Source organism: Saccopteryx leptura, chromosome 2 (assembly GCF_036850995.1).
Source record: "Saccopteryx leptura isolate mSacLep1 chromosome 2, mSacLep1_pri_phased_curated, whole genome shotgun sequence".
Taxonomy (NCBI): Eukaryota; Metazoa; Chordata; class Mammalia; order Chiroptera; family Emballonuridae; genus Saccopteryx; species Saccopteryx leptura.
The window spans coordinates 190,306,331-190,378,419 of record NC_089504.1 but is presented as its reverse complement, the minus strand read 5'-3'; positions in this window follow the sequence as shown (position 1 = coordinate 190,378,419).

The window sequence follows — 72,089 nt, the reverse complement described above, 5'->3', positions numbered from 1 at the left end:
TGGGGTCTCGTCACTCTCTTTTTACAGATGGGGAAACCAAGGCTCAGTCTTTGCAGGATCACACAGGTAAGTCGAGGCAGAGCAGCAGTTGAGCCCAGATACCTCTGACCTCAGAGGCCTAACTCTTCCCAGTCTCTTAGGTCAGTGGAAACCCTGCAGACCCTGGGATCCATCTCCTCAACAGTCAGCTACTGAAGAGCTGGGGAGGTCTGCCAGGGAGATCAGCACCGAGAGGCAGCCCTGGCGTTTGGGCACATCCTGATTAGGAAATGAATAATAGAGGAAATACAAATAAGTCCCCCAAACAGCTTGACAAACCCTGAATCGACTCATGGTTGGAGACAGTTTTGTCATCCTGTGTTCCAAGGACCCTGTTCTTGAGGACAGCTGATACAGACACACTGTATGCGTGTAGGTGACATAAACTATGTGGCTGCCAGTTACATCTGAATTTCACATAAACAATGAGCCATTTTAAATTATAAGAATGTCCTATGCAATTATTTGTTGTTCATCTGAAATTAGATTTAACTGGATGTCTTATACTTGTATTTGCTAAATCTGCAAAGGTCCCTATGCCTCTTCTTTGCATGTTGGGGTGAGTGCTGGGAAAGGCCACTCTGGTGCCCAGTCCATTAGCAGGTGCGTGAGGTTTAAGGCAGCAGAAACATTGCTCCTCAGTGATGGGAGGGGGACTAGGAGTGTCTAAAGATGAGAGTGTGAGGCTTTGAATGGGGAAAGATACTGGTTTTGGAAGCAAAACAAAAATAATGACCAGAGTTGCACAATGTATAAATAGCCTTCGGAGCTCCGGGCAGCACTTACTGTTTTAGAATTCATATTCAGCTAACACTGCTTGGCTACCTACTGTGATGATCTCCCAGTGATTCTGTCACTTCATCTTCACAACTGGTCCATAGTGGTTTTCACTTGAGGAAAATGATGTCTCCCAGAGGATGGTAATGTCTGAAGTGGTCCAATTAGCAGCTGAACTCAGATGTCTTGTTCCAAGTCCCAGGATCCTCTGCTGTGCATGTCCATGGGTACCAGAGACACGTCTAAACCCAGGTTCCCACACTGCCAGCCTTGTTTATATCATGTGTAAGGCAGAGGCTTGGCCCAGTCAGTGGGAATGGTGGTCACATGTGCAAAACTGGATTACAGACAGCTTTCATCCCACTGATAGATTGCTGCCTAGACAATTCCACAGATATAATATAACTGAACTATATTCCTTATACTAATAAACAACATACATTTCTTTGTAAACACTGCCTCTGTGAGAGAATGCGCCCTGAATTTGAACTGGAGTCCAGGGCCAACTTGATGCTCACATGGTCTCTATAAAAATAAGACTTTGCCATCCCATGAGGTAGACTCATCCAGGGAGTCTTGGAAGGCAGGGTTGAGATGGATGGGATGCACTCTGACAGGTAGGCTAGAGGCCTGTGTGGTGGAGGCCCCAGGGTGGGAAGGGTTGGGCAGCAATGGCAGAGGCAGGAGTGTTGGAGAAACCAGTCAGCACATCTGTGGGACAAGAAGGGCTGGGGAAGTCGCAGACCTGAAGGCCAGGCTCCGCCGATCACAAGGAGGAAGTCATTGCTGTGGGCCTTGGGAATTCTGGGTAGGAGGAACAGCAGCTCCTTTTAAGGCTCATTCCCAGGCGAATGCTATTCACCTAGGAATTTGCAAGGACTGACTGTACTTTACATGGGAGGTTAAGCCTATACCCAGATAAACTGATGGGATCAAAAAGCCTGATGTCAAAGAACATTTGCAACCATTCTTAGGACCCTAAAACAAATCCTAAAATTAATCAACCAGTCAATGATGCGGTGCCTAATGGGTATAGGGGCAGCCCCGTGTCAAGTCCTGATGAATTCAGAGAGTCACTTTATATCAAAGAAGGATGAGTCATGAGCTCAGCCTTCCAAGAAGGTTTGTGAAGGGGGAGCCAGGGAGGGTGAATGTAATTATCTAATGCAATGGCAGCCTCAATAAAGGATGACAAGGGGACAAGCAATAAAAGAAAGATACCAGAGCATCTGATTAAGGTCCCAAATGTAAAAACAGTACTGATAGTCTCAAGAGAGTAGCAACAAAGTTCCTTCCAGGGGAAGCGAACAGCCCCTCTGCCTTGCTTACTCTCCAGTCTGAGACCTCCATGGACTCACCCCAATAGAAGCCTTGCTGAACTCGAAATCCATTATCAGATTTTCATGAAGGATAAATCTTGGCTCAAAGTCGTGGGATTAAGGGGCCAAAGATTTTGGCTTTGGCACTTCAGGTAAAATATTTATCCTCCAGAAGGAAATAACACCAGAAGTCTTTCTTCTGGCAAATAATCCAGGAAAGGCTGGTGACAGCTTCTTGTTGCATAAAGCATCCTTGAGGGAGAAAGGGCAACAAGAGGAGGCCTCCCAGTCTTCCTGGCACCCTCTCAGATCTGGTACCTGGAAAATAGGTTTAGCTGCAGAAGCAGGTCAACACCCCCAAAGACATGTAACAGAAACCAACACCTCTGTCCAGGCCCAGGCTGCTCCTGGACAGGCTGAGGTGGCTTCCCTGCAGCCTGTGACAAGCCAGGGACCCCTGCTTCTCACACTGGTGCTACAGGGAACAACAGTGCAGCTGAGAAGTCTGTTCCTCATGTCTGTCACAGCTGTTAAGGCTCGGAGCATGAGCCATGTTTCCTGTACAGCGTGGCGGGGTAGCAGGCTGCTGCAAAGTCACTGGGAAGGACTCCAGGACATTCTTTCTGTTTGTCCCGCCGGGAGCTCTCCGGAGTTATCAGGGAGGGAAAAGGAGTGGGAATGAAACTAAAACGGTCTATTGGCTATTCCTGGCATCTGCATTTTCTATGACTGGAACTGAGTTTTAGACTTTAAGGGCCCCAGATGCCATCATCGTGCAGACGACAAGATGAGAACTAGGAAGGGAAGTGACCAGCCAACCTGGGTACCACAGGGGACTGCAGAACTGAGCAGTCAACATTTACTCCCGGCTCTGCATCCAGTGGCCTCTCAGTTCTTTTATTTGAATCTACTAGACAACAAGAGGGGGAGGAGAGATTTAAGATAATCACTGACTCCCATTGTTTTAAAAACCTAGAATCTCAACATTGTAAAAAGGGAACTGATACTTTTTTTCCAGGTGAAGATGAACCAGTACATAGTTGTGAAGATGAAAGTTTTAACTTTTGTTTTTTTCCTACCCTGTTCCACTCATGAGCCAAATGAGAATCATTGAGCATCAGTAGGCATTGTAATGAACACTTTGGAAGATTCATGTCCCCACCTCAGAGCCAAACTATGGCTCGAGGAGACCCTCATTCCAGAGAAGATGATGGCTAGGCAGCTGGAAGAGGAAAAAGTTCTGGGCCTGGCCTCTCCTAGAGCCCTTCCCCAACCTCTTGTGACTTGTCCAAGCAGCCATGTCTCAGATCACACCTGCTCATCACAGGTGTGATGAAGGCATGGGACCTCCAGAAACATGCTATCCTCAGACTGAGAGCTGGTTTTATACTGAGATCTTCATTGCATTTTGAAAGGTCAGTGGTGTTCCACAAAACTCCATCTGAACTTTGCCTCTAAGAAGGGCTAGGAGCCACAATCTTAGAGGGAGTAGATGGCATGGAGCATTGGGGGAGGGGTACGTGAGTTCAGCTTCTGAGGATGGGGCCTGTCATTGCTGTTTGAAAGAAGCAAGCTTTGGAGGACAAAGAACAGGTAGTAATGGTGTCTATAGTCCTGAATCACCTTGCTCAGACACAGCAGAGCAATGTTTTTATCTGTCATTTGCATACTGTAATCACCACCTGACTGTTCTCCGGATTTTTTATTTCTCTTTCTTTCTTTACACAAGGGCTAGCTTTATCTCACCCCAGTGAAAGCCTTCCATTGTGGGCCTCCATTGCTTATTAATTCAAACAAACCCTTACCTCAGCACTGCAGGCTTTCCATTCCCCCAGCACCCTACTCCCTTCTCAGACCTGCCCTCATGCCAAACCATACTGTTTAGTGTTCCCTACAGTTCCTTTTCTCTTTTGAGCTTTCTTGCCTCTCTGCTTTTTCTCAGATTAGCTCCCTCACCAAGAATGCCACTCTGCTGTCCTCACAAATCTCTACCAGCCAAACTGCAGTTATCAAAGCTTACCCCAAATGGAAAAAGAAATGAATAGACATTTCTCCAGAGAGGACATACAGATGGCCAATCGGCATATAAAAAAATGCTCAACATCATTAATCATTAGAGAAATGCAAATTAAAACCACAATGAGATATCACCTCACACTAGTCAGAATGGTGCTCATCAACAAAACAACACAGAATAAGTGCTGGTGAGGATGTGGAGAAAAGGGAACCCTCCTGCACTGCTGGTGGGAATACAGACTGGTGCACCCTCTGTGGAAAACAGTATGGAGATTCCTCAAAAAACTGAAAATCAAACTGCCTTTTGACCCAGCTATCCCACTTTTAGGAATATATCCCAAGAACACCATAGTACTGTATGAAAAGAAGAAATGCACCCCCATGTTTATGGCAGCATTGTTCACAATAGCAAAGATCTGGAAACAGCCCAAGTGTCCATCAGAGGACAAGTGGATTAAAAAGCTTTGGTACATATATACTATGGAATAGTACTCAGCCATAAGAACTGATGACATCGGATCATTTACAATAATATGGATGGATCTTGATAACATTATACGGAGTGAAATAAGTAAATCAGAAAAAACTAAGAACTATATGATTCCATACATAGATGGGATATAAAAATGAGACTCAGGGACACGAACAAGAATGTGATGGTACCAGGGGGGTGGTGGGGGGGATGGGGTGAGGAAGGAGAGAGAGGGGGTGGGGGAAGGGAGGGGCACAAAGAAAACCAGATAGAAGGTGACAGAAGACAATTTGACTTTGGGTGAGGGGTATGCAACATAATCAAATGTCAAAATAATCTGGAGATGTTTTCTTTCAATATATGTACCCTGATTTATCAATGTTACTGCATTAAATTTAATTTTTAAAAAAAGCTTACCCCAAATGTTTTTCACAGTCTAACACTTCCATTTTCCAAATGATGGTGATGAGGAGGATGTTGGTATTTAACATTAATTATTACATACCAGGTAGCATGTTAAGTGTATGGGCTTTTTTTTTCTAACCTTCAATACTATCCTACAATACAAGTGGCACTGAGATGCAAAGAAGTAACTTGAAACTTTACTGCACCTCCTAAGTGTATCCATTTGGCATCATCCCTGTCAGGTCTCAAGAGCAAGTGAAGGTCCTATTCCCCTTCTTTTGCACCATTTCCCCTGCCTAATCAGTACCTGGTACCTGGTGCCCACTCCAGCACATGGGCATCATGTCAGAGGGGTGCAAGAATTCAGCTGCTCATTGTATTTTCTTGCATTTGGCTATTCTTCTCACCTTACTGCTTGTTTCTGTATTTCATAGATCAGATCTAAAAACACAGGAGACTCAGCTTCCCCTGAAGAAGCAGGATTGTATAGGCGCCTGAGGGAGACAGGGAAGAAAGTAATGGAATCCTGTCTTCTCCTTATGGGATGGGGTAGTCCTCCGCGTGTCCCTCTGTGACCAGGACAGCACATGACTGAGGGCTCCGGTTCCTCAAGCCTGGCACCATCCAATGGGAGTAAATGTATAGAGGTGGGTTAGAGGGAATACAATAAAAATGTAGGAGTTTATAACTCTGGGCAACACAGCATAAATACTAGAGACCAGGGTCCAATTAAAGGACCATCAGGCAGGATCAGGGCCGACTAACTTGACCAATCACACAGCAGAGAGGTGAAAGGCCAATCTCTCTGTGCCCTGATTCCTTGGTCTGTCATGAGGAGAATAGGGAACTACACTTCCCAATGTGGAGCTTAGACCTCCCAATCCACCTAGCAGTAGAATCAGCATTCTCGGATCACAGAGACACCTATATTCTAATTTGATGTTGCCACTCATGAGCCAGGTGACCTCTGGCAAGAAATTTACTGGTCTGATCCCCAGTTTCCACATCTGTTAACATGGTTAACATATTCACTTTGCAGGGCTGATGTCAGGACTGGACCAGAGGATGTATGCAGACTGTAAGCACAGTGCACAGCCCCGGACCACTAGCAGCTCAGTGAAGGGTAAAGATGGAGTCACATTTCAGGTCCCAGGAGCCCTTGTGAACCTGCCTTAGATGCTGCCTTGTCCACATGTGGTGCTTTTTTTTTGCAATGAAGTTCTCAAACCCCATGGACCCAGACTTAGCTGGCCGGTCCCCTTGCACCCAGCACTCCCCAGCAAGCTCTACCCCTGCACCAAGTAAAGCCTATCGGAAGGGCCCTGGAAGGTGCATTACATTCCCACAGAAAGGCCTTTGCATGGCATTAAGGGGAAGAACATTGCTCTTTTCCTGGTATCTCATTATAATAAATTATATATTTTGATAGTTCTCTGATTTGATGGGTCCTTAGTACATAGGAGCTAGAATTTTGAAGAACATGACTATAATTTGGGGTTTGTGGTTAAGTACAACTCAGATGCCGATATAATTGACCACCACTGTGTACTCTTGGGTCTTCCACATGTCCCTCTTCATTCTCACATGAAGGTTTTCTGAGGATGTTCTATTTTCTTTCTGATCTCCCTTCCCATTTTCTGAATTCAGGAAAAGAATAATTCCAATTTAAAAGTTGCTCTAAGAGGCTCTAGTTTGATTGATGTTTTTGAACTCACCTAAAACCAAAACTTCATTCAACACGTGAGAAAAATGGTAGTCAAAGGAATAGCATGCCCAGGTAGTTACAGAGAGTGAGTGATAGTTCCAAGTAAGAGGACGAAGCAAGGTGTTCCCAGAGCAGTCTGACCTCACACGTGATTGTAATAGTCCTGAATCCATGTCCACCTTCACGATTTCTCCTGTGCCCCTTTATCTACAGTACTATTATTTATCCAATATGTTTTCTTCAGATGGGCTCACCTTCTTGTTTAAATAAATTTATTTCAAAGGGAAATTTTATATCATCATCTAGTAAAAAAGCAGTATCACTTGCCATTAAATAACTAAAAGGGAATGTAAAATATAATTATATGGAATTCTAACTGGCTATTGTTGTCTGGGAATGGAAAATGAGCTGGAAGCCTGTTCCCTTTGATTATAAAGGACAATTGGCAAGTTTCAGAGTTCTAGAGACCAAGTAGGACTAAATAAAAATAAATGCTGTACCTGGTTCCCCTGTTACCTAGTGCCATCTTTATATCATTGAGAAAAGTCTTCCTTAAATGGAATCAGTAGGAGATTTTCACACTTGGAGACCACTACAGCCCACAGTGCTGCCACCCCTGGCCCCCGTGACCCTGGAGAGGTCAGCAGACACCTTCTCTCTCTCTGCCCAGCAAAGCTTTTTGGGGATATTACACTAAAAGAGTTTCATGCACATTTTGTTTGATTACTAAATGCCAAATGAATGCCCAAGTCCCTTCATTTTTCACAGTTAAATACATGTTGAATTTAACTATAAATTTTAGTAAATTTGCTGTTCACCCAGAGATAATGTCAAGATAATTACATTTTAAATAATAACAAAGCAGGAAAGTTGATGTCAGCTGTGGAAAAATGTTTTGATTCAAATTGCCAATGTACAGATACTTTTAGTTCTTGGAAGCCACTGTCAACTGTGCCTGCCGGAAGTTAAATTCTCAATAGTTTGCTATGTATGATGAATTCAGGCATTAGTCATTTAAAAAAAAAAAAAAAAAAGCAAGCCTGACCAGATGGTGGCGCAGTGGATAGAGCGTCAGACTGGGATGCAGAGACCCTGAGGTGGCCAGCTTGAGCGCGGGCTCATCTGGTTTGAACAAAGCTCACCAGCTTGGACCCAAGGTCACTGGCTCGAGCAAGGAGTTACTTAGTCTGCTGAAGGCCTGTGGTCAAGGCACATATGAGAAAGCAATCAATGACCAACTAAGGTATTGCAACGTGCAACGAAAAACTGGTGATTGATGCTTCTCATCTCTCCATTCCTGTCTGTCTGTCCCTGTCTATTCCTCTCTCTGACTCTCTCTCTCTGTCTCTGTAAAAAAAAAAAAAAAAAGAATTAAATGATTTGCAGCCAAACGATGACATCAGCAACACTGTGAGCTTATTGTTTCAGAAATAGACCACTAGATGGAGCACTTGCAATTCAAAAATAAAAAAATCTCAGTTCTTGAGGTGTGAGCATTTTACCAAAGGACCTATTACAAACCTGCATCTACACAAGCAAGAAGTCAGGATCGCCCTGAAGATGTTATATTTTCCTTTCATGCCACACTTTGATATGCCTCTCTCTTTCCTCAAGATGGTCACTTCTCCCAACCGGCAGTGTGCATGTATGCGTTCACGTTTTTAAACTTCTGACATGTCATTCTTCTATTCCTAGCCTTTGGCTTAGTAGAAAACTGTGAAGATGCAGTTTCTTTCTTCTCCCACCCTGTCATTGCTTAATCCTGAGCACTAAGGTGTGTCCTGTGCCAGGACACTAATCTCCTGCATGCTGCCAAAGCACTTAGATGTGTAGAACATTCATTACACAAATTACACACCACGTTTATTCTTCCCCAGGATGACAACAATACATCTTCTTTAAAGCTTTTTTTTTAAAGAATGTCCTTATCAATGGAGTAGTTGTTCTTGTATCAACCCGTTAAAAATGACCATAATGATGTACATGAGCTCAGTTCTCAGTGTGAGTCTAGGAAGTAAGACAGATACCCTCCAAGCAATAGTCCTAACAAATCAGTGAGTTTGTTTACTAGTTGGAACTCAAGGCCTGGCTTTTTCTGCACAGTTCATGAACAGTGGGGCATGCATGTTGGTGTGGCATAAAGAGGAAAGACAGAGCGAAAGAACTCAAATATCTACTCATTCTCTGCACAAATAGATAGGTCGACAAAATTCAGCAGAGGAGTTTCTTTGTGGTAGTTTCCTGGCTGCAGCCCCAGAACCTAAGAACCCAGAGCTCTATTCCCAGGTGGCCTTTCCTAATTTGCTAAATAACCTTGGGCAAGTCACTTAACCTTCCCAAACCTCAGCTACTCTGGCTATAAAAGGAGGGTGCCAAGAGCTGTTTCATCTCTGCTTCTCTGGGAAGTCCTGAGGATTAATGATGAGAGAAAGGCAGTGAAAGGCCTGGAGTTTCTTTAAGAAAGGTGCTATCTACCCTTGGATAGGAGTCATAAAAATAAAGACACACCAGGCCAACATCACAAGGGCTCTGTGTCCTGTGGACTTTCACATTTTTCATTCCTCAAAGAGGGTTGGCAGGGACAAAACAAAACAAAAATACCTAATAAAGCCTGTATTGGACAAATTTCTCCCTGGATTTTTAAAAATCTAATTAGCCTGTGTTGATAGATGTAATGATTTTAAACATCCTGAAACAAAAAGAGAACAAAACATATCTGCCCAAAGTCGCCAGGTAGACCTGCTTCGCCCTTCCTCAGAATAAAACACATTGCACCGCCCGGAGAGGAGAGGACCCCTCTGACAATTAGCCTTCCAATCTGGTGACAGTAATTATCACCATTAGAAGCCTTTCTTTTTCTCTTGTGATGAAATATATATTCATGCTGCAGAGGTCCTGATAGGAGGATTGTTTGGGAAGAACCCAAAATGCAAGGAAAGGATCAATTTTAACCTAGTTGAAAACATTTGATCTAATTTGGTATTTCTAGTTTTCAACGGCATACAGCAACCAGATGAAAATAAATGCCTTGTCACATGTTGTGCTGTGGACTATGCTGTTTGGTTTTCAAAGACTCTTGGAAACGGGAGGAGAATCCTCTATTAGCTGCCTCTGAGGCCTCAGGATTTTCCAGCTGTCACTGTTCAAAGATCTGTTTTTGTGGAGCCTTGAGGAGTGACCAAATGGATTATTTGCTGTAAAATGCTGTAAGTGATCCACTTCTCGTCTGTTCAGCCTCAATAATGGAAAGGGATGGGACAGAGGAGCGAGCAGCAGGTCCTATCAAGTATCTGTGGGCTGTGTATGCCTTTCTGTATATTTCCAGGGCCAGAGATAAAATACTGATATTTCATGAGAAGAACAATATATAATCATGGATTGTGCCACTGTTAGCTTTCTTTTCTGAGATCTAATTACCATAGTAGCCCACTGCTTTAAGTCTTTCCTCCCTGAATAATTAATTTTCCTTTATGCAAGTGTATTTGCTTCTTACAAATTTTAACGCATAACACTAAGGACCCAGGCTCAGCAAACCCACTTTCAAGCACATAAATAATTGTCTTAAAATAATTAACAATTAACCTTGGTAAAGGAGGGTTAAACATTAGGCTACTTTATTAATTCAAGCAGATATTAGCTACTTGGTGTTAGAGAATGTTATAAACGCATATATTTTTATAAACCAATAAGTTCAGTTATTGATCATGGATCATGTTAACTGGTTCAAAGAACATTTACAATGAAATAGTTTCAATGTAATATTTAACTAATTCATTTTGATCTATTTCACAAGCATTTATGCCAACCAGACAGTTAAAAAGAAGAAGAGGAAGAGGAAGAGGAGGAGGAGGAAGATCCTGGAATCAAGAACTTGGATTGAGAGTATAAATGAATGATCAGCGTTTCTTGCCCCATCTGTAGCAAAAATTCAGCACACATAGCCAACTGGCAGTGGGTGGGAGCCTCTTCTTCATCTCTTTAGAATCAGGGTGAGAACTGCTCACGAGTACAATCCCACCTGCGTGCTGCTGGAAAGAGGCTGGCAGGGCCTGTGTAAAGGAATATGCAAAGAGGAGTATGTTTCCCAGCACCCGGCTCCCGTCCGGGCAGTAGTGCGTGCTCACCCTCCTTGCCATACAGCTGAAGAGATGGGAACCTGGAAGTCTCCATCCTGGCATCATTCTCATCCACAGACTACTGTTCATTCCTTTTCAGCCCAGTCAAGGGAGCTTGGGATGGAGTGGAACAGGGCAGGAGGACCCTCCCACCAATGGATTACAGAGTGCTCCTCTATCCCAGCATCCCCAAGCCCTCCGCCAGGGCTGACAAACCCTAAGACTTCCATGTTATTCTCCTAAAATTGAATCTTTCACACTAACTCTTTGCTGGTCAGGAGTTTGACTTCAGTGTTATCTGATACTCCTCTCAATCCTCATCAGTTTTCTGATATTTGCGGGTTTGGCATTGGCGTCAACTTGCTACCCAGGTCAGGGATGAGGTTACAGAATCTAGAAGACTGTATCCACTGGAGATATTCTAAGCCATACATTCAAGGAAGAGTAGTTAGTTTCCAGCCATAGGTGAAGCAACCAATCAAACCCAACCAGGTACCAAACACCTGGTGCTAAATAACCCTGCTTTGGTGTCTGGGATTGCTACTCCGGTCTGAGCTTCACATTTTTTGTGATGGTGGATTTGATCTGGGTTCTTTTTCTTCCTCCTTTTGTTTGTTTTTGTTGGCATTGTCCTTATGAAATCTCAGAAGAGTGTGCACCAGGCAGAAGGACCAGGTCTGTGCCCACATAGGCTTTTTTTCTTTTCTATAGAAAAACTTCTTTCTACTACTGGATTCAATTCCTAGAGGTAGGGCCAGTAGCATCACAGTAATGATGACACAATGGGACTTTTTGCATTGGGTGCCTTTTCTGCTCAAAGACAGTTTAGTTTTTAGGAAGCTGTTGTCTTAGAATTCTTGGCAAACCCACCACTGTCTTAGATTGATTTATTTTTCTTTTTATCTGTATCAAAAGCAGAGTAAGAAGGGCCAAACATACTCCTCTTTGCATATTCCTTTACACAGAAGGGCCGAATGGGTAAGCTGTATCTTGAAGTGTTGTTCCCAGCAAGGGAAAGGAACAAGTGGCTCGAGCAGGAGTCATCAGCATTGATATATAGTATTGATTGTGTGACTATCTGGTGGTGCTGAACAGCTAAGGAATGGGGGTGACAATCAGGATGCAAGTGGACAAGATAGTTTGGAAACTTTATAAATGGTTTTGCTAAAGAGAGGTCACTCATGAGTCTGGAAACAGTTATTAAAAGGGGGAAGGGGTAGGTGGGTTCTCCCAGGCCCATAATTTTAAGGTATACTTTGAATAACTAGACAGGAAGGAGTTGCTGGTTTGTCTGCTATAAGATGGAGCACTTATTTTGTTGTTTATTGGTTTGTTTTTGTTTTAGCCAGACTGCACATTCGAAATGTCCTTTTCTGATCTTTAAATGGTCCTAGGGGAATTGCTTATAAGGCAGACAAGATGTTTACAAACTTTTGTATATTTCATTAAAATAAATATTAAAAAAGAGGTTGTAGGCCAGATCAGTTGTTACGGTGGAACTAGCTGACCAGATCCAGCCTTCCCTCTGCTGTGGGCATAGTGAGGTCATTTGCCTTCATTTTTCTATCAATAAATTGCGGACTCTACATTTTACCAACTACTGAATTGGTATTTTAAAAAATTTTAAGCATTTCTAGAACTTCATGTTGTATTCTAATAAGATTTATTGCTTTGTACATTGTGTTCAGGGATATAAAGTTACTGCTTTATATCATGATTATTATAAAATCTTGAGGCCTTTGTAATAATTCAAGACTTTGACAATGAAGGATAAGCCCAAGAATCTGGCATATCTCTCTGTTCTTATTCTGGGTGAAGTTCTGAATTAATTTCATTGAAAATTTGAGAAAAGGTGCTTATATTTTTCTAATCTCAAGTTGACTATCAAACTTTTATACTTCCGCTATGTTTCTTAACCCTGTATGAACATTTATTAATTTATTTTTTATTAATTTTTTAGAGAGGAGAGAGAGAGAAAGAGAAAGGGAGAGAGAAAAAAGGAGGGGAGGAGCAGGAAGCATGAACTCTCATTGTGCCTTGACCAGGGAAGCCCAGGTTTCAAACCAGTGACCTCGCTTTCCTGGTCTAAGCTTTATACACTGGCCCACCACAGATCAGGCATAACATTTAAAAACATGCTTTTTTCTATTATTTCTTTTTAATTAGGTTTTTGTGACTATCATGAAGGCACCTTTGGTCTTATTGATTAATGCGATTCAATATTCAGCGATAAGCAGATCAACGTGAAAAGCCCGGTCTGTTCCCAGGGCAGGGACGGGTTCTGGGATAAATGTTTAAAGCCCATTGGTTTTTCGAGTCGAAGGCAGTTTTGCTTCCACTAGAAGGAATAACTGAGTCTCAATTATCTATAAATCTTAGTGTAGTTTTTTTATTACATCTCTAAATAAGAGGCGAAAAATACTTTGGCAATCTACAGTTTTATGCCTGTGATTTAGAAACATGATCTCATGGTTATGCTGATTACTGAACAGGTCAAAGAGCACTTTTTAAAAGCATCACAGTATCAGGGGAAGGAAAATAGCACTTATTGAATGCCTACTAGGAGCCAGGCATGATGTTAAATACTTCCCTGAATTGTCCAATGAAATATTAATTACAAGGTCATGGCATGGTATAGTGGTTTGAATTGAGTCTCCCCAAAAAGGTATGTTCAAAAGTCCTAAACCTCAATACCTGTGAATATGACCTTGTTTGGAAATATGGTCTTTGCAGATGTGAGCGAGTTAAGATAAGGCCATACTAGATTAAGGAGACCCTGATCCGATGACTGGGGTCCTTATAAGAAAGAGAGGGTGTTCAGGCACAGATACCCTGTGGATGTGCACATGGAAGAGGGCCTGATGCCACAGGCAGAGACTGAGTGATGCACCTATGAGCTTAGAAATGCCAAAGATCAGCAGCAACTACCAATGGGGGGAAGACCTGGAACAGACTCTACTCCAGAACCTCCAGGAGGAACCCACCCTGCCAACACCATGATTTGAACTTCCAACTTTCTGAACTGTGAGAAAATAAATTTCTATTATTTTCAGTCACCCTGATTGTGGCACTTGGTTACAGCAGCCCTTGGAAAGGAATCTATGTGGGTACTGTGATATTACCTCTATTTCACACAAGAAACATGCCCATGATTACCCAGTTAGTAAGTTAGAGGGGTGCTGCACTCAAACCCAGGCCTGACACCAGGGCCTATGTGCTTCTCCAACACTTTCCAGATCATTATACACATGACTTTGCAAACTTGGTTTCTTTGCCTATTAGTCTAAACTCTGTGGTTGTAAAAGTTACAGCCACATGGCCATAGGTCCATAGGGGCGACTATGTTCCAACACAAGAAGCAGTTTTTGGTACTTGAAATAACAATAACCCCATAGATTGCAGGCAATTCCTGGCATACCATTGAGTGTCCCTGAGGTCACCAGAGTGATGTGAAATTATGCATAAATCAATTAAATATTTGAAACATGCTGGCTAGACTAAGTGACTTTTCCATCTTTGATGACACCTAAAAGATGTTTCTTACCATCGCTAGCCCCTATACTCATTAATTCCTGGGACAAAAAGCAGATCCAGGGCCAACACTCTCATTTCAGATGTCAGGTATTTTGTTTTCACTGTATACTGCCTCTCCCAAAAGATTTAACTGTTGTTTCCTAAGGTATATATAAAAAATTTAATATTCAATTAAGGCTTCTGTAACTTATATATGCTGTTAGTTTATTTGAAAATATCTATAAAATAAACTTAATGTTGACTCTTTTGCTGTTATCATTAACTTTTCCAAATTAAATATATTCAGAACATTTGATCCTGACAAATAAGGACGGGCTTTCTAGTTTCAGGAGTTGTTGCTACAAACAGTAGTTTTTCCTCTAAATGGCTAGACCATGGTATAAGGAACCCAGACCTGAGGATCATGAGTAAGAAAACATAAAACTTCAGTGCAGATGAAGAAGAAAGAGAAAGACCTAATACAAGAGGACACTTGGGTGAGATGTCCCTCCATGTGCACAGATGACAAGAAATTCTGATGCCGCAGTAGGGCCGGTGAGGAAGAGCCCTCCTCTTAGCCTTCTAACCTCCAAGCAAACTGGGTCTTTCCTTGCCCATCAAGGGGAACCAGGATTCTTACACCTATCCTTTAAAAGAATATAGAAATGTCAGTCATAAACTAATTTTTAAACACAGCATTGGTAACTAACTTCAAACTGGCATTATAATCAGGCTGTATCAGCACACTATACATTTCAGGTCCATAAGCTTCAATCACTTTAGGAGATGAGCAAGTTACCAAGAAAAGGAAGTCTCCAGGAATGACACTTGGAGAATCTCAAAAGGAGTTTGCTGAAAGTACTACTAGACACTGGATGTACAAGGTTTTTAACCTTTTATTTCCAAAAACCCAACTCATCCTTGCATTCTGTGGAGTTGAAGGAATCTCTATCAATGATACATCTCACCAGATAGTATTTATAGCAGGGGTCCCCAAACTACGGCCCACGGACTGCATGCAGCCCCCTGAGGCCATTTATGCAGCCCCCACCACACTTCTGGAAGGGGCACCTCTTTCATTGGTGATCAGTGGGAGGAGCACATTGACCATCTCATTAGCCAAAAGTAGGCCCATAGTTCCCATTGAAATACTGGTCAGTTTGTTGATTTAAATTTACTTGTTCTTTATTTTAAATATTGTATTTGTTCCAGTTTTGTTTTTTTACTCTAAAATAAGATATGTGCAGTGTGCATAGGGATTTGTTCATAGTTTTTTTTTATAGTCCAGCCCTCCAACGGTCTGAGGGACAGTGAACTGGCCCTCTGTGTAAAGAGTTTGGGGACCCCTGTTCTATAGCCTCTCCTACAGCACTATTTTTTTTCTACTCACCTCACACTTTCTCTGGTAGTCTGTTCACTAATTTTTGTCATTCTGAACTGAGTATCACTGAAACATTGCTCTAGTTCGAGACATCAGAGAGGCAGATGTAGGAATGGTGATGTCAGAGTTCCCCAGAGGAGCATTTACAGGGTGCCTAAGAATCCTGGGGGGAGGTATGTGAACCCATGAATATTCCAAAATCCCCAGATGTTTCTGACCTGCTTTACCCTCTTCCATGGAAAAAGTGCAGACCTTCGTAGCAAACCTTGTCAGATAAGAAGCTCCAGAAAAATAAACCCTAGCCCATAAGTGCCTTCAGAGTTCAAGGGAAAAGCAGAGGAAAAACTAAATCCTTTCTTGGTCAATACTTTCTTCGTTCACCATCGTGAGATAAATATTGGGCAAGCAGATAGTTTGCTTAAAGATGCACATGCATTTTCAAATGCAGGGGGGTGAAAGGCTGCCTGCCTTATTCCCCTCTTCTTGAATGCTTCTCTACATTTCCTCTTGGATGTCACTCTCTGCACACGTGCTTCTTGTCTTATGTATTTTGATTTAGAGAAGTGCTTTTGAACATTTGAACAAGTACAGTAAATATTGAAACAAACACTCATACTGATTTCCAAGGATTAATAAACAGTTTGCCAGATTTACTTTAGATCTTTTAAAAATATATATTGTTATAATTCACATACCATAAAATTCACCCATTTAAAGTGTATGATTTAATGGTTTTTGATATATTATTAATTTTTTAATTTTTATAAAATATATAACAAAAATTTCCACTTTAACCATTTTTAGTGTATAATTCAGTGATATTAATTACATTCACAATGCTGCACAGCCATCACCTATATCTGTGTCCAAAATTTTTCTCTCATCCCAAATATAGACTCTGTAACCATGAAAAGTAACTCTCACTTTCCTGTACCTAGTCCCTGATAGACTCTGACCTACTTTTTGTCTCTATAAATTTGCCCATTCTGGATATTTCATACATGTGGAATCATACAGCATTTATTCTTTGGTGTTTGGCTTATTTCAGTTAGCAAAATGTTTTCAAGGTCCATCTGTGTTGTAGCATGAATCAGAACTTCATTCCTTTTTATGATTAAATAATATTCCCATTATATGTACATACCTCATTTTTTAAAATCCATCATCTGTTGATGAACGTTTCATGTTAACATGTTTTGCTGCTATGACTAACACTATAACAAATATTCAAGTCCCTGCTTTCAGTAGAACTAAGTGGAGTTGGTAGTTTACATGGTGATTCTACATGTGGCTTTTTGAGGATCTGTCAAACTATTTTCCATAGCTTACTCACAATTTTAGATTCTTACCAGAAATGTAGGAGAGTTCCAATTTTACCACATCTTCACCAACACTTATGATTCTGCATTTAAAAAAAAATAACCCTTTTAGTAGGTGTGAAGTATCTCATTGCACTTACCTAGTAACTAATGATATTGAGTATCTGTTCCTATGCTTAATGGTCATTTGTACATCTTTTTTGGAGAAATGTTTATTCAAGTTCTTTGCCTTTTTGAAAATTAGGTGTTTGTCTTTTTGCTGTTGAATTGTAGGAGTTGCCTAAATTTTATGGATGTTAAGCCCTTGTCAGATATATGATTCCAAATATTTTCTCCCATTCTGTAAGTAGGTCGGGCTTTTTTTGCTTTCTTGATAATGTCCTTTGAAGCACAAGAGTTTTTAATTTCAGTGAAGTCCACTTTACCTTCTTATGTTCTGTTGCTCTTACTTTTGATGATATTTTTTAAAGATAAGAACAGAACATTAATAAAGACGTTATCTCCTCTTTACTCTTTTCCATTCCAGCTTCCTTCCCCCACTCCTCAGAGGCTACTACCATGAATTTGTTGTTTCGTTTCCTACCCATGTTTTATACCTTCAAAATACTGACTTATACAGCAAATAGCATTCTTCTATATGCTTTATAATTGTGTTAGTGGTATCATTTTTCCTTCTGAACTTTTTCCTTTTAGCCCACATTTGAGATCTTGCAATATGACCTGTATTTACCTAGTTCATTCATTTTCATTGCTGTAATTGCATTCAATCAAATGATCAGGGAGTGCTATTCAAAATTTCATCAACTGGCATGGCCCTGGGCAGCATGAGTACCTGTGCATATCTAAGCATATTAGTGCACATCTGGTCGGCCATGAAACCAGCTTCCATATTGTACTTATTATGAAATATACATTGTTTTTTCACTATTATTAACAATTCTTCTAGAAATATTCTTGTAGCCATCTCTTCATACACATCTGTGACATCTCTAGAATACACTCTTAGGAGTAGAATTGGTAGGTGGTCTGCTACACACATGTTTTGTTTTATTTTTCTTGTTGGATCAGAATTGTGGGTAAGTCCTAAAATTGAGGACAAAAGATGTTAAGTACCCCACATTCCATATAACCACCATGATGTCATAGAATTTTCCACCAGTTACCTCCTAAGAAGGCACACTGAGCAGCACCCATGCTGAGAATAGGTCTTTCCTCTTACTGCTCCCACTCAGGGTCAACCTGAGGGAAGAACAGGCAGAGAGGAGGGGATATTTCAGAAAATAACAAGTTCACAAAGAAAGGATATTCTTTCTTTCTACACTTCCACAATACCTCCACCATAAATGCCAAGAAATGAAGATCAAAGACTATCAATGATAAAAATTTTCTAAGCACCTATCATGTCTGCTCCTCCTCCCTTCTTTACATAAACTAAGTCAGAGTTTGCTGGTCCTCTTATGGAAATCAGGTACAGATTTGGACTTGCAGAGCACTGAATACTCCCAGGTTATGGAGAAAGAGGCAGGACTGAGAAAGAGGCAGTGGGCATCACTCTCATTTGGTATGATAAACATACCGCTGCTGGTCTACATGAACTGAGGGGACACCACAGAGGGTGGCTCTTGAACCACCTTTGTGGTACTCTCCATAAATATCCTCTCCTCAGGCTGATGGTCATGTTCCGTGAAGAGAGAGGCAGGTTAGAAGCTTCTCAGGCAGACTAGATCCCATGTCAGACAACTACTCAGCACACAGTTCCCCATGAAGCCTATCAAAGAGTCTCTGTGGAAGCCCAATGTTAGGATCCTACCACATGGAGGAGAAATCAACAGCTCAGTGCTGGGGGCCAGAGAAGCAACAAAAACCACAGAGAGAAGTCAGCAGAGAGAACACTGCTCCCTTTTCCAGTAGTCAAGAAGAACTTTGTCATTTTCCTTCTCTTCCCACCCAAGTTAAGAGGAGGAAGAAGAGAGAGAGTAAGGTGATACCTGTGGGTGCTGTGACCCCCATTTCCCTAACAAAGGTTGCTTCTGAGAGGAGGAAAAGAGCTTTGCATCAGATAAGAGACTGAAGCTTGGAAACAAGCAGGACTGAGTTTTAAAGGGTATACAGTGATATCTATGTTATTTCTACTTGTTTATGTCTTCCTTTCATCCATAAAAGTCTTCAATTTTGAGCAAAAAGTCACCAAATTTGACCAAAAGGCAAGAGCATTATTAAAAGAGTCAACTCTATATAAATGGGTCCATTTTCATGTTCATAAATAGAAATTAACTAGCCCGACCTATTAACAACGAAGTGGCCCAGCAACCTTAGTTCACTCTTTTCTCTTCCTCAGATTCCTGGCTTCTCCTGGGCTTTTAAAAGCTCTCCCTCCATACCTTTTCTCCATCTCCTCAGTGTGGTCAGATGCACCTGTGACATGAACCTGGGGTCCTCGGAGGCCCCAAGCCTCAGAAACCAGACCAGGGTTTTCAGGCCTTTTGTTCAGGACCCTCTTGCTCAGGTGTCCTGCTCTCAACTTCCCATCTACTTGCCTCACCACCTTTGTGTCTCAGCCAGTGTCTAGCTTATTCAAATGGACAGACAGCTCAGCCTGGTTTTCATCTTCAGATTTACCCCCCTGGGGATGGCTCGAGCTGTAGCCTATGAGCCGGGTGTGCACGCTGCCTTTTCCCTTTCTTTGCCAGACACCACTGTCCAGTCTTCTGGTACCCTCTGTCTGGGAATGGGAGATGCAGGGGGTGCAGATGCCCTGAATCCACCAGAAGGGAGTTTGAACACCCCCTGTGTACAGTCCCCCTGTGGTTAATTATTCATTTAAATGGATAGACTTGCTGGCTAATTGTTCTCCTGCCACCTCTGGCTGACAAGAGTAAAAAAGGAATGGCCCATGAAGGTAAAAGAGCCTTATAGTTGAATTTAGGTGGTAATGCATCTCTCACAGACCTGCACGAGTTGTAGTTTGATGAAAATTACCACTAAACCTTGTGATGTGAACTGCAGTTTACTGGAGAAAAAAATATTCCTTAAGATATAGAAATAGTATCAGAGACAACCTGGCAGGGTGCTTGGGATCATTGTGATGTGTACAGGATTCCGTAACAATGATAGATAACATGGGGATCTGAGCAGGGCCCTGTGTTCATCTTCACCTGCTTTCGCATTTATGTCATGTCTTTTACTTGGGGTGATATTTCTCCTTGGAAAGTTGAAATGATTTTTAACTCAAGAAAGAGATTTCCAGGGTTTTTCATGAACTTGTTCCCCTCCCCCAATTCCCCTTCCACCCCCTCTCCCCCCACCAGCTGTCTCCCTTCCTTCCCGCTGGGGTGTGTCAGTCCTGGGTGCCAGATGCAAAGTGATTAAGCTGGTGTTCCCCAAATTAAACTTGTTATCGATTAGCACTTCCTAAATCAAACAGAATTGCTGATCACTAGTGCAGGGCAGTGCTTGGGAACCATGTGTTGCTAGAGTGTTTGAGCCTGGGCAGAGGCAGAGAGGGACCTAGAGGGGGCACCCCCCCTCAATTGCTGCTGCTGCCTGCAAGAAAGAAGAATAGCAACTTTCATTGCCAATTTCAATTTGTATTTTCTAAGCACCGATTGGGTGTGTGGCAATGTGCAGTCACAGAGGGGATTTTGACAATTAGCAGGGGCTGCTGTCTTTGCTCTCCTTAGCTGTGATAATTAATGCCGTAGGACATTTTTATGAGTTAGTATGTGCCTGGCACATGACACAGTACCAAGACCATCAATTACGTATGACCCTTTTAAAAGGATGGAGAATACGACAAAGAAGCCATTTTGTCCATTTGGTTTGTAGATACTCTAGCTAAGTTAGTGAAATAAAATTAGAGGAGAGGGTCTGTTTGCAAACCAGCCACTACCCAGTCATCTTCCAAAGGTATGAGAAACAACTTCCTTCTTGGGCCATCTTCCCCCAGTTCCCACCCTTGTGATCTTCATATGTACCTGTGTGTGCCTTCTCATCTTCTCCGCCAGCCTTCCCTGGAAAGATACTGAGGAGCTTGAAGTTTAAAAAAATGGTTTTAAATAGACTTTACTGCAGGGGTCCCCAAACTTTTTACACAGGGAGCCAGTTCACTGTCCCTCAGACCGTTGGAAGGCCAGACTATAAAAAAACTATGAACAAATCCCTATGCACACTGCACATATCTTATTTTAAAGTAAAAAAACAAACCGAGAACAAATACAATATTTAAAATAAAGAACAAATACATTTAAATCAACAAACTGACCAGTATTTCAATGGGAACTATGCTCCTCTCACTGACCACCAATGAAAGAGGTGCCCCTTTCGGAAGTGCAGCGGGGGCTGGATAAATGGCCTCAGGGGGCCACATGCGGCCCGTGGGCAGTAGTTTGGGGACCCCTGCTTTACTGTTTAGAGAAGTTTTAAGTTCACAGCAAAATTGAGTAGAAGATAGAGATGTCCCATACGACCGTGTCCACAAATATGCAGTTTCCCCTAAAATAGACATACTGCACCAGAGTGATAATATGTTGCAGAGAATGAACTTCCACTGACATGTGAGAACCACCAAAGACCACAGTTTAAAGTATGTTTCACTCAGTGCTGTACATTTTTATGTGTCTGGACAAATGTGTAATGCAATGTATCCATCATTATGATATCATATAGAGTATTTTTATTGCCCTAAATTTCTCTCTGTTCTACTTATCCATGCCTCCTTCCCAACGCTAATACCTAGCAACCACAGATCTTCCTACTGTCTCCATAGTTTTCCCTTTTCCAGAATGTCATAGAGTTGACTCATATAGTATGTAGTTTTTCAGATTAACTTTTTTTACTTACTAATAAACATTCAAGTTTCCTTCATGTCTTTTTGTGGCTTGTTATCTTTTTTTTTTTTTTTTGTACTGAATAATATTCTACTGTCTGGAAGGACCTACAGAAAAACATCTTAATTGTTTTCAAGTTTTTATAACTATGAATACAGATGCTATGTACATCTATGGGCAGGTTTTTGTGTGGACTTCAGTTTTCAGCTCCTTTGAGAAAATACCAAGACACATGATCACTGGATTATATGGCTCACCATATATAAGAGTTTGTAAGAAACTGACAGACTCTCTTCCAAAGTGGATATACAGAGGGTCCTCGTATTATGACACAGTTCCGTTCCTATGACAGTGATGTAACCTGAATTTTGGTGTAAGTAGAAACACACGCTAGCCTAACACAAATGGAACACTTGTGCTTTTAACCATCTAAACTGGCCTAAGTAAGCATACTGAGGGACAGTAGCACCCTCGCTCATAGTCGTGTTACTGTGTATTCTTCTGCTGCACGCAACCAAACTAGTTCACCCATGTGTCCGTAAGTAGGATGCTAAGGGTGTAAGCCGAAACACTCACATCTAAATTGTTTAAAGTTTTTATGGGAGTGAGCATCGAAAACTCAAAACGCTGTATGTTGAGAGTGTCATAACCCAAAGACCCCCTGTATTATTTTGCATTCCCACCAACAGTGAATGAAAGTTCTTGTTGCTCCACATCCATGTCAGTATTTGCTGTTGTCAGTGTTTGGAATTTTGGCCATTATAAAGGTGTCTAATGACATCTCATTGTTGTTTTAATTTGTAATTTCCTTATGACATATGATGCTGTATATTTTCTCATATGATTATTTATCATCTGTATGTCTACATTGACACCATGTCTGTTAAGGTCTTTCGGCTATGTTTTTTTTATAATTTTTTATTAATTTGAATGAGGTGACATCAAGAAATCAGGGTACATATGTTAAAAGAAAACATCTCCAGGTTATCTTGTCATTCAATTATGTTGCATACCAATTACCTAAAGTCAGATTGTCCTCTCTCACCTTCTATCTGGTTTTCTTTGTGCCCCTCCCCCTCCCCATTTCCTTTCTTCTCCTCCCCCCCAACCACCACACTCTTCTCCATGTCTCTTAATCTTGTTTTTATGTCCCACCAATGTATGAAATCATGCAGTTTTTAGTTTTATTCTGATTTACTTATTTCACCCCATATAATGTGATCAAGATCCAACCATGTTGTTGTAAATGATCTGATGTCATCATTTCTTATGTCTGAGTAGTATTCCATAGTGTATATGTGCCAAATCTTCTTTATCCAGTCTTCTATTGAAGGGCTTTTTGGTTGTTTTCATGTCTTGGCCACTGTGAACAATGCTACAATGAACATGGGGCTACATGTGTCTTTAGGTATCAATGTCTCTGAGTGTGGGGGGTATATACCCAGTAAAGGGATTTCTGGGTCATCAGGTAGTTCTATTTTTAGTGTTTTGAGAAAGCACCATAATTTCTTCCATAATGGTTGTACTACGTTACATTCTCACCAACAGTGGATGAGGGTTCCTTTTTTTCCACAGCCTCTCCAACACTTGCTATTACCTGTCTTGTTGATAAAAGCTAATCTAACAAGTGTGAGGTGGTATCTCATTGTACTTTTGATTTGCATTTCTCTAATAACTAATGAAGATGAGCATCTTTTCATATATCTGTTGGCCATTTGTATTTCTTCCTGGGAGAAGTGTCTGTTCGTGTCCTCTTCCCATATTTTTTATTGGATTGTTTGTTTGTTTGTTTTTGAGTTTTATGAGTTCTTTGTATATTTTGGATATTAGGTCCTTATCTGAGTTGTTGTTTGAAAATATCATTTCCATTTAGTTGGCTGTTTGTTCATTTTGTTGGCAGATTCTCTTGCTGAGCAAAAACTTCTTAGTCTGATGTAGTCCCATTCATTTATCTTTGCCTTCACTTCTCTTGCCTTTGGAGTCAAATTCATAAAATGCTCTTTAAAACCAAGGTCCATGAGTTTAGTACCAAAGTTTTTTTCTATGTACTTTATTGTCTCAGGTCTTATATTTAGGTCTTTGATCCATTTTGAATTAATTTTAGTACAAGGGGACAAACTATACTCGAGTTTCATTCTTTTACATGTGGCTTTTCAGTTTTCACAGCACCATTTGTTGAAGAGGCTTTCTTTTCTCCATTGTGTGTTGTTGGCCCCTTTGTCAAAAATTATTTGACCATATATATGTAGTTTTCTTTCTGGACTTTCTATTCTGTTTCATTGGTTTGAGTGTCTATTTCTCTGACAATACCATGCTGTTTTGATTGCCATGGCTCTATAATATAATTTGAAGTAAGGTATTGTATGCCCCCAGCTTCATTCTTTTTCCTTAGGATTGCTTTGGCTATTTGGGGTTTTTTATAATTCCTTATAAATCTGATGATTTTTTGTTCCATTTCTTTAAAAAATGACATTGGGGCGCAGTCACCACCTGACCTGTGGTGGCCCAGTGGATAACACGTCAACCTGGAATGCTGAGGTTCCCAGTTCAAAACCCTGGGCTTGCCTGGTCAAGGCACATGTGGGAGTTGATGCTTCCTGCTCCTCCCTCTGTTCTCTTTATCTCTCCTCTCTCTTTTTCTCTCTCCCCAATAAAAATGGATAAATAAAATCTAAAAAAAAAAAGACATTGGAATTTTGATGGGAATTGCATTAAATTTGTATATTGCTTTGGGTAATATGGCCATTTTTATTATATTTATTCTTCCTATCCAAGAACAAAAAATATTTTTTCATTTCATTGTATCTTTTTTGATTTCCTTTAACAATGCTTTGTAGTTTTTGTTATATAGGTCCTTTACATTCTTTGTTATGTTTATTTCTAGGTATTTTATTTTTTTGTTGCAATTGTGAAGGGGATTTATTTTTTTGAGTTTGTTTTCTAATGTTTTGTTGTTGGCATATAGAAAGGTTATGGACTTTTGTATATTAATTTTGTATCTTGCAACCTTACTGTATTGGTTTTTTGTTTCTAGTAATCTTTGTGGAGTCTTTGGGGTTTTCGATGTATAGGATCATATCATCTGCAAAAAGTGAAACCTTTACTTCTTCTTTTTTTATATAAATGCCTTTTATTTATTTATCTTGTCTAATTGCTCGGCCTAGAACTTCTAGCACCACGTTAAATAAGAGCGGAAGGAGTGGACAACCCTGTCTTGTTCCTGATTTAAGGTGAAAAGTTCTCAATTTTATGCTATTTAATATGATGTCAGCTAATGGATTATCATATAGGGCCTTTATCATGTTGAGGTATTTTAATTCTATTGCCATTTTGATAAGTGTTTTAAACATAAAGTTGTTTTATATTTTATCAAATGCCTTTTCTGCATGTATTGATAGGATCATGTGGTTTTTGTTCTTTGTTTTGTTGATATGGTGTATTACATTAACCATTTTACATATGTTGAACTGTCCTGGAAATTCTGGGATGAAGCCCACTTGATTATGATGTATTATTTTTTAAATATGTTGTTGTATTCAATTTGCTAGTATTTTGTTTAGTATTTTAGCATCTGTATTCATTAGAGGTATTGGTCTGTAATTTTCTTTCTTTGTGCCATCCTTGCCAGGTTTGATATGAGGGTTATGTTGGCCTCATAAAATGTGTTTGGAAGTATTGCTTCTTCTTCAATTTTTTTGGAAGACTTTCAGTAGAATAGGAACCAAGTCTTCTTTGAATGTTTAATAGAATTCACTATTATAGTCGTCTGGGCCTGGAATTTTATATTTGGGGTGGTTTTTAATAGTTTTTTCTATTTCCTCCCTGTTAATTGGTCTGCTTAGGCTTTCTGCTTCTTCATGACTCAGTCTAGGAAGGTTGTATTATTCTAGGAATTTATCCATTTCTCCTAGATTGTTGAATTTGGTGGCATATAGTTTTTCACAGTATTCTACAAGAATTCTTTGTATATCTATGATGTCTGTGGTGATTTCTCCTCTTTCATTTTGGATTTTGTTTATATGAGTCCTTTCTCTTTTTTCCTTGGTGAGTCTTGCCAAGGGTTTGTCAATTTTGTTGATCTTTTCAAAGAACCAGCTCCTTGTTTTATTAATTTTTTCTACAGTTTTTCTGTTCTCTATTTCATTTATTTCTGCTCTGATTTTTATAATTATTTTACTTTGGATGGTTTTGGGTTGTCTTTGTTCTTCTTTTTTTAGTTCCTTAAGGTGTGAAGTTAAGTGGTTTACTTGGGCTCTCTCTTGTTTGTTCATATAGGCCAAAGTGTTATGATCTTCCCTCTTATTATTGCTTTTGCTGCATCCTAGAGAATCTGATATGTCGGATTGTCATTTTCATTTGTCTGCATATATTTTTTTATCTCTGCACTTATTTCTTCTTTGACCCATTCACTTTTTAAAAGTATGTTGTTTAGTTTCCACATTTTTTGTGAGTTTTTTTCTTCTTTTTTTGCAGTTGAATTCTAGTTTTAAGGCTTTACAATCAGAAAATATGCTTGGTACAATTTCAATTTTTCTGAATTTGCTGATGTTATTTTTGTGGCCCAACATATGGTCAATTCTTGAGAATGTTCCATGTACACTACAGAAAAATGTATACTCTGTCGCTTTGCGATAAAATGTCCTGAAGATGTCTATCATATCCAATTGCTCTAGTGTTTCGTTTAAGGCCAATATATCTTTATTGATTTTCTGTTTCGATGAACGATCTAGAGCCTGCAGCAGTGTATTAAGGTCTCCAAGTATGATTGCATTTTTGTCAGTTTTTGTTTTTTAGGTCAATAAGTGGCTGTTTTACATATTTTGGTGCTCCTTGGTTTGATACATATATATTAAAAATTGTTATGTCTTCTTGATTCAGTGTCCCCTTAATCATTATGAAATGACCATTTTTGTCTGATTATTTTTGCTGTTTGTAGTCAGCATTATTAGAAATGACTTTTGCTACACCTGCTTTTTTTTAAATGTTATTTTCTTGAAGTATTGTTTTCCAGCCTTTCACTTTGAATTTGTTTTTATCCTTGTTGCTTAGATGTGTTTCTTGTAGGCAGCATACAGTTGGACTTTCTTTTTTAATCCATTCTGCTACTCTGTGCCTTTTATTAGTTAGTTTAATCTATTTATATTTAGTGTAATTATTGACACATGGGGATTCCCTACTGCCATTTTATAAATTGCTTTCTGTTAGTTTTGTATCTTGTTTGATTCTTCTCTTTTGTTTTTCTATCATTTGTTTTTATTTGGTTCTAATCCATACTTATTTCCTCTGTTGCTACCTTTTTTGAGTCATGTGTTTCTGTGGTGGTTTTTTCAAGGGTGGTTACCATTAAGTAATAAAAAGGGTACCTAGCATGTTTATTGTAATACACTATCTTATGAGTGCTTCTACACTTCATCGTCCTTTGCTACTGTTAATCTTCATCCTCTCCCCTATTTTTGTTTTGGTTGTCACAGTTTATATTTGGTTTTATTGTGTTCTTTGTGGAGCTTTACTTGTGGTTTTGTTTTGTTTTGTTCTGTCTGGTTGGAAAAACCCCTTTAGTATTTCCTGGAGTTGGAGTTTTTTGATGATAAATTTCCTCATCTGTTCTGTATCTGTGAACATATTTATTTCTCCTTCATATTTGAAGGATAGCTTTGATGGGTATAGTATTCTTGGTTGGAAATTCCTTTCTTTCAGAACTTTAAATATTGGGGTCCACTCTCTTCTAGTTTGTAATGTTTATGCTGAGAAATCCGATGATAATCTAATAGGCCTTCCTTTATATGTTGTATTCTTCTTTTCCCTGGCTGCCTTCAGAATGTTTTCTTTGTTGTTGGTTTGTGCCAATTTCATTATGATGTGCCTTGGAGTATGTTTGTTGGGTTTAATAAAATTTGGTGTTCTGTTTGCTTCTTGAATTTGAGGCTTTAGTTCTTTCCACTGGTTTGGAAAGTTCTCGTCTATTATTTGTTTGAATATGTTCTCCATTCCATTTTCTTTCTCTTTTCCTTCTAATATACCTATTATTCTTATGTTAGTCTTTTTGATGGAGTCAGACAATTCCTGTAGGGCTTTCTCATTTTTTTTTTTTAATTCATGAGTCTCTCCTCTTCTCTCTGTTGTGCCTCAAGTTGCCTTTCTTCTATGTCACTAATCCTCTCTTCTATCTGGATTATTCTATTAGCTAAGCTTGTTACCTAATTTTTCAGTTCATGAATTGAGTTTTTCATCTCTGTTTGATTTGTTTTTGTAGTTTCAATTTTCTTGGTAATATATTCTTTGTGTTTGTTGAATTGTTTTTTGAGCTCCCTAAATTGCATTTCTGTGTTTTCTTGTATATCTTTGAGTATTTTTAGTATTTCTATTTTAAATTCTTTGTCATTTAGCTCCAAATTTTCCAATATATTAAATTTTTTCTCCATACATTTTTCCTCATCTATCTGTGCTATATCTCTTGTCTTTTGTATTCATAATATTCAATTTCCTTTTTCTTTTTTTTTCTTTATTTCTTTATTTATTTATTCATTTTAGAGGAAAGAGAGAGATTGAGAGAGAGAGAGAGAGAGAGAGAAGGGGAGGAGCAGGAAGCTTCAACTCCCATATGTGCCTTGACCGGGCAAGCCCAGGGTTTTGAACCAGCAACCTCAGCATTCCAGGTCAACGCTTTATCCACTGCGCCACCACAGGTCAGGCTCAATTTCCTTTTTCTTAATGGCATCTGAGAGTGGTTTTATTAATAGCACTAGTGAGAATTAATAAAAAATAAAAATTAAAAAAATTTATTATTTCTTTTTTTCCCCTCTTTTTCCTTCCTCCTTGAGAAAATACCGTAATAAACTGTGAATTATATTGTGCTAAATGGAACAAAAACTACCTTTAATGGATGGCCTGAGTTGAGGAGATGTGATTAAGGGGCAAAAAAGGAAGTAGAGACCCACAAAATGCAAAAAAGGAAAAAAAATGGATCAAGAATAAAATGATTTGCTTGTAAGGGATGGTCTCCTGAGAGATATAACGAGAGGGATTAGAGGGAAACAGGAAAAAGAAAATAATTACTACTGTATTAAGTGGAGCAAAACCTAGATAAAATAAAACACCAGGGTTGGGGGGATTGCTAATGAGTTAAAAAGCAAAGTAAAAAGCACCCAAAATGCCACAAAAAAAAATTTGAGTCCCACATAAAATAATTTGTTTGTTATGATCAAATTAGAGAAAAAGTAAAGAAAAAAAGAAGAAACTAATAGAGAGGGAGAGGGAAAAAGGGAAAATAGAAAAGAAGAATAATGAAAAAAGAGAGAGAGAGTTAAGGGTTTTGAAGTGTAATTAACCCTCATAGAGAGAAAGGAAGAAGAAAAGAAAGAAAATGGGAAATGTAACACTTATGGGTAATGTAGTTCAAGAAGAGGACAGAATAAGATGGGCAGAGAATAAAAGGACCAAGGTGGAAGAAAAAAAAATAATAAAGACAAGAAGATGAAAGAAACAAAAAAAAGTGGAAAAAGTTATAAAGTCTGTGGATTTTTCTTGATTTTGAGAGGTTATCTTCTTCATTTTTCTTTCCTCTCCCTCTTCCTTGCCGGTGGCTCTGTACCCCAGGCTCTGCCCTTGTGGCATGCTTTGGTAGAGATTTGCAGTTGACGAGTCTCTATGGAGATGTCATATATTAGGCTTCAGTCTCATTGGTAGTCGAGGCTCGTTAGCATTTCCAGGCTCCAACAATGATAGAGTCCGTTTTCCCGGATCCTCTCTCCTTGTCTCTCCTTCCTGAATTAGCAGCCTGATGATCCAGCTATGAGGTTGCTGCTTCCTCTGCCTAGAGAGTAAGAGGCTCAAAGAGCTGGAAAAGCCCCACTCTATTCCCACTCAGCGCAGGGCTGTGGGTAAGGCTCTGTCAGTCAGAGCTGCCAGCGTAATCAAGCAAGACTGGGAGCCAATTAGTCTCAAGGTGCCTTTCTATGAGCTTCCAGCATGTCCAGTATGCCTCAGCAATCTGTGGGACCACTCTCCCCAGGATTTTTGTACTTTGTAACCTGTGTTGCCTGGGAAGAAGATGCCCTAGTTGCTGCCTGCAGAACAGGAGGTCTTAAAAGCTGCCAAGTCCCTCTTTTTAACATACAGCCCTGAGTATGAAAACTCTGCTAATCAGAGCCACCAGCTTAAACAGGTAGGGGGGCGTGTTGACTTCTGTTTAGTTCCTCAGGTATATCTAGTTAAATTTGCCTTAGTGTTCCGTGAGATTTCTCTCTGCAGGCTTCTTCCTTGTTAAAAAGCCTACAGCCTAGCCTGTCCAACTTCTGCAGTGTTCTCCGAGGTTTTTTTTAATGGGAATGTATTTTTCACCCTGTATTGGCTGACAGGAAGTTGCCCCCGCTACTATGTGCATAGCAAGAGGTACTAAAAAATATCATGTTTCTTGTCTTAGATCACTGTGCTGAGAGAGACCTTGTCAACTAGAGCCACGTAAGCCAGTTGGGAGGTGAGCAGACTATAGGTTAAGCTAATTTCAGTGATTGGATCTGCAGATCTGCTCCAGAGACAGTCTTCAAGCTGCTTGTGCTCCCCTCCCCCTAGCACTTCTGTATATTTTCTTCCCAGGGATGTTAGTGTTAATGGCTGGGTGAGGCGCCCCACCCACCTGGAGAAGTTTGGGCGTAGGGAAGTTTGCTTTCATGCACTCCCCACGTGCCACTGTTCAGGGTGCAAGGACCACACTGAGACTCTGGTCACAGCCCACCCAGAGGCCTCTGACCCTGCCCTCTGTCCGGGAATAGGGGTGCCCACTCTCAGGGTAGTAGGAGGATCCTCTCACACACTATTCATGCTCGCTAACCAGGATATCGGGGTAATGGAGGCCGCCGTTCACCCATCTTTGCCAGGGTCTGGTGCAGGCATTAGCTCATGTGGGCTGAGTCACCGTGGGCACACTCTTTCCTTGGCTTGGATGTCTGTGCCACAGCCCAGTTCCCTCCACGCCCTCAGCCCCCACTATCTCAGTTCCAAATAAAAGCAGCCCTTGCTCAGTTAGTGAGGAAGGTGGAGTGTTCCTTTCTCCATCTTATTTCCTACAGGGTTGATTATATATTTAGCCAATTTTTTGTTCGATCATACCTTCGTGTTCAGTTTGTGGGGCTTCCAGATGCTCCAAGGATAAGTTTTTCTGTCACTGGTTGAAGAACTTGTTGAAATTTTGGAGAGAGGTATCGGGAGTGCTCCTCATGGCATCATTTCTCTGATGTCACTCCCTTTTGGCTATTTTTATAAGTACTGTTAGTATTCTTATTTTAATGTTTTGGAGTTTTCTGTGTATTTTAGATATTATGTTTTTTGTAAGCATTTTCTCCCAGTCTGTGCTTTGTCTTCTCATTTCTTGACACAGTTTTTTAAAGGACAGAGAAAAAGGTTTTAATTTTAAAAAGTCCAGATTATCAATACTTTCTTTCATGGGTCATGCCTCTGATGTTGTATCTAAAAAGTTATCTCTGTACTCAAGATTGTCTAGGTTTTGTTCTATGTTACCTTTCAGAAGTTTTATTGTTTTGCAATTTACATTTAGGTCTACAATCCATTTTGAGTTAGTTTTTATGAAAGGTTTAAAGTCTATGTCTAAATTTATTTATTTTTCATGTGGATGTCCAGTTCTTCCAGAACTATTTTTGGAAAGACTAACCCTGCTCCATTATATTGTCTTTGCTTCTTTGTCAAAGATAAGTTGATTTTATTTAAGGGGTCTATTTATAGGCTCTGTATTATGTTCTGTTGATATATATTTTGTTTTTTCACCAATACCACACTGCCTTGGTTACTGTAGCTGTATAGTAGTTCTTGAAATCAGTATCATGAGTCCTCAGACTTTGTATTGGCTATTCCAGTCTTATGCATCTGCATATAAACTTTAGAATCAATTTTTTGACATCCACAAAATAACTAGCTGGGAATTTGATAGGTATTGCATTGATCTGTATAGCTCAAGTCAGGAAATACTGATATCTAGATAATATTAAATATTTCTATCCATGGACCTGGAATATCTATTTACTTAGCTCTTTGATTTTTTAAATGAGAATTTTGTAGTTTTTCTCACATAGATCTTATATATATATATATTTTTTAATATTTACATCTAAATAATTTTATATCTTTAGTGAAAATATAAATGGTATTATGTATTAAATTTCAAATTCATTTGTTTATTACTAGTATATGGACAGCTTTTTATTTTAAGATGCTTTCACATTTTAAAAAAAGTTAGAAGAGTAATATAAAGAAATCTTATATAACCTTTTATTATCTTTACCAATTATTAACAGGTTGCCCCATTTTACTATTCTCCTGCCTTTTTCTATATATACAAGCTCATGTACATACCTATGTACATACACACACTCACACACACAATTGCTTATCTTAGCCATTTGAAAGTAAGTTGCATACACAAAGCCCCTTGTCCCTAAGTACTTCAATATGTATTACATAAAAAGAAAACTGTTATTTTGCATAATCATAGTATAATTATTAATCTCAGGACATTTAACATTGATACAATACTATTGTATAAACTTAGCTTATATTCAAATTTTATTAATTGTTCCAATAATGTTATTTATTACATTTTCCTAGCCAAGCTCTAACCATGGATTATACAGTGAATTTAGTTTTCATGTCTTTTTAGTCTCCTTTCATCTGGAACAGTTCCTCAGTTTTTTAATGTTTTGTCTTTTTGACATTGCATTTTTGAAGATTAAAAGTCAGCTGTTTTGTGTATTATGCTTCAACTTAGGTTTGTGTGATGTTTCTTCATTATTAGATTCAGGTTATATATTTTGGGCAGAAATTCTCCATCAGTAGAATTATGTCCCAGTGAGAGCATCATATCAGGAAGCATCTGATATTAGTTTGTCTTGTTTTTGCAATGTTTTCTAAGGCAAGTTTTTAAAAAAAGTTTATAAATTCATCTTTTATTTTCAAGGCTGTTGAGTATAGCTGGTCTGTGGGCAGTGTTAAAGACCTTGAGTCCTAGCACTAAGGATTAAAGAGCAATTAGCAATATGTGATGCTGGATCTGCCACTTGAGATCGACCTAAATGCCAAAAAAGTGATCTTGGCTCCTAAAAAAAGCATAAATCGAATAGCTCACAAATCAGACATAAAGCATAACTAATTGTTTCTAAACATGATTAAAGCCTGAATGGAGCACAACACTCATGTTTTCACTTTCTCCATCTTTCTCTCCATTCACGTACACTGAGTATTATTATGATGATGATGATTATCATTATTATTAAACCTGAGATTTAGCTTCCTCATCTTTAAAGTAAAGGGGTTAGACTTGATGAACCCTAAAGTTTCCCTAGTGTCTGTCTTTTCAATAATACCAGAAGAGCACCTGGGGTTTGTAAAATACTGAGCAGGGGATTTTGGGAAAAATATGCTTATAAGAAAAAAATGATCAGTAAGAACTTTCCTTCAAAGTTTAGTAGCCAGGAAGTGGGAAAATCACATCAAAGATTGTTTTGACATAATTTGGAACTGTTTTTATCTGTTTTTCTACTTCCTTGGCCACCAGAATATCTCAGAGGAGATGAACCTCATTTTTTCTAATACAAAGTCATTCTCATTTTATGAAAATTTTTTTTAATAAATTTTTATTAATGGTAATGGGATGACATTAATAAATCAGGGTACATATATTCAAAGAAAACATGTCTAGGTTATTTTGTCATTAAATTATGTTGCATACCCCTCGCCCAAAGTCAGATTGTCCTTCGCCACCCTCTATCTAGTTCTCTGTGCCCCTCCCCCTCCCCCTAACTCTCCCCCTGTCCTCCCTCCCCCCACCCCTGGTAACCACCACACTCTTGTCCATGTCTCTTAGTCTCATTTTTATGTTCCACCAATGTATGGAATCATGTAGTTCTTGTTTTTTTCTGATTTACTTATTTCACTCCTTATAATGTTATCAAGATCCCACCATTTTGCTGTAAATGATCTGATGTCATCATTTCTTATGGCTGAGTAGTATTCCATAGTGTATATGTGCCACATCTTCTTTATCCAGTCTTCTATTGAAGGGCTTTTTGGTTGTTTCCGTGTCTTGGCCACTGTGAACAGTGCTGCAATGAACATGGGGCTACATGTGTCTTCCCGTATCAATGTTTCTGAGGTTTTGGGGTATATACCCAGTAGAGGGATTGCTGGGTCATAAGGTAGTTCTGTTTGCAGTTTTTTGAGGAACCACCATACTTTCCTCCATAATGGTTGTACTACTTTACAGTCCCACCAACAGTGAATGAGGGTTCCTTTTTCTCCACAGCCTCTCCAACATTTGCTATTACCCGTCTTGTTGATAATAGCTAATCTAACAGGGGTGAGGTGGTATCTCATTGTAGTTTTGATTTGCATTTCCCTAATAACTAATGAATCTGAGCATCTTTTCATATATCTGTTGGCCATTTGTATCTCTTCCTGGGAGAAGTGTCTATTCATGTCCTCTTCCCATTTTTTTATTGGATTGTTTGTTTGTTTGTTGTTGAGTTTTATGAGTTCTTTGTAAATTTTGGAAATTAGGCCCTTATCTGAGCTGTTGTTTGAAAATATCATTTCCCATTTAGTTGGCTGTTTGTTTATTTTGATATCAGTTTCTCTTGCTGAGCAAAAACTTTTTATTCTGATGTAGTCCCATTCATTTATCTTTGCCTTCACTTCTCTTGCCATTGGAGTCAAGTTCATAAAATGTTCTTTAAAACCCAGGTCCATGAGTTTAGTACCTATGTCTTCTTCTATGTACTTTATTGTTTCAGGTCTTATATTTAGGTCTTTGATCCATTTTGAATTAATTTTAGTACACGGGGACAGGCTGTAGTCGAGTTTCATTCTTTTGCATGTGGCTTTCCAGTTTTCCCAACACCATTTGTTGAAGAGGCTTTCTTTTCTCCATTGTGTGTTGTTGGCCCCTTTATCAAAGATTATTTGACCATATATATGTGGTTTTATTTCTGGGCTTTCTATTCTGTTCCATTGGTCTGAGTGTCTATTTTTCTGCCAATACCATGCTGTTTTGATTATTGTGGCCCTATAATATAGTTTAAAGTCAGGTATTGTAATGCCCCCAGCTTCATTCTTTTTCCTTAGGATTGTTTTGGCTATTCGGGGTTTTTTATAGTTCCATATAAATCTGATGATTTTTTGTTCCATTTCTTTAAAAAATCTCATAGGAATTTTGATGGGAATTGCATTAAATTTGTATATTGCTTTGGGTAATATGGCCATTTTGATTATATTTATTCTTCCTATCTAAGAACAAGGAATATTTTTCCATCTCATTGTATCTCTTTCGATTTCCCTTAACAATGCTTTGTAATTTTCATTATATATGTCCTTTACATTCTTTGTTATGTTTATTCCTAGGTATTTTATTTTTTTTGTTGCAATCGTGAAGGGGATTATTTTTTTGAGTTCATTTTCTAATATTTCATTGTTGGCATAGAGAAAAGCTATGGACTTCTGTATGTTAATTTTGTATCCTGCGACCTTACTGTATTGGTTTATTGTTTCTAATAATCTTTTTGTGGAGTCATTCGGGTTTTCGATGTATAGGATCATATCATCAGCAAAAAGTGATACCTTTACTTCTTCTTTTCCGATATGGATGCCTTTTATTTCTTTGTCTTGTCTGATTGCTCTGGCCAGAACTTCTAGCACCACGTTAAATAAGAGTGGAGAGAGTGGACAACCCTGTCTTGTTCCTGATTTAAGGTAGAAAGTCCTCAGTTTTATGCCGTTTAAAATGATGTTGGCTGATGGTTTATCATATATAGCCTTTATCATGTTGAGATATTTTCCTTCTATACCCATTTTGTTGAGAGTCTTAAACATAAAATTGTGTTGTATTTTATCAAAAGCCTTTTCTGCATCTATTGATAAGATCATGTGGTTTTTGTTCTTTGTTTTGTTGATATGGTGTATTACATTAACCGTTTTGCGTATGTTGAACCATCCTTGAGATTCTGGGATGAATCCCACTTGATCATGATGTATTATTTTTTTAATATGTTGTTGTATTCGGTTTGCCAGTATTTTGTTTAGAATTTTAGCATCTGTATTCATTAGAGATATTGGTCTGTAGTTTTCTTTCTTTGTGCCATCCTTGCCAGGTTTTGGTATGAGGGTTATGTTGGCCTCATAAAATGTGTTTGGAAGTATTGCTTCTTCTTCAATTTTTTGGAAGACTTTGAGTAGAATAGGAACCAAGTCTTCTTTGAATGTTTGATAGAATTCACTAGTATAACCGTCTGGGCCTGGACTTTTATTTTTGGGGAGGTTTTTAATAGTTTTTTCTATTTCCTCCCTGCTGATTGGTCTGTTTAGGCTTTCTGCTTCTTCATGACTCAGTCTAGGAAGGTTGTATTGTTCTAGGAATTTATCCATTTCTTCTAGATTGTTGTATTTGGTGGCATATAATTTTTCATAGTATTCTACAATAATTCTTTGTATATCTATGATGTCTGTGGTGATCTCTCCTCTTTCATTTTGGATTTTATTTACTTGAGTCCTGTGCCTTTTTTCCTTGGTGAGTCTTGCCAAGGGTTTGTCAATTTTGTTGATCTTTTCAAAGAACCAGCTCCTTGTTTTATTGATTTTTTCTATAGTTTTTCTGTTCTCTATTTCATTTATTTCTGCTCTGATTTTTATTATCTCCTTTCTTCGGCTGGTTTTGGGTTGTCTTTGTTCTTCTTTTTCTAGTTCCTTAAGGTGTGAAGTTAAGTGGTTTACTTCGGCTCTCTCTTGTTTGTTCATATAGGCCTGAAGTGATATGAACTTTCCTCTTATTACTGCTTTTGCTGCATCCCAGAGATTCTGATATGTCGTATTTTCATTTTCATTTGTCTGTATGTATCTTTTGATCTCTGCGCTTATTTCTTCTTTGACCCATTCATTTTTTAGAAGTATGTTGTTTAGTTTCCACATTTTTGTGGGTTTTTCCCCCTCTTTTTTGCAGTTGAATTCTAGTTTCAAGGCTTTATGATCAGAAAATATGCTTGGTACAATTTCAATTTTTCTAAATTTGCTGATATTGTCTTTGTGGCCCAACATATGGTCAATTCTTGAGAATGTTCCATGTACACTAGAGAAAAATGTATACTCTGTCGCTTTGGGATGAAGTGTCCTGTAGATGTCTATCATATCCAGGTGTTCTAGTATTTCGTTTAAGGCCACTATCTCTTTATTGATTCTCTGTTTGGATGACCGATCTAGAGCCGTCAGCGGAGTATTGAGGTCTCCAAGTATGATTGTATTTTTGTTAGTTTTTGTTTTAAGGTCAATAAGTAGCTGTCTTATATATTTTGGTGCTCCTTGGTTTGGTGCACATATATTAAGGATTGTTATGTCTTCTTGATTCAGTGTCCCCTTAATCATTATGAAGTGACCATTTTTGTCTCTGAGTACTTTTTCTGTCTTGTAGTCAGCATTATCAGATATGAGTATTGCTACACCTGCTTTTTTTGGGGTGTTGTTTGCTTGGAGTATTGTTTTCCAGCCTTTCACTTTGAATTTGTTTTTATCCTTGTTGCTTAGATGTGTTTCTTGTAGGCAGCATATAGTTGGATTTTCTTTTTTAATCCATTCTGCTACTCTGTGTCTTTTTATTGGTAAGTTTAATCCATTTACATTTAGTGTAATTATTGACACTTGTGGGTTCCCTACTGCCATTTTATAAATTGCTTTCTGTTAGTTTTGTATCTAGTTTGATTCTTCTCTTTTGTTTTTCTATCATTTGTTTCTGTTTGTTTGTGTTCCATACTTCTTTCCTCTGTTGCTACCTTTTTTAAGTCATGTGTTTTTGTGGTGGTTTTTTCTAGGGTGGTTACCATTAAGTAATGAAAAGGGTACCTACCATATTCATTGTAGTACCCTATCTTATAAGTATTTCTGCACTTCATCGTCCTTTGCTACTGTTAATCTCCGTTCTCTCCCCCCTTTTTTTCCTTTGTTGTCACAGTTTAAGTTTGGTTTTATTGTGTTCTTGGTGGAGCTGTTACTTGTGGTGTTGTTTTCTTTTGTTCTTTGAATCTGGTTGGAAAACCCCCTTTAGTATTTCCTGGAGTGGGGGCTTTCTGTTGATAAATTCTCTCATCTTTTCTGTATTTGTGAATGTTTTTATATCTCCTTCATACTTGAAGGATAGCTTTGATGGGTATAGTATTCTTGGCTGAAAGTTCCTCTCTTTCAGGGCTTTAAATATTGGGGTCCACTCTCTTCTAGCTTGTAGAGTTTCTGCTGAGAAATCTGATGATAATCTAATAGGCCTTCCTTTATATGTTGTACTCTTCTTTTCCCTGGCTGCCTTGAGAATTTTTTCTTTGTCATTGGTTTGTGTCATCTTTATTATGATGTGCCTTGGAGTGGGTTTGTTGGGGTTAAGAAAACTCGGTGTTCTGTTTGCTTCTTGAATTTGAGGCTTTAGTTCTTTCCACAGGCTTGGGAAGTTCTCGTCTATTATTTGTTTGAGTATATTCTCCATTCCATTTTCTTTCTCTTCTCCCTCTGATATACTTATTATTCTTATGTTATTCTTTCTGATGGAGTCAGATAATTCCTGTAGGGCTTTCTCGTTTTTTATTATTTTTGAGTCTATTCTTCTCTCTGTTGTGCCTCAAGTTGTTTGTCTTCTATTTCACTAATCCTATCTTCAATCTGGGTTTTTCTGCTAGCTAAGCTTGTTACCTCGTTTTTCAGCTCGTGAATTGAGTTTTTCATTTCTGTTTGATTTGTTTTTATAGTTTCAATTTCCTTGGTAATATATTCTTTGTGTTCATTGAGTTGTTTTCTGATCTCCCTATATTGCCTTTCTGTGTTTTCTTGTATATCTCTGAGTATTTTTAAGATTTCTATTTTAAATTCTCTGTCATTTAGCTCCAAGGCTTCCAATATGTTAAGTCTTTTCTCCATAGATTTTTCCACATCTATTTGTGTTACCTCTCTTTCTTTTGTATCCATAATATTCGATTTCCTCTTTCTTATTGGCATCTGAGGGTGGTCTTGTTGATAGCACTAATTAGAATTAATAAAGAGTAAAAAATAAAAAAATAAAAAAAAGGGTAAAACACCCCACAAAAAAAAAGCAGTAATAATTTATTATTTCCCCCTTTTTTTCTTTCTTCTCTTTTCCTCCTCTCCCCTCCTCAGGGAAATATCATGCCTATAATGGAGGGCCTGGTTTGTGGTGAAGATTTCAAGGGGCAAAAAAGAAGGGGAGTAGGGACCTACTAAATGCAAAAAAAAAAAAAAAAAAAAAGGAAGAAAATCTTAGACAAGCATAAGATGATCTGCCTGCGGGTGATGGTCAACTAAGAGATATAATGAGAGGGATAAGAGGGAACCAGAAAAAAGGACAAAAAAAGGAATAATAAAGAAGGAAAAAAATAAAAATAATAAGTAAAAATCTGTTGTATTAAGTGGAGCGAAGACCAAATACAATGGAGACCTTGGGTTGGGAGGACCCAAAATGCCACAAAAATGAACAAACAAGAAAAAAACAGAAACAAAAGCGAAAAAGAAAAATAAAGTCAAAAAAAGCCTTGAGTCCCAAATTAACTAATTTGTTCGTGATTGAGGATTAAATGGGAGGAAAGTAAAACGAGAAAAGAAAAAACGAATAGAAAGGAAAAAATAAGAAAAAGAGAAAAATGAAGGAAGAAATAAAAAAGGAAGAGAAAAAAACAAAATAAAGCAAAACAACAACAACAAAAAAAACAAAAGAGGAGAGAGTGAGAGTTAAGTGTCCTGGAGTATAACCCCAAAGGAGGGTGAGGATGAAGAAGAGAAATAAAATGTAACACTTATGGGTAGTGTAGTTCAAGAAAAGGGAAGCATAAGATGGGCAGAGAATAGAAGGACCGAGGTGGAGGAAATAAAGGCAATAAGATAGAAGAAACAAACAACAACAACAACAACAACAACAAAAATTAGTGGAACAAGTTGTAAAGTCTGTGGATTTTTCTTGATTTTGAGATGTTAACTTCTTCCTTTTTCTTTTCTCTCCCTCTTCCTGGTCGGTGACTCTGTACCCCAGGCTCTGCCCCTGTGTCACACTTAGGTAGGGATTTGCAGTTGATGGGATTCTATGGCAATGTCATATAATTGGCTTTAGTCTTGCTTGTAGTCAAGGCTTGTTGGCGTTTGCAGGGTCCAACGATGAGAGAGTTTGCTTTCCTGGATTCTCTCTCCTAGTCCCCCCTTCCTGAATTAGCAGCCTGGTGATCCAGCTATAAGGCTGCCACTGCTTCTGCCTGGGGAGTAAGAGGCTCAAAGAGCTGGGAAATCCCCACTCTATCCCCACTCAGTGCAAGGCTTTGGGAAAGGCTCTGGCAGTCAGGGCCTCCAGTGTAATCACGCGGGGGTGGGAGTCAGTTGTTGTCAAGGTGACTGTTCAGCGCCTAGCATTCAGTTGGACCTCTCAACCCAGGCTTTCCACACTTTGTAGCCTGTTTTGGCTGGGAAGAAGAGGCACTAGTCTCTGCTTGCGACTAGTGTAGTATAGATCTTATTATCTGCCAAGTCCTTCTTGTTAGCGTTTATCCCTGAATATGGAGGCTCTATCAATCAGAAGTTGCCCCCGCCCCTTTAGCGAGAGGCACTAAAAAATATCACGCCTCTTGTCTTGGGTCGGTGAACTGAGAGAGATCTTATCAATTAGAACCGAGGGTGCGCAGATTTCACGGGTTAAGTTAATTTCAGTAATTGGGTCGCAGCTGTGCTCCTGAAGGTATTTCAGGCTGCCTGCGCGCGCCCCTCCCCCAACGCTTGATTGTTAGCTTGAATGGCTGGGTGAGGTGCCCCGCCCGTGGAGAGAATCTCCCAAGTAGGGAATACCGCCCTGGGGCCTCTCCCGCTCCCCGTGCGCGGGCCGCTGGTAACGTTAGCGGTGCTCGGTCTGCACCCGGACCGGGCGCTGCTCGCGGCTGCTCGCGGCAGCGGTGCTCGCTCTGCAACCGACCTGGGTGCTGCTCGCGGCGGCTCGCGGTGGCGGCTTGCGGCGGCGGTTCGCGGCGGCGGCTAGCGGCGGCGGCTAGCGGCGGCGGCTCGCGGCTCCCGAGTGCGGGCTGACTCACCACAGGCGCACTTCCTCGCGGCTTGAATGAACGTCCCTGCGGTAGCTTCCTCCACACCCTCCTCTCTCAGATTCAAGTGATAACAGTCCTTTCGCTTTCAGTTTGTGTGGAACTCCGGAATGCTCCGAAGATAAATTTTCCTGTTTCTAGTTGATAAATTTGTTGTGATTTTGGGGAGATCTGTCGGACGCGCTGCTCACAGCGCCATTTCCGTGACGTCCTTATCCATTTTATGAAATTTTATAAGTAGCCACTTCAAGAACCCAGAATATAAGAAATATAAATTATTTTCTATTCTTATTGGAGATTACCTGAAACACCATTTATATCAGAAGTTAGTGAAAATGTTTGACATCTCAAGTTTTTCATTTTGTTTTTTGTGTTAAAATTCCCCCTCTTGACATAAAACTTTGATATATTCACTTTAAATCAGAGCCTGGCCTAACCAGGCTGTGGCACAGTAGACAGAGCATTGGACTGGGATGCAGAGAACCCAGGTTCAAAACTCCAAGGTTACTGGCTTGAGTGCAGGGTCACTGACTTGAATGTGGGATCATAGACATGACCCCAAGGTTGTTGGCTTGAGCCGATGGTCACTGGATTGAGAAAGGGGTCACTAGCTCTGCTGTAGCGCCCCCCCCCCCGTCAAGGCACATATGAGAAAGCAATCAATGAACACCTAAGGTGCCACAACAAAGAATTGATGCTTCTCATTTTTCTCCTTTCCTGTCTGTCTGTCTCTATCTGTTCCTCTTTCTGACTTTCTCTCTCTCTCTCTCTGTCAAAAAATAAAAATATAAATCAGAGCCTGGCTTGCTCTCCCAAAAAGATGCCAAGCTTTCTAGGTAGTTGTTGGGGGACAGCGGGCCCACATGTGGTTTCCTGACTGTCAGGCTTTCAGAAAAGAAAGAACCTCACTTTATTTCATAAAAGCTTAAGATCAAAGCCATATCAGGAATAAGAAAGGAGAACTACTTGGCTCTGCAGGGCTTCTAAAATACATTTTTATTGTATACCAAGAATGGAGCAGATACATCAACAGTAGACATATATACAAATGTATTGTCTTTGTAGAACTTCAGAAAGGTATTGTACAAATAATCATATTAGAGATAAGTAAGCTGAGGTCTAAAGGGATTTCTTACCCAAGATCAAATAGCTCGTTATAATAAAAATAACTTTGCTAAGCACCTACCATGTGCCTTACACTCGACATACATTATCTTTAATCCTCACAGTACCGCTATGATGTATTATGACTCTTATTTAAAGGTTAAAGGTCAGGCTGAGAAAAGATAATTTGTCTATGTTTATGCTGCTAGTAGGTAGCAGAGCCTGGTCTTGAAGCCGGGCCTATCATATATGAATTTCCCTGCATGTTTGTGCACCATGTCATGGGTAAATTAGAGGCTGACCAGAGTACCTGTCTCTTCTTGTCTCTTAGTCTCTTGTAAGTAATGTGTGAAACTTGTATGGGCCAGTACTCTCTGAATTCTTCAATGTACTTCTTCTATCAGAGTACTTATTATATATTGTTATAACTTCTTGAATTTTCTGCGAGCCTGACCACAAGTGTCAGTGAGGCAAGAATCCTGCTTTTTGTTCACAATTAAACCTTATGCACCAGCACAGTGCCTGGAACATAAGGTGTTTAATAAATACTTATTAGAAAGAATGAAAAAAGAAAGAGAGAGAAAGAAGGATGGCAGAGAGAGATTGAAAAGAGAAAATAGAAGGAGAAAATAAAGAAAGAAAATTATTGAGCAAACAAGTGGTTCTTTGACTTTATATCATTATTAAGGCTTTTCTCCTTCTTACAAATTACAATGGAGCCTAATCTGGTGATCTCTCAACACACACACACACACACACATACACACACACACACCATTACATTTTGGTTTTAGCTAAGCAAAGAAAACTGCAAACAGTCTAATTACTCAAAAATTAGTATATCAGTAAGTAACTTAGGTACATTCTTTCAATGAAAGAATATGCAAATACTAAAAATAATTATTGCAAAGACTAAGAGGAAACATAGGAAAATATATTGGAAAGGATACTGGTTTAAACATGAATAAGTATAAATATGTACAGATGTACAGAAAGATGAAGACAAAGAACACAAACACAGGTAAGAGAGTATCTGGTTTTATCATATACTTTTTAAAATCCTTAGGACCTAATACAGTGTTGGGTACATAGTTAAAAGAAAAATAAAAAATAAGAATAACCATGATTTGGTACACCCTTCATGGAAAACAGTATGGAGGTTCTTCAAAATAAAAAATAGAAGTATCATATGATCCAGCAATCCCACTCCTTGGTATATATCCAAATAAATAAAATAAAATCAGTATCTTGAAGAGCTATCTTTACTCCTGTGTTTATTGCAGTATTATTCACAGTAGTCAAGATATAAAAACAACCTAAGTGTCCATTGACAAATGAATGAATAAAGAAAATATGATATATATGGAATTTAGATTAATTCTATTGCTTTAAACAACTAAGAAAGAATGATTTTCAGAGATTGGGCAATGGGCTGCACATCCAACAATCTAGATGAAACCTATGATTGACCCAGCTTGCCGCCTGGAGTGTGTCCAGGCCACAGCATGGAGGGAGAACCCAAACAGAAATTGGGAGTCTCTCTGAGACTCACAAGGAGACAGGGTGAGAATGAAAGAAGGCCAAAGCAGCTATTTCCTCGGGAAAGAGTCACTAAGAGAAAAGATCTAGACAAAAAGGGAGCTCTGGCAGGGGTCGTCAAACTTTTTATAAAAACCGCCCACTTTTGCAGTGCTGGTCAACCTGGTCCCTACCGCCCACTAGTGGGTGGTCCAGCTTTCATGGTGGGTCAATCGCAGTACTGTTTGGTTGCGCGGTAGGGACCAGGTTGACCAGCACTGCAAAAGTGGGCGGTTTTTATAAAATGTTTGAAGACCCCTGCTAGAGTCTTCTGCAGAGTACTGATAGATGTATACAAATGAGGAATCCACCCCAGGTGTGTGTGGAGCACAGAGCACATTCCTAGCAGCTGTGGCTGATGCAATGCTGTGAGAATACTCCAGCTCCCAGAAGCCTCCTGGGCATACCCAGTAAAGAAGCTCACCCGCTATAAGAAAGTGACTTAGCACCAACCATGCAGCTCCCTGATCTTTTCAGCCATTGGCTATGAAGGACATGCTGTAACATCCTATAGGCTGAACCTATGTATGTAAGCTAGCTTACTTCCGGAATAAAGTGGATCTGCATCACTGAACCTAGTCCCTGGAGTCAGGTCTTTGCATCTCCATTGTCCTCACCCCCAGCAGGACTTGTCCACAACTGGTGCCTAACATTGGGCAGGGACCTAACCGGCATCCAAGGGATGGGTGAGTGACCCTCTGCAATGGGAAACCTTCTCCCCCACTCTTGAGTCCCACAGGCTTGAGTCCTGCACACCCTATTGCAGAGTAGGTGAGTTGAAGTTTGTGAAAAGGATCTTGGTACTTACTGGGAGATTCTCTCTAGTCTCAAATCCTTGGATTGAGGATACTCCACTTTGGGACCCAAATACTTGGGCCTGAGCTCTCTAACATGTTTGTTCAGCCTAGGTACATGAGGGACGGGCCTTCTCTCTCAGCCTCATTCCTGCCTTATTGGCAATATACACCTGCTAGACCGGTGTTCCTGCTGTGGACCCTCCACCAGTCCCTAAGGTCCTACAGGATACTCTTCTTTCAGAGAAATCCCTACCTCCATATTTGCCTCCCCCTGTAGAGGAAGAAAAGGGTTGGGCCACCGAGTTTGATGGACTTGCAGCCGAGCATGCAGAAATGAAACGAGATACATTAGAAACTGCGCCATCAGCTCTGCCGCCAGAAAGAGCAGAAGTAGCTGCTTCTGCATTCCTTGCTGGGGCTCAGTGCCCCACCCCAGCTTCTCAGATGTCATTTTCTCCAATACGTGTTCCTGCTGCAGACCATGGGCCAGCCTATACGCCCCCATGTGTCTTTTTTCTTTTTTTTTTTTTTTATATAACTTTATTTTTTTAATGGGGTGACATCAATATATCAGGATACATATATTCAAAGATAACAAGTCCAGGTTATCTTGTCGTTCAATTATGTTGCATACCCACCACCCAAAGTCAGATTGTCCTCTGTCACCTTCTATCTTGTTTTCTTTGTGCCCCTCCCCACCCCCTATCCCTCTCCCATTCCCCCCTCCCCCCCCGTAACCACCACACTCTTATAAATGTCTCTTAGTTTCACTATTATGTCCCACCTACGTATGGAATAATACAGTTCCTGTTTTTTTCTGATTTACTTATTTCACTTCGTATCATGTTATCAAGATCCCACCATTTTGCTGTAAATGTTCCGATGTCATCATTTCTTATGGCTGAGTAGTGTTCCATAGTGTATATGTGCCACATCTTCTTTATCCAGTCATCTATTGATGGGCTTTTTGGTTGTTTCCATGTCCTGGCCACTGTGAACAATGCTGCAATAAACATGGGGCTGCATGTGTCTTTATGTATCAATGTTTCTGAGTTTTTGGGATATATACCCAGTAGAGGGATTGCTGGGTCATAAGGTAGTTCTATTTTCAGTGTTTTGAGGAACCACCATACTTTCTTCCATAATGGTTGTACTACTTTACATTCCCACCAACAGTGTATGAGGGTTCCTTTTTCTCCACAGCCTCTCCAACATTTGCTGTTACCTGACTTGCTAATAACAGCTAATCGAACAGGTGTGAGGTGGTATCTCATTGCCGTTTTGATTTGCATTTCTCTAATAGCTAAAGAAGATGAGCATCTTTTCATATATCTGTTGGCCATTTGTATTTCTTCCTGGGAGAAGTGTCTATTCATATCCTCTTCCCATTGTTTTATTGGATTGTTTGTTTGTTTGTTGTTGAGTTTTATGAGTTCTTTGTATATTTTGGATATTAGGCCCTTATCTGAGCTGTCGTTTGAAAAAATCATTTCCCATTTAGTTGGCTTTGTGTTTATTTTGTTATCAGTTTCTCTTGCTGAGCAAAAACTTCTTAGTCTGATGTAGTCCCATTCATTAATTTTTGCCTTCACTTCTCTTGCCATTGGAGTCAAATTCATAAAATGCTCTTTAAAACCCAGGTCCCTGAGTTGAGTACCTATGTCTTCTTCTATGTACTTAATTGTTTCAGGTCTTATGTTTAGATCTTTGATCCATTTTGAGTTAATTTTTGTACAGGGGGAGAGACTGTAGTCCAGTTTCATTCTTTTGCCTGTGGCTTTCCAGTTTTCCCAGCACCATTTATTGAAGAGGCTTTCTTTTCTCCATTGTGTGTTGTTGGCCCCTTTATCAAAAATTCTTTGACTATATATATGTGGTTTTATTTCTGGACTTTCTATTCTGTTCCATTGGTCTGAGTGTCTATTTTTCTGCCAATACCATGCTGTTTTGATTGTCATGGCCCTATAATAGAGTTTGAAGTCAGGTATTGAAATGCCCCCAGCTTCATTCTTTTTCTTTAGGATTGCTTTGGCTATTCGGGGTTTTTTATAGTTCTATATAAATCTGATGATTTTTTGCTCTATTTCTTTAAAAAATGTCATTGGAAGTTTGATGGGAATTGCATTAAATTTGTATATTGCTTTGGGTAATATAGCCATCTTGATTATATTTATTCTTCCTAGCCAAGAACAAGGTATATTCTTCCATCTCATTATATCTTTTTCGATTTCCCTTAACAATGGTTTATAGTTTTCATTATATAAGTCCTTTACATTCTTTGTTATATTTATTCCTAAGTATTTTATTTTTTTTGTTGCAATCGTGAAGGGGATTGTTCTTTTGAGTTCCTTCTCAGTTGTTTCATTGTTGGCATATAGAAAGGCTATTGACTTCTGTATGTTAATTTTGTATCCTGAGACCTTACTGTATTGGCTTATTGTTTCTAGTAGTCTTTTTGTGGATTCTTTGGGGTTTTCGATGTATAGTATCATATCATCTGCAAAAAGTGATACCTTTACTTCTTCTTTTCCGATATGGATGCCTTTTATTTCTTTGTCTTGTCTGATTGCTCTGGCTAGAACCTCTAGTACCACATTAAATAAGAGTGGAGAGAGTGGACAACCCTGTCTTGTTCCTGATTTAAGGGGGAAAGCCTTCAGTTTAGTGCCATTTAATATGATGTTAGCTGATGGTTTATCATATATGGCCTTTATCATGTTGAGATATTTTCCTTCTATACCCATTTTGTTGAGAGTCTTAAACATAAAATTGTGTTGTATTTTATCGAAAGCCTTTTCTGCGTCTATTGATAAGATCATGTGGTTTTTGTTCTTTGTTTTGTTGATATGGTGTATTACATTAACCGTTTTACGTATGTTGAACCATCCTTGAGATTCTGGGATGAATCCCACTTGATCATGATGTATTATTTTTTTAATATGTTGTTGTATTCGATTTGCCAGTATTTTGTTTAGTATTTTAGCATCTGTATTCATTAGAGATATTGGTCTGTAGTTTTCTTTTTTTGTGCCATCCTTGCCTGGTTTTGGTATGAGGGTTATGTTGGCTTCGTAAAATGTGTTTGGAAGTATTGCTTCTTCTTCAATTTTTTGGAAGACTTTGAGTAGAATAGGAACCAAGTCTTCTTTGAATGTTTGATAAAATTCGCTGGTATAGCCGTCAGGGCCTGGACTTTTATTTTTGGGGAGGTTTTTAATGGTTTTTTCTATTTCTTCTCTACTGATAGGTCTGTTTAGGCTTTCTGCTTCTTCTTGACTCAGTCTAGGAAGGTTGTATATTACTAGGAATTTATCCATTTCTTCTAGGTTGTTGAATTTAGTGGCATAAAGTTTGTCATAGTATTCTACAATAAATCTTTGTATATCTACGGTGTCCGTGGTGATTTCTCCTCTTTCATTTTGGATTTTGTTTATATGAGTTCTTTCTCTTTTTTTCTTGGTAAGTCTTGCCAAGGGTTTGTCAATTTTGTTGATCTTTTCAAAGAACCAGCTCCTTGTTCTATTAATTTTTTCTATAGTTTTTCTGTTCTCTAATTCATTTATTTCTGCTCTGATTTTTATTATCTCCTTTCTTCGGCTGGTTTTGGGTTGTCTTTGTTCTTCTTTTTCTAGTTCCTTAAGGTGGGAAGTTAAGTGGTTCACTTGGGCTCTCTCTTGTTTGTTCATATATGCCTGAAGTGATATGAACTTCCCTCTTATCACTGCTTTTGCTGCATCCCATAGATTCTGATATGTCGTATTGTCATTTTCATTAGTCTGTATATATCTTTTGATCTCTGCTTATTTCTTCTTTGACCCATTCATTTTTTAAAAGTATGTTGTTTAGTTTCCACATTTTTTTGGGATTTTTTTCCTCTTTTTTGCAGTTGAATTCTAGTTTCAAGGCTTTATGATCAGAAAATATGCTTGGTACAACTTCGATTTTTCTGAACTTGCTGATGTTGTTTTTGTGGCCCAACATATGGTCAATTCTTGAGAATGATCCATGTACACTGGAGAAAAATGTATACTCTGTCACTTTGGGATGAAATGTCCTGTAGATGTCTATCATATCCAGGTGCTCTAGTGTTTTGTTTAAGGCCACTATGTCTTTGTTGATTCTCTGTTTGGATGACCGATCTAGAGCCGTCAGCGGTGTATTGAGGTCTCCAAGTATGATTGTGTTTTTGTCAGTTTTTGTTTTAAGATCAATAAGTAGCTGTCTTATATATTTTGGTGCTCCTTGGTTTGGTGCATATATATTAAGAATTGTTATGTCTTCTTGATTCAGTGTCCCCTTAGCCATTATGAAATGGCCATTTTTGTCTCTGAGTACTTTTCCTGTCTTGTAGTCAGCATTATCCGATATGAGTATTGCTACACCTGCTTTTTTTTGGATGTTATTTGCTTGGAGTATTGTTTTCCAGCCTTTCACTTTGAATTTGTTTTTATCCTTGTTACTTAGATGAGTTTCCTGTAGGCAGCATACAGTTGGATTTTCTTTTTTAATCCATTCTGCTACTCTGTGCCTTTTTATTGGTGAGTTTAATCCGTTTACATTTAGTGTAATTATTGATACTTGTGGGTTCCCTATTGCCATTTTATATCTTGCTTTCTGTTAGTTTTGTGTCTTGTTTGATCCTTCTCTTTTGTTTTTCTATCTTTTGTTTTTATTTGGTTGTATTGCATACATCTTTCCACTGTTGCTATCTTTTTTATCTCATGTGCTTCTGTGGTGGTTTTTTCAATGGTGGTTACCTTTGAATAATGAAAAGGGTCCCTACCCTGTTCATTGTAGCGAACTATTTTGTGAGTACTTTTGCACTCCATCGTCCTTTGCTACTGTTAATCTCCATCTTCTCCCCCTCTTTCTTTTTGTTGTTGTCACAGTTTAAATTTGGTTTTATTGTGTTCTTCTTGGAGCTTTTACTTGTGGCTCTGTTTTTTTTTTTTGTTCTTTGAATCTGGTTGGAGAACCCCCTTTAGTAATTCCTGGAGTGGGGGTTTTCTGATGATAAATTCCCTCATCTTTTCTGTATCTGTGAATGTTTTTATTTCTCCTTCATATTTGAAGGATAGCTTTGATGGGTATAGTATTCGTGGCTGAAAGTTCCTCTCTTTCAGGACTTTAAATATTAGGGTCCATTCTCTTCTAGCTTGTAGAGTTTCTGCTGAGAAATCTGATGATAATCTAATGGGCCTTCCTTTATATGTTGTATTCTTCTTTTCCCTGGCTGCCTTGAGAATTTTTTCTTTGCTGTTGGTTTGTGTCAATTTCATTATGATATGCCTTGGAGTAGGTTTGTTGGGGTTAAGAAAACTTGGAGTTCTGTTTGCTTCTTGAACTTGAGGCTTTAGTTCTTTCCACAGGCTTGGGAAGTTCTCATCTATTATTTGTTTGAGTATGTTCTCCATTCCATTTTCTCTCTCTTCTCCCTCTGATATACCTATTATTCTTATGTTATTCTTTTTGATGGAGTCAGATAATTCTTGTAGGGCTATCTCATTTTTTTTAATTTTTGAGTCTCTTTCTTGTTCTCTCTGTTGTGCCTCAAGTTGCTTGTCTTCTTTTTCACTAATCCTCTCTCCTATCTGACCTGTTCTATTAGCTAAGCTTGTTACTTCGTTTTTCAGCTCGTGAATTGAGTTTTTAATCTCTGTTTGATTTGTTTTTATAGTTTCAATTTCCTTGGACATATATTCTTTGTGTTCATTGAGTTGTTTTCTGAGCTCCCTAAATTGCCTTTCTGTGTTTTCTTGTATATCTCGGAGGATTTTTAGGATTTCTATCTTGAATTCTCTGTCATTTAGCTCCAAGGTTTCCAATATATTAAATTTTTTCTCCATAGATTTTTCCTCATCTAGCTGTGTTACCTCTCTTTCTTTTGTATCCATGATATTCGATTTTCTCTTCCTTAATGGCATCTGAGCGTGGTTTTGTTGATAGTATTAATGAGATTTAATAAAGAATAAAAAGTTTAAAAAAATAATAAAAAAAAATCGAAAAAAGTTGTTTTTTTTAAAAAAAATTAATAATGAAATAAAGAAAAATAAAATAAAAATTAAAAAAAAAAAAAAAAAAAAAGGAAATTATTCCCCCCCTCCTTTTTTCCTCTCCTCTCCTCTCCCCTCTTTCTTGATGAAATCTTGTGGTGGACTGTGAATTATAACAAACAGTGCCTATGATGGAGGGCCTGAATTGGGGAAAAGTAATAAAGGGGCAAAAAAAAAAAAAAAAAAGAAAAAGAAAAAAGAAGAAAAAAAAAAGAGCATATGGACCCACAAAAAGCAAATAAGGAAAAAATTTGTGTCAAGAATAAAATGATTTGCTTTTAGGTGTTGGTTTTCTAAGAGTTATGATGAGAGGATTAAGAGGAAAACGGAAAAATGGGGGGACAAATTAAAAAATTACTATTGTATTTAGTGGAACAAGAACTAGATAATATGGAGAGCCAGGGATGGGAGCACTGCTAGTGAGTTAAAAAGGTGAAGTAAAAACCCCCCAGAATGCCACAAACATAAGTTTGAGTCCCAGATAAGATAATTTGTTTGTTATTGAGGTTTGAGTGAGAGGAGATGTAAAGGAGAAAGGAAGAAACTAATATAGAGGGAGAAAAGAAAGAGAGAGAAAAAAAAAGAGGGAACCACTAAAAGAAGAAAAAAGAAAGGAGAGAGAGAGAGAGAGAGTTAAGGGTTTTGGAGTGCAACCCTCATAGAGAGAAAGGAAGAGAAGAGAAAAGATAATGGGAGATGTAACACTTATGGGTAGTGTAGTTCAAGGAGAGGAGAGAGTAAGACCGGTAGAGAGTTAATCGGCCAAATTGGAGGAGGAAAAAAAAAGTATCAAGAATGAAGATAAGAGAAACAAACAAACAAATATAATAAAATGGGGTAGGTTATAAAGTCTGCAGATTATTCTTGATTTTGAGAGGTTATCTTCTTGCTTTTTCTTTTCTCTCCCTCTTCCTGGTCGGTGATTCTGTACCCCGGGTTTTGCCCCTTTGCCACGCTCAGGTGGAGGTTTGCAGTTGATAAGTCTCTATGGCAATGTCATGTATTGTGCTTTAGTCTCGTTGGCAGTCTAGGCTATTAGCATTTATAGGCTCCAACAGTGAGAGAGTCCGTGTTCCTAGAGCCTTTCTCCTAGTCTTTCCTTCCTCAATTAGTAGCCTGATAATCCAGCTATGGGTTGCTGCTGCCTCTGCCTGGATAGTAAGAGGCTCAAAGAGCTGGCAACTCCCCACTCTATTTCCACTCAGCACAGGGCTCTGGGTAAGGCTCAGTCAGTCAGAGCTGCTAGCATAATCAGGCGGGCTTTCCGGCCATTCAAAGACCTCTGGCTCTGCCACTCTGTCCGGTAACACAAGCGGGTGCCCACTTCTGGGGCGCTTGGAGGAAACTCTCACTCACTGGCTGCGCGCGCAGACCAGGATATCCGGCCAGCAGTCTCACGCTCTGAGTGAAACCCCCAACCGCAGGGAAAAGTTGCAGCATTGGAATTGAGTCTCGCTCCGTCCCCGTGCGCGGCTTTTGCAAGGCGCTGGTGCGGCCCGAGATTCCGCTTTGGCCCACACAAAGGCCCCTGACTCTGCTCCTCTATGCGATAACTCGGGCGCGCACTGCCGAGGTACTCGGAGGAATTGCTCACTCCTTATCTGCGCGCGCAAACCAGGATATGAGGCCGGCCGCTTTCCCTCTGAGTGAAACACCCTCCGGCAAGGAAAATCTCCACCATTGGAATTAGTTCTCACTCCCTCCCGTGCGTGGCTTTCCCAGGGCGCTGGGGCTGCCCAGAGACTCTGCCCTCGGCCCACAGAAAGGCCTCTGACCCTGCCTCTCCGTGAGGCAACACGGGCACTGACTCCCGGGGCCTAGGAAGAAATCTCTCGCCCACTAACTGCGCACCAGCCAGGAGACTGGGTAAAATGGCCGCGCCGCTTGTCTTTCTTTGTTTGGGTTTGGCGCGAGTGTTAGCTTGTATTGCCCGGGTTGCCACAGGATCAGATTTTCCTCGGCTTGGATCTCCGTGCCACAGCCTGGTTCGGCCGTTTGTTTCGCGGCCTGGATGTATTCACCCCCTTTGCCCGCCTCAGTTTCTATATTCACAGTTACCAGAGAAAGCCGCCCTGTTTAGGTTAGTGAGGAAGGCGGAGCATTTCTTACTCCCTATTTCCTTCGGGGTTTGGTTATATATTTAGCCAATTTTTCACTCAATCATACCTTTGGGTGTATTGCGAAGCATTTGGAAGCTCCAAGTATAGGTTTTTCTGTTTCTGGTTGAAGATCTTGTTGAGTTTTGGGGGAGATTTATCGGTATCGCTTCCTACCCCGCCATTACTCTCCATGTGTCTTTTTTCTTTCTGTCTGTCTTGTATCTTTCATTCTCTGTCTCTCCCTCGCCCCCCTCTCTGAAATGACACTGGAAGGACCCAGCCATGGCACAGTGGCGGGGATCACACTCTCTTCTAACACAAGGGAGAGGTTATGCTTGTGTTTTTCAGCCAATTTGGATCCCAGGAACCCCCCAACCTGCTTGACAGGGCTTCTTGGGTACCCATTAAATGGTTCAGTCTTCACCCATCCAAAGCCACAGCCCTGGCCTTTTCCACACCAACTACGCCTGAGGGGAGGAGGTCCTCAGTGCTCCAGAAGAAGACCTCTTGATGGGCATGTTCGCCCCATCACCTGAGGGGATGTAGAGGCTTTGGCGGGGCAGACCCAGAGAATTGCCACTGATGGGCCCCCAGGCCCTGGTGCTCTGTTCTTGCTTATGTGTGCTATAGTAACCGCTGACTCCCAGACACAGGCAGCGGCAGCCCAGGTCTCAAGCCTGGCAGCGTGAGCTGGTGTTTTCAGTTCATCTTGGAGGATGAGGAGAATTGTGCTGGAGTTGCAATTCACAGACTCCAGAAGGTAAATGGTGGCAGCTGTGGCAGGAGGATGAACGGAAGCCAGGCTTGCATCACAGAGTGGCCGCTGGAACAGCAGGGAGTGCCTGCTAAGCCGCTGGTGGATTCACTGACATTTTGGGACATAGGGATGAATGCCATCATGCTCTCCGGAGCAGAGATGGAAATGCTGACTGCCATTGTCACGTGCTCCTCCTTGGGACAGTGTAAGACCTGCCAGGATGGCAGGAATGAGGGGGGTGGCTGATGCCTCATGTGCATGGATTGATTTCCTGGACTATGACCGGAGTGAGCACAGGCTCCTTTGTTGGATTGACTTTTGGATTTTGGACAATGTAAAATACCCTGATGGGGGTGGGGGGTGGATTTGCTGGAGGCCCTTCCCCTGCCCCGGGAAGCTTTTCCCATGGCTAGAAAGAAGGCCAAGGACATTTTGTGCTTTTGGCAAAGTGCTCAGAGACTGGTGAAATGTATCTTTGTAATTGTTGAAATTGTATGATTTGTCATGTTGTTGTAATTTGTGTAATGTACGTTGTGACCTTTGTGGGAAGGGAGCATGCATGAACCTACATCCATTTTTTACAATCAAAATGGAACTGTGTTTAACACAGTCTGGCACCTAGAAGGTCTCTGTAACACAATGGGAGGGAAATGACATCCCGACCCCTAGGAAGAATCCCCTGTTTAAGACCTTTGTTCTATTTCCTAACTAGTCAAACATTACAGAAGCTTGCCTCATTGTTTAATCCAGCTAATCTATTAGCATATAGTATAATAGGTATTGTAGTTGTTTTAGTTCTACTAGGGTTCCTTTGCATAATGCATAGCATTCAGAAGCTACAACAACAGCAAGCTGTCGTTCATTAAGTCCAATTGGCCTTAATTAAAAGAGAAGGGGGAGCTGTGGGTGGAGCGCAGAGCGCATTCCTAGCAGCTGTGGCTGATGCAATGCTGTGAGAATACTCCAGCTCCCAGAACCCTCCTAGGCATACCCAGGAAGGAAGCTCGCCCACTATAAGGAAGTGACTTAGAGCCAATCACGCAGCTCCCTGACCTTTTCAGCCATTGGCTATGAAGGACACTCTGTAATACCCTATAGGCTGAACCCATGTATATAAGATAGCTTACTTCCTGAATAAAGTGGATCTGCATCACTGAACCTGGTCCCCAGAGTCGGATCTTTGCGTCTCTGTTGTCCTCACCCCCGCAGGACTTGTCCACACCCAGGCAGAGGAAAGATCTAGTAGGAGAAAACAGACTAGGAATAACTTCACATTATCATTGGCCAGAGTAGTAAGACATAAGGCATTTGATACAATACTCAGAAGGTATTGTCTCAGCGGTGGGGAAAATTAGCTCTAGTCCAAAGGCTAGTGTAGTTTAACAAATCTTAAAAGCAAGTCTTGGAGGTTTCAAAATGCTTTTAATTACTTACATCTCAGGAGGAAAAGAAATCTCAAAGGTATTTAGGGGATTATAAAATATCTAGTATCCTACAATATAAAATCCATAATGTCTGATATCCAACCAGAGATTACCCAGCAGACACACACACACACACACAAAAAGAAAATAGGACTCATACTAAGGACAAAAAACAATCAATAGAAAAAAAATTAAAAATGACACTGATGGTAATATTAGCAGACAATAATTTTAAAACAATTGTTATAACTAGAATCCATGTTACAAAAGATAGAAGAAAACATGTTTTTCCTAAGAAGATGTAAAAATAATGCAATTTGAACTTCTAGAAATGAAAACTACAATAACTGATAAGTCCACTGGATGAAATTAGCAGCAAACTAGACATTGCTAAAGCAAGGATTAATGAACTTGAGGACATAGCAATGGAAACTATCTAAAACAAAGCACAGGGAGACAAAATACTGAAATGAAATGAAGAGAGCCATGGGACAACTTCAAGGATCCTGATGCATGTAATTGGAGTCCCTGAAGAAGGCATAGGAATAAAAAATATTTGAAGAAATAATGGATAAAATTTTTCCAAGTTTTAAACTATAAACCTAAGATCCAAGAAGCTCAATTGATTATTTAAACCCAAGAAATTTGAAAAAAGCTTCTCCAAGCCACATAATAATCAAATTGCTTTAAAAGAGTGATAAAGACAGAATCTTAAAAGCACTCAGAGGAGAAAAAAAGACTCATTATGTACACAGAAACAAAGTTGAGAATGACAGCAAACTTCTTACAGGATATAATGCAAGTCAGAAAACAGAAAACAGTGGATTAACAAGTTAGCACTAAAATAAATGAAATGATCATTCTATAATCCTGTATCCATCCAGCAGCATCTTTCATAAATAAAGGTGAAATACTTTTTCAAACATATGAAAGCTGAAAGAATTAATTACAAGCAGACCTTCTCTATAAGAAATTTTAAAGAAAGTGCTTCAGTGAGAAAGAAAAGCATACCAGAGGACAGTCTGGTTGCACATAAAAGAATGAGAGATCTGGCACTAGTAAATAGGTGGGTAAAATGTATATGGATAGATAGATAGATATCTAAAGTCCTTTTTTTTCTTCTGAGCAACAGCTCTACTGTCATTTTGCATACATAACTCACATTACATTAACTCTAGAAAGTAAAACTTACTCATTTTTACTGAAGAGGAAATTTAGACTTAATGAGCTTAAAGCTACACATCTTAATGTGGAAGTAAACCAGGAATGATTCAAAACACACAACAGGCCTTCGGTAAGTAAATGTTTAAGAATGTGAATGAGCCTGACCAGATAATGGCGCAGTGGATAGAGCATTGGACTGTGATGCAGAGGACCCAGGTTCGAAATCTCGAGGTCGCCAGCTTGAATGCAGGCTCATCTGGTTTGAGCAAGGCTCACCAACTTGAGCCCAAGGTTGCTGGCTTGAGCAAGGGGTCACTCAGTCTGCTGTAGTCCCCCAGTCAAGGCATATATGAGAAACTAATCAATGAACAACTAAGGAGCTGCAACAAAAAATAGATGCTTCCCATCTCTCTCCCTTCCTGTCTGTACCTCTCTCTGTCTGTCTCTGTTTCTGTCACACACACACACACACACACACACACACACACAAATGTGAATGAATGATAGCAAAAATCAAACCTAAAAGGTGACCACAGAATTCGACAACCTCTGGGGCAAGTCTTGAATTAAAACTTTTTTCTTTCTAAAGTTCCTTGAATAATATTATAGAAGTAAGGGCATGTGCAAAAGTAACTGTTGGTTTTTGGAAAAGAAGGCAGACTGAGCACACCTTGAAGAATATACCCTCAGACATTCAAACACAACAGGCAGCTGTCAGCGACTAGGACCAGGAGGATCTCTAAGGAAACAATGTCAAGGTTAAGTAGTTGCAATACAAAGTTTCCATTCTGGTGGTTAGTGGAGAAATCTATTGGGAAAAAAAAATGAGTACATGGGAAGGAATCATCAACACTTGAAGAAAGTCATTGACTTAAAAAAGAGAGAATAGACAAAACAACAAATAAAAAATACTCTAAATCTCAGGGCACAAAATTAACAAAGTGGTTAAAACAGGCATTTAAAATAATTACATTTAATATCTCAGTGATATAAAGAAGACGATTATATCTGTGAAACAAGAAGAGGTTCTAAAAGAAGAACAGGATGCTATGAAGAATAAATTATTGATCTTGGAAATAAAGGTAACTTCTAATTTATAAGGAAGAAAACCTGTCCAAGTTTCAAGTGATTTTTAAGTGGGTAGTAGTCTTTTTAATAGCTGATATAAAATATGGCAAGAGACACAAAAGCCTGATAGCCAATGGTGTCATGGGCCACATAGCAAATTTGACCTATTTAGTAGCAGTGAAAGGAGTGAAATGCTGTGTGCAGTACCATATTTCCCCATGTATAAGACACGCCCTTTTTCAAAAAATTTGGGGTCTAAAGCTGGGTGCATCTTATAGGGTGGTTGTAGATTTTTTAACTTGCGTTTCATGCTTTTTCATGCGAAGTTGTATGAATTTTATGAAGAATAAAACTTGAGTTCAACAACTTTATGTAACATATTTTTTTTTCAAATTTTGGCCCCAAAATTAAGGTGCATCTTATACATGGGAGCGTCTTATGCACGGGGAAATATGGTAGTTCCCTGTCTTCCTTAACCTTCTTAATATGATGTACCATGCAAATTAATGACTGAAGAAACAAGAAAATGAAAGACTTCCTAGAATTTTAATGAATCCTCAAATGAAGGTCTTTGAGGAGGTCACTTCAATATCTCAGAATCAGCAGGAAGGAAAACAAACACAATGGTGAAGAAAACTAAAGATTTGGATTAAAGCAGCGAGTTTCTATTAACTGTGGGGCAACAACTTGCTCTCATCTGAGCTGCATGAACATCACCAGGATACACCCTGGAACCAGTTGTGTGATCACAAGAATAAGCCTTGAATGCTAATGACAACTTAGCTGCATGGGTGGGCAAGGAGATGTGCACAATTTAGACTGTAATGGTTACGCATGCCGACATGGTCCTGAGCCTGCCGAGCATATGGGATCTCCCTTCCCACCTGCTGTCCTTGAAACAGGATTTTGATAAGGTTTCAGCAAGTTGCTGAAAAAGGATGACCGAAAAATCTGGAGAAAATATCTTATTTTAGTTAGATTGGGTCAATCTTTTATCATAATAAAAACAAATTTTTTGAGAAACTATGGCTAGATCCTTTTAGAAATCTGTAAGCAAGTCTTCTCTATGGAATGTTGCCATGTCTGAATAATGGTAATCATATTTTAACTGTTCTAGATAACAGAGATAAGAAATAACCAGAAATAAGCAAAATATTTTTTTCATCCTAACCTGCAAAACACTGGTCTCTATAAAATACCCAAAGAGAACAAATGTTTTGTAAACCAATAATTTTGGGCAATATAATAAAATATAATTGAGGGCAGGGGAATTAATACTTAATAGAGTTTAATAACGTTTTTGAACATTATATCCATTTTGGGAAGGGTTTGCTTAAAAGGTGGTCATTACAGTAAAATTCTGGAAAACACTGATCTAGTCTAATTCTTTCATTTCTCAGACCAGAAAGTTCAGATCCAGAGCATTTAAGTTGAGATCAGTCACATATTTCAGTGAGCAGCAGAGACAGATATGGAGCCCAGATGTCTTGACTACCCTTTTGTGGGTTTCTTTCTGTCCCACTGCCCTGTCTTAAATCCAGCTGGTGAAATGGGTCAGAAGGATCTTGGGAACATCACACTGTTTGAGCTAATGATTCTTATCACTTGTCTACAAGAAGCAATCTGGGGGATGGTTTATTACCTTGCCTGCACATATGATCCACTTTTAAAGGGGGACTTTAAAAAATCCCAATGTACAGATGATGTCCCTGACCAATTAAATGAGAACACAGGAGGTGGGGTTCAGGCACCACTAGTTTTAAAAGCTCCCCAGGTGATTCCAATGTGCAGCCAAGTAGAGAAATGCTGCCCTTACATTTTCCTCAGTAAAGACAGATGCAAAGGTTTTGGTTAAGAATTTCTTTAACCTCAGCCAGTCAGAGGGCAATTAGGAAGCACTTAAAATGAACTCAACTCCCACTAGCACAATGCCTTATGCATTGAGATAATCAATACATATTTGTTGCTGTAGAAAGTTGTGACACTCAAACATCAGCTTTGACTTAAATAAACCACCAAAAATAAGCGTTCCTCTTTATTGAAATATTAGAATTTGGATTGGTGAGGCAGACTGTAGCCTGTTCTCTTGAACACAACCTTTGTGGAAAAAATTTTTATTCACTCTGTGGGAGCTCAGAATTTGTTCCTGAAATCTACAAAGACTAGACAGGAACTAAATTTGGGTGATTCTCTCTTCCTCTCTAGTCTTCAAATGGTCCCTTTTTAAAACAGAGAAGACATTTCAGCTAACTACACCCCACTCCCATTAAGCCCAATGAAAGGGATGATACATTCAGCATATCTCCCAGGAAGATTGGTCATGGTGAGCAGATAAAAGCTAACACTCAGAAGGCTTTAGGTGGAGAGGGACAGTTATTTTCTGTCTTCTCTGGAATTGTGGTTAAGGGTATGATGGAAAAGAGCTCTGAACTGGGCACTAGGAAGTGAAAACTTTCATTCTCCGCTACACATTCTCTATGATCTTAGAAGTAAAAACCTCTCTGGTATCAGTTTTCTCATTTACAAAATGGCAATACCTCTTTATTTTAGAGTTGTGTGTGAAAATTCAATTAAGTAATAAATGGGAATATTATGTGAGAAGCATGTAAACTAAAGGTGTAACCAATCTGAACCTTGAAAAAATTGATGTTCAATTTAGTATTCAAGAAAGCCAAAGCTACACATTTGTACATTCTTTTAAAAAAAACTTAACAAGGTACCAGTAATACAGTGTGAATTAGGAAGACATGCTCTCTGACCTTGGGTTTTTTTGCTATCTATAAAATAAAGGAGATCACACAGAGCAATGAGCCTTGACTGGGTTATTCTGCAGTGACAACCACCATCCATGGCTTGGACTTTACCCTCAGGACAAGCCTTTGAAGGTTCTGAGCAGGGAAGAGGCAGGTGCACATTTTAGGAAGTTCATTCTGACTCTGATAAGGAGGATGAATTGGTGGGGGAAGAACAGGGAGACCATAGATCTTAGTAATAACCCAGGTGATACAAGATGGAGGTCCACACACACACACACATGTGCTATCTGTTATATAGTATATAAAAAGCAGGCTCATTTCTGTCAAATAAAATATTTCTGACCTACAACATTTTCATAAAGTCATATATTTGCTCCCAGAGTCATCAGGAACAAAAGGAGAGACTAACATCTTCAGATCATATTCAACTGCCTAGACTGAGAGCACTACTGATTCATGTTTTATCCCTGCTGGGTGTTTATATATACTGTCATCCCTAAAGGAAAAGGAGTCCGCATTATTGTCTGGACCCTTTCGGCTGAGGCATCTGTAAGAGCACCGTATCTGCTTCTCTGTGGTTCAAGGTAACCAGCCAAAACTGGGGAAGATCAGTGTGCAAGACTGCATGCATTTTGGGTGAGAACCTGGAGGTGAGTAGAAATGTTTAATGAGCAATTCTGATCAGGGAGAACTAACCCTAACTGTTGGTGAAACAGAACATAAAGAGTGATTCAAAAACTCTCAGAGACCTTCCTATCCCCCTAGGTGATGTCACTCTACTCATGTCAGGCCTGGCTTTCTTTCTTCCTCTGTGGATTATTTTTTATTTTATTTATTTATATATTTTTAGCACATATTTCATCCTATTAGCCAAATATAGAGCTCTTTGAAATAAAAATATATATAGCAAAAATATTCATCCATTCATCCCAAGTTTCTGAGTGCACCAATTACATTCTTCTGTGATCCTATTCCCATCCAACACAACATCAAGAAACGCCCCCCCTTGGCTCAGTCTGCAGCTTTGCAGTTCTGTCTGACATGCACACAACACCATACTGTGTGATTCTCTCCCTTGCCTCTGCCTTCTGCTCCCTTTTCTCTCCAGGCTCTTCCCAGTCTGGCTTTGTAGCTGCTTCAGTCTCACAGAGTCTCTTAGTCCAAATAGCCAGCCCTTTGCCTCCCTGCGACCAGCAGCTCCATCACTGTGCTCTCATTCCTTCTTCTGTTCAACCAGCCAGCTCTATACAGTTCCCACAACATTTTAAAAGCAGATGCCTTTGAATAATAATGATGGCTACCTGTTCTGACAGCTTGGCATGTGATAGGAAGAACAATGGGCTCCTTGCATCAGGCTGCTCATTTCATCTTCCCCGCAGTCAATGAGGTGGGTGTTTTCATTGCCCTGTTTCATAGAACCAAACACTGAAGTCAAGTACACAGCCAGAAGGTATAGAACTGGGGAGATAAAGCAATTTCAATGCCTGACATAGAGTACATGTGTGAATTAGAATTGTGTATGGCTGCAAGTAATAGGAATAAAGAAAACTTCGATGTTTTAAATAAAGGTGTACTTTTCCCACATTTCAAGAAATCCAGAGGTAGCATTTGCCTAGATTTCTTCAGCAACAAAACAACTCCAGGATGTCTCCCAGCCTGGCTGCACAGTCCCAGGGACACATCTATCTTCAGAGCTGCAGGAAAAAGGACTTCCTCCATAAGAGTCTTCATCTTTTGAGGAAGAGAACTGCCCCACTCCCTAGTCCCTCCCTTATCTACCCCCTCAGCCAGAAGGTACTACCACCAGCACACTTCATTTACTACTCATTGGCCAAAACTGGGCAACACCCCCCACCTCCACCACACTGTCATAGGTCATTTATTGTGCAGTGATAAGGAGTTAGCCATGGCTGATTTAGACCAGTCAAAATTTGTTCCATGGAGCTGAGGTGGAGACTTACCTTCTGTCACCTTAAGGTATCTCTACTCAGAAACTGAACAAATGGATTTTGTTGCAGGGAAGAAGGGACTGGGATGACTATTGGTAAGGCAATTTATGGTGCCTGCTAACAATCAATAGATGTTAATTTCCACACCCCTTCCTTTGAGTAGAGAGGAATCCACATGAGGTGTACTCTCCATATTGCGTTTTCACAAAGGCATCTGGATCAGGTAGACAGCTCTTATAGATGGCACAAGGGAAGCCTGAATCTTGGGTAGGATCAGTCAAATTTTTGGAAAACAGTTAACAACTTATCTCTATTCTCTAAATATCTGAAAGTGTCTAATACAAAGGGCATTCATCAAGAGACTTTAAGAACTCTATATATTTTGTGGGATTCAACAATAAAAATTGATTCTCTGGTAATATGAATCACTAAAGACAAACTATATTCCCATAACTTAATTTGATTTCTGATTATCTGATATATTTATTAAAAAATAATTGGTCATCTTGTCAGTTGACAGACCTACCATCATTTTTGTGTTTTTCTACCCAATAGCTATTGTCTTATTCTTTCTTGGGAAGTAAAATGCCAAACAAAAAATTCAATTTTCTGGTCTCTTGATTCAATAAACATCTTGCAACTATGAAGAAAAATCCAATGCCAAGAGGAACAGAATAAAAAGTTTTAAAAAGAAAGACATTGGTGACATGACATAGGTGCTAAACAGGCCTGATCATTTACCCCCAAACTTCCAGTACCTGAAAAAACATAATGTAAATTAAAGCCCTATGGGTGGATTTCTGTTACTAGCAGCCTAATACAACTGCAAGTGATGTTGATAGCTGTGTGTGGGAATGGGATTCCAGAACAGTTTGGGGTCAAAGAAAGTTTGGACGTCATCTTATGAAATAATTTTCAGTTAAAGTCAGTACGTAGCTCAGAGTAGAAGTGGTCATCCCTGAATGTTCTTTGGGCCTCAACCCTCCTTCATTGCCTCCTTTCATTAAGAGGGAGATAATAACTAAAGATCTCTTAGCTAGATCCCTTAGCTTAGTGTCTGACCTGTAGTAAACACTCAGAAAATAGTATCATTTAAGTTATTTAGGTTATTGCAGTTTTGTTTGCACTGCCTTTCAAATAATGACAATGATATTGTGCTGAATTGTCAGGATTTATTGAACTAGCATATGTGGAGCAACTGGAACATTAAGTCACATATTCAACAAACATTAATTGAGTATTTACTATGAGCCAGGCACTGTTCTAGGAATTGAGCTATAGCAGCAATCATAGTAGATAGGACCCTGCTCTCATCATAGTGGGGCAGACAGACCAAAAACTATACATGTATGAGCAAACAAGATTGTGTCTCTGCTAGTGATTAGCACTACTAAAAAAGCAAAACAAGTGCTGGGACAGAGAGGCATGAGTAAAAAAAGGAAGGCCTCAGGGAGGAGGTGACATCTGAGCTGAAACATAAGATAAGAGTGTGCAAAGGGAGGAATAGAGTTTGGTAAATAGTCATTCTCTTTTCTATAGCCTCAACCTTCCTTCATTGCCTCCTTTCATAAAGAGGGAGATAATTACTGAAGATCTCTTAGCTAGATCCCTTAGCTTAGTGTCTGACCTGTAGTAAACACTCAGAAAATAGTATCATTTAAGTTATTTAGGTTATAAAGGAGGCAATGAAGGAGGGTTGAGGCCCAAAAGAACATTTAGAGATGACCACTTCCACTCTGAGCTATGTACTGATTTCAACTGAAAATTACTTCATAAGATGAAGTCCAAACTTTCTTTGACCCCAAACTGTTCTTTACTGCACTAGGGGCCTCTATGAAAGCCTGGATGTCCACTTTTGTTGTGGTCTATTAGTGAGTCTGCTAAGGTCACTGGAAATGTGAATGAAGTTCTCAGGTGGCACAGGGCTCCATCTTCCCACCTGTGTGGCCATCCATCACTGGGAGGTGACACACTCCAAGAGGCTCACAGCCAAATGAAAGATACTCCTACATTTCTCTCTGTGCTTCAGAGTCTATATTTCAAGCAACAAATCTTCTTCTAACCAGCCTGCCCCACAGTCATCCCGAGCCTCTCTGGGGTGAAAGGGTGTGGTTTGTGCATGTTAAACAGTTCAACTCTGCTGAATACAGATGAAACAATTCTTGATTCAGCCCCTGGAGTCATTCATCGAGAATTATCTCTGGGTGAAAAATGCCCTTAGAAACAGGCTTTTTATCTCTTATCTGAGGTTATCCCTATAATACTCTCAAGAACCCAGAAAGGTAAGATATTTTAGTCTAAGTCCATCTGTAATTAATTGTAGTATTTATGTCTAAATAGATCAATTGCCAAGTTTGACCTCAATGCACAATGTGAGCTATTATGATATTGCAATGTGAAGGGAGCTGCAATATGTGGGTCAAGCAAACAACTTATATTGAACCCAACAAAGCAGACCAGAAGCTTTTGTTCTAATGGACGGTGTGTTTCCATGTTGGAAAGCGGAAGGGAACCCATAGTCATCACCACCAGCTGAACTCTGAACCAAAGGGAACAGGAGGACGTGCCAGAACCTGGGCTCCTCTGAGCAGTAACATGAACTGACCAGCCAGTGCCGCAGCCACGGCTCTTAAAGAGGAAAAAATAGAGAAAAATGAATACCTTCTTTGTAATATACACATGTATTCTTTTGTATTTCACAATTCTTTCTGAAATAATTTTTTATTTGTTTTGCTTTTCTTTTTGTTCTAGTTTTTAAGTTTATTTTTTAAAGTTTGAATTCTTTTTTGAACATGTTTCTGGAAGTGGGGTTGCCAGCTGGAATGCTTTTCAAATGACCCTTACTTGTGCAAAAGTGGAACCCTTGCAAGGTGGGATGGAGCCAAAGTAGATTAAAAAAATGCTAACATCTTTAGTGTACCTTTACAGTTATCTACTATGGATTTTCAATTTGGTTGTGTTTTCTGGAGACATTTATTAAAATGCAAATGTTCTTAGGGAAGAGTAATTAATTTCCATCAACTACCAGTTTATTATTGAAAAATTTGTGCAGAAAATATGACTTCTTGAGGGAGTCATATTTATGGGAACACTTGTGTATACACACATGTCTGTGTATGTGCTTGTGTGTGACCTTGTCCATGTCCATGTACATATCTGTATGTGTGTGTGTGTGAGTCTGAGTATGTGCCAGTGTGTGGACACATCTCCATGTGAATGTGTTGTGGATGTGTGTAGTGTAGTGTATGTTCTAAATAGTTTGGGACTAGGAGTCCAGATAATAGAGTTTTCTAATTTAAGCCAATTACTTGCATTCTCTGGCCTCAGTTCCTTATCTATGAAAGGAGGTGGTAGAACAGAACACCTGTCAGGTGTCTTCATGCTGAAATGCTTTATGAGCCTGTGAAACTATGGAATGGAGACAGGAGGCCCAAATCCCTTTTCTTCATTATGATTTTGCCAGGAGTTGGCCTTTCCCACAGCATGTGTATTAAACTTTATTGTCTGATTACATATTATTAGTCTGCTACTTCCATCTTTCACCAATAATAAACACAAGTTATTCAATAATTTTGAAAAAAAATCCAGTGGGATCCCAACTTTTTTAAAGGCATAAACCAAAATGAATGACATCCCCCCTATCATTTTAAATTTCTTTTCTGCACTTTCTGAAAGAGTGGTTAAGTATTTTTCTGAGAACAGAAGCTGTTCCTCCTTCTTCTGTGGCATCCTTTCAGGAAACAAATGATGCATCAGCGCTCCCAGTGGACCTTGGTAGGTCAGAGCTGTGGAACCAACACAAAGCCCGGCTCATGCAAGCTGTGCCTTCTCTGAGGGAAAGAGGGGAATGACAGGAAATTGTCACAGCTCCTTTCCCTGTAGATTACAAACAACAGAATATTAGTGAGTGCATTGGTTTCTGTTTCAGTTGTATTTATCATACTCCCTGCATGATTATCAGGGCTGCTACTTATTAGCTATAGTGTGTTGGGCAAGTTTCTTAACCTTTCTGTGCCTCAGTTTCTTCACACATGAGATGAGGATAATAATTGGACTCACTTTACGGGGCCAGTGTGAGGTTTAGGTGAGCTATTTTATAAAAAGCCTTATCATAGTGTGTGACACCTACTAAATATTATATATTTATTAGTTATAGTGTCTAATTTTGGCTTTCACAATTTTACGGTTTTCACACTAGTGAAGTGCACCATTAAAAGGTGTAACCCTGAGAATCAGGAGCCATATGATTCCAGGAATTAATTCTCTCTGCTTTTACATCAATAAACTTTAATCCCATATTTGCATTTCTACATAATTAACACCAGTTGGGAGCCAAGTGCCAGCAAATCTGGCAACTATATGGTGTTTCCTGGGGTGCTTACAATAGATTTCCATGGCCATGGGGCACATCCCTCCAAGAGAAGCCTGTGATCCATACTGCCTTTAGTACTCCACTGATCTGATCTGATTCAGAAATGACAGTGCCCTGCAGCTTTTAAGACAAATAATGCTCTTCATTTTGCTGGTTTAGATCTACAAGTCTCTTTGTAATGCCACACTTTGATTTTAAGTAGCCAATGAAAGCGCATTCCTCCACAGTGGATCTATTCTATGATAAACTTGGCATCCTCGCACCCTCCCTTGCTCACACTCACTGGGTGTGTTTACAGTCCACTCCCTGATCTCTGCTCCACCCACTGTCCTTAACCAACATAATTGTTTTTAGTAGCAGGATGAAAATACAGTCATAACATAGATGTGGCAAATAGAATATTCATTGTTTCTATGTGAATTAGTTCAGTGGAGTTCTTGAAGTCATGTTTCCATGTACAGCTAAAAACTTAATCATCAAATAATTCAGTCACTATGATTGTGTCCTTGGGCTAAATAATAGGTCTAATTCAAAATTCTGCCCCCTTTCTTTAGGGGGTGAGTGTTTACGACAACAGATTGTTGCTTTGACTTTGAAGTGAGACATTTTATCCTTATTCTGTCCTCAGACCCTCAACCCCCAATGAGGTAGAAATTGTCTCTCTTGTCCTATCTCCCTTCTGTGACCAGGTTTTACTTCTGGTTCTAATATTCCATGCTGATGCATCATGTGATCTGCTGTCATTGAACAGTCAACACGGGGTTTCTAGTCCCTGTTCAGTTCATAGAATGCCTCAGCCCTGGCCTGGCCCTTTGGAGCTACTGGTCTTCTAAGTCTTGGCCAAGTCCAATGTCGGGTCTGAAGCTCGAGGTGACCACACTTCCACCACACTGGGACACAGGGAACCTCAACCTGAGCTCACCAGCATCAGGGTTGACTGTGTCGCTCTCAAACCTCAACTACCTGCCAGGCAGCCCATCCCCGGGGGTCCTGGCAATGTTTTGGATAATCTCCAGGGTTATAGAATTGAGAGAGATGTGAGGGTTGGGGAGCAGGTAGGAGGGAGTAGGAGCACCTTTGTCTCAGGACACACCATGCCCTCTCTGCCCAAACACACCAGGCACCCACCTTTGTTTTTTTTTCTTTTTCTAGTTCTTTTAGGTGTAAGGTTAGATTTTTTTATTTGACATTTTTCTTTCTTCAGGTAGGCCCTTATTTCCATGAATTTCCCTCTGCTTTTTCTGAGTCCCAGAGATTTTGAGTTGTTGCATATTCTTTTTCATTTGTCTCAAGGTAACCTTAAATGACACACTAGACTAGACCAAATGCATTTAGTTGGTATTTTCAGAGCATTTCACCCCAACACAGTAAAATATACATTCTTTTCAAGTGCACATGAAACATTTTTTTAGAATAGGCCACATGCTAGAACACAAAATAAGTCTCAATAAATTTAAGAAATTTGAAATCATATCAAGCATCTTCTCTGACCACAATGGTATGAAACTAGTAATCAAGTTATACCAATACAAACAAACAAAACAAGTGAAAAAAACCTGGAAAACACACAAACTCATAGAGGCTTCATTACATGTCACCCACATCCATTTTAAGGTTCTTGTGGAATGAGCTGGGGTCTTAAGGGTGTGACTGAAAGCAGCTTCTTTCCTCAAGACTGCCCACCACCCATGCTATAAGGTACCCCTTCCCTACCACCCCACAGATGAGCAATAGGCAGGCCTATGGTATTTCTGATCACTGTTGATAAATCTCCTGGTCACTCTAGTCTTCAGAAAGTCTCAGACTGCCCTGACCCAATAGCTTGTTTGGTTAGAGTGTCATCCTGAAGCACAGAGGTTGCCAGTTCAATCCCTAGTCAGGACACACACAGAAACAGATCTATGTTTCTCTCTCTCTCTCTCTAAAATCAATCAATAAAATAATTATTTTAAAGTCTCAGACCAGTGATACATGTGCCCATCCATAGTTCATAAACCTCTGAACTTTATTTCAGGTAATGTCTTCTCTCCTCATGCAGCTGGACCTTTTACAAGTGGGAGCCTGTGGTGGGAGAAGGAGCTGTGGACAGCTTCTCTGGTGCTCTGCCCTTTCAGTCTGGTGGTCTCTGTTTCTGGTTGCTTGTCAGAGAAGGTTCAGGATGTGTACCTCACTGGCTTCTATATGGCATTGGTTCATCTTTTCAATACAGATGGTTAAAGCTAACTCTTTCTTTTGGGTGCCTTCCCATCCTCTATTTCTCTGCATTGTCTGTGACAGGTCATTTAGAATGCCTCCTGAGGCCCCATACACCTGTCCTATAGCCAGTCAACATGCAGTGCAGGGTTAGCACCCTGTGAAATCACAGAGCCAGCAGGACAGAGAGAAAAACAAATGACAGAGCGAGTTAACTGGTAGGGGAAACGAGCTTGGAAGATTTCAGCTTCTTCACCAGGAAGGTGGGTCATCAATATAACATTTTTAATTAAGAAAGTTTGAGAGGTTTCTTTATCACATGGGTAAACAATTTCTTAGAGTAATGCAGAGGTTGTCAATGATTCTTTTATGTTCAAAAACCCTATATTGTGCTGTAGGTCAATGAGAAGCTGTGGAAGGTGAGATCTGTTCAATACTCATGGCATAAGGTCTGCAGAAATTTCCATAATATAAGGATCCTACAGGGACAAGAATGCTAAACTGCAGAGTTTTGTTTTGTTTTGTTTTCTCCTGGCTATTTCTGCTCCTTTGCCTCATCTTCCATAAACATCCCTGAAAGCATAAGTTGCTAAATTGCTTTCTTTTAAATAAACCGAGGGATTAAAATTAAAACTTTGAGCAATCAATCTATCTTAATAAAAAAAACATATCAACTGAGCACACATCAGACAGTTGGGGGAAAATTGTGTGGATAGAATGAGATTTTAAAATGCAATTACAGATGAGGCAGCTGTTTATTTGATTAGCTTCTATCTTAGAATCTTGGACTTGAGCTCTGTAAATGCTGGTAGGCTATCGAGTCCTGTTACTCACTGCCAGAATTTCTCTTGCCCTTTATTTATTTTTATTTCCACTGCTGTTCCAAACCAATTGTTGTTCAGGCTCTAGTGGTCAAATAAATAATCTAAAAAATAATCATATTTTCTCAATTTCTTTTAAACAATGGCTACACATCCAAGTCTTTAGTCTCTTGAACCCATCAAATGAACATGCTGTTCTTAGTAAATAAAAACAAAAGCATAAATAGGGAATTCCACCCAATTTAAAGTCTGATAAAGATCAGTTCAAAATGAAGAATTCTAACATGAGAACAATAGATTCTATTCAGCTAAATTTGATCAAGTACATTGTTTGTGTGTGTGTGAGGGGGATCTCCTCATACATTCATTCCTACTGAGGAGATTCAGCCCTCTCCCCGCAGAGGGACAGGCTGCTGGGCTCTGCCAGCTCGAAGGGAGGGCCTGGCATGTTTCTGTAGCTGTGACTGAAGGCATTGGAAGTCTATTCCTGGCAATGATGATTTGGGGGTACCTTTGTCTTTTTTTCTGCCAAGTGCTTAATATACTTAGGGGCTTCGCCTCTTTTTGAGTTTCAAGGACATGTAGAGCTCACCCCAACTCTAGAAGTGGAAACTGCCATATCCTTGTTTTGCTAGAAAAGAGGGTATGAGTTCATAAACCAGCCTCCAAGAGTCAAAATCAACAGTGCCACATGGAATCAGACCTCAAAGATGCAGGGGAGTACTGCAGGGATCCTTTCTCTAGTGGCAGGGGTAGCTGGTGGTTGCAGGGCCACCACATTCCAGGTACTGAAGTGGCTGTGCCTTAAGTGACATCACCTTGGACTTCATGGGTGCAGCTATGATTTCTTCTCATCAGACTTACTATGTGACATGACTGCGGCTATTATCTTTGGCTACTAAAGTACATTTCTACAGTCCTCATGGTGATTTGTAACATACTCAACATCCTTTTCACTCATGTTTCCCTGCTGAAATCAGCTAGAGTTCTGTTGCTTGCAACTATTAACACTGATGTTCATAAATAAATATCAGCACTTCCTTTGCTCTAACTGCTGTGTAGGGTATGGGAAAAAAAATTTCAGTTATATCCCCTATGGGAATGTTGCTACTGAATGCTGATGGCTTTTCTTTAGTCTAAATTAATTAAATGACATAGTATCCATTGTAGAAAACAAACGAAGATCATTTTACACAGTGTACTGTAAATAGTGATTATAATATGTAATCTTTCCAGAGAGATGGTAAGAAACAATGCATTCACTCAGACAGCTCCTGCTGGAAATTGCAAGTCTGTCCTCTACATTGCAATCCATTTTCTTCTTAGCTCTAATGCAGCAGACTAACCTCAGTGACTTAATATCAAAACGACACAGTAAAATCCAGTTTGGGAATAAGAATTAGAAACAAAGTGATTGCTTGAACCTTGCTGTATGGAAAACATGTGAGAAAGCATGAGTATTTCTTCTTAAAAGATATTAAGAAAGCTATTGTCTTAATAAGCTATTGTCACTTATTTGTGGACCATGAAAGGCTATACTCCATGCCCAGCTCCATCCTTAGGTCCACCCAAAAGCTAGGTACCCAAGGATGCAGGGCCTGCTTATTTTTAAAGCAGCCCTAGGTGCTGGAACTTTGCTTTTCTTTAAGGTTGTCCCAGAGGAGAAGCTGACATAAGCTGACCAGTGGAAGCCCTTTGCCCACTCTGCCATACAGAAAGGCTCCTTCTCTTGTCTAACATCATCTGCAGTTATCTTAACTCTTTACTCACTGGGTCTATTTGATGAAATGCTATTTAGCATCCATAAGCTCCCTGACTGTGGCCCTGTCTTTCTTACCTCATGGTCTTCATCTGGAGCAGAGCTGACCTTCAATATGCATTTATGGATTGACAAGTCAGAAGGGTTCATGGATACACATTCAAACTGGAGCTGAACTCCTGAGGAAAGATATAATGAAATAAATAACCCAGCCACTTAAGGAGATTTGGGTCTAGAATCATGCTGAAAGAGAAGCCACCAGTGTTGGATGTGGGAGCACATATATGGACTCTGGCAGAAGACAGAAAGGGCAGAACTTAACTCTCCTTCCTAAAAAAATAAAAAAGAAAAGCCGGGTTTTAGATAATTAGTTAGTTATGTGATTCACTAGTTAATTTGGTTGGTTGACTGTTTGGTTTATTGTAACATCTTACACAAAACACCAGAGCTTAATAGGGACAGTTCAGCACAGGACATCACCACTGCCATTGGGGCCTGCTGTCAGCTGGAATCAATTAGCAGGGCGTGAGAAGTGGCTCATCACCCCTGTTCTACATTTATTGGGCATCTATGAAGCTCAGAGCACTACAGAATATGTTCATTTTATTTCATCCTCACAACCTTAAGTTGTAGGCTTTCTTTTTATCCCACATCATAGATAAAAGAGCCAAAGCTCAGAGACGTCACCTCTGCCTGAATGCCCCCAGGTAGTAGGGGCAGCAATGGGACACAGACCCTGGGCTTTCTTCCATCATTCCTGCAGCTTTATGAGATATCTCATCAAATCCCTTTTCATACAAGAATGAGTTATTGTGAAAAAGGGATGAGAGCTTTGATTCACTTCTTTGTAATACCTTTTCCACACTGGAATACACAGGTTTTAATGACTGGAAATGTGTGCTATGATCGAAAACTCAAAGCAGATGAGAATGAATTGAACCACTTTTGTATGAAAGTCACAGAGGTGGGTCCATCGCTGTGCTCAGTTCGGAGGGTCCTCACCCTCTGAGAAGGGGGTGTGTGCCTTGTAGCTTCCTCCCAACCCAGGTGACACCAGAATGCCCAATTCCAAGCCTGTTCTGCTTTTTTCCCTATGGTCCGGCCCTCTGACTGCCACTCTCCCAGTCACTGGAACCCTCTCCAGTAGTGCCTGGAACGTGTAAGGGAAGATGTATTTGATGGCTTCACCC